This window comes from Oncorhynchus keta, unplaced genomic scaffold, assembly GCF_023373465.1.
Source record: "Oncorhynchus keta strain PuntledgeMale-10-30-2019 unplaced genomic scaffold, Oket_V2 Un_contig_753_pilon_pilon, whole genome shotgun sequence".
Lineage (NCBI taxonomy): Eukaryota > Metazoa > Chordata > Actinopteri > Salmoniformes > Salmonidae > Oncorhynchus > Oncorhynchus keta.
This window is the reverse complement of record NW_026289522.1, coordinates 113,641-174,588: the sequence shown is the minus strand read 5'-3', so window position 1 is coordinate 174,588 and position 60,948 is coordinate 113,641. Positions and strand designations below refer to the sequence as shown.

Here is a 60,948-nt window from a genome sequence, read left to right as displayed (position 1 = left end):
TTTTCTTACCCTTGCTTGCTCTATGAATCTTTATTTGTGTGTTATTAACATGTTGCTGTTGTCAGTGTTGGTTTTTCCACATGTAACTACGTTTTCTCACTGTGTGTGTGTGTGTGTGTGTGTGTGTGTACTTTACAAAAGTAGACTACTTTGTAAAGTGTGTTGTGCACTTGATGTGATTTGTTGCATTGTGGGTTCTAGGACAAATAGTGTGAAGTCCCATGTTTTCTCATTGTTTGGCGTTGTCTATTATTTCATGTAAGCAGCTGTTTTTTTTATTTTGTAAATATTGTAAACATGACAGGTCATACAGCGACGTAACATTTGAACAATGTTGCACAGATGTTTTAAGATATTAAAAACTGGTCACTCCTACTTGAATTATTTGGCATTTTAGTGCACTCTTATTGAACCTTTTCAGTATTGATACACGTGATACTGTTTTAAACGCTCATGCACATCCAATCACATTCTATCAAAAGGAATTTAAATATATTGCAATCAGTTGCAGGTAGTAGTTTTTTTTACATTGATGGGCAATAGAATTTCAGATTTGAAACGATTAATTTCCTTTAGAGTTAAACACTGACCTCTAGCTGTTATTTCGAGCAGCGAGATGCTGGGCTCCAGGCCAGAGGGAGGGGGGAGGAGGAAGGGGAGTGGTGCTGATGCTGATGCAGTGTGGAAGAGAAGAGCGCAGAGCAACGTGCAGTACGATGCGGGGGTTTCTCAACTCCGCGGCACTCGTCTCTTCTGAAGGACAGGCTTATCCCTTTGTAAATTATATTTTTGTAGGATTTTTATAATTGTTTCATCCAAGACTGTCTCCGGACCAATAATTTGCATTCTGATCGGAATCTGTCTCAACTAAATGCCCGTGGCGTAGCGAAATAGGGGCACTTTGAGTGAAGGACGCGTTGGTTTACTTACAATCATTCAACAGATAAAAACCATCCGCGGATCAAAGTTGATCTGGATATCTGCTTGCCTGGATAGAACGCAGCCATGGCGGATGCTGCAGCCGAATACGGCGTGAAAGTAATGTGCCGATTCAGGCCACTAAATGAATCCGAAATAACAAGAGGAGACAAATACATCCCCAAATTCAAAGAAGACGACACCGTGGTTATAACTGTAAGTGCTGCATCTAATAGTTAATTTATCTGCTGAATATAACTTTGCTTGTGTAGGTCTATTGTTGTCACAACTAGACGACTCAAACACGAGCAACACGCGCAGAGGCAATGTGCAATGCAGTGAGCATTTGCAACAGAGAGCGTCCACTGTATTGGCAGTCATTACACGCAGCACATTGGATTGTAGCCTATGGATTTTTGTTTTAAAAAAGATGTATGTGGCAACTTCCACAAGCAGAGCATTTGTTGGTCGCCTACATGTTTTGATTGTGTTGCGCTGTCGCTATCTCCAGCTGCAGCTGATGGCCTGAGAATTGTTGTCAGACAGGGACCCGGGGCTGTTGCCAGAGAGAGACAGGGACCCGGTGGCTGTTGCCAAAGAGACAGATTGTACTTTGACACTGCTGTTATGCGGTATTCACTCTGCTGAGGTGGCAGATTCCAGGTGGCCAACATACTGTCCTTCTCTGTCACCTGTGTTCTGAATGGAAGCACTCATAATAGGAAAATAAACACCATATAAGGCATTTCCTCTCATACACGCAGTTTTACCTTTGAACGTTTTGATTGGATCTAATAGGATTTATTTAATGTTACCAGTTTAAAAGTGGCAAGCCTGTTAAATGGATTACAGTACAGTAGTCGGATGACTGGCTTGGCTTGAATGATTCTTCAAGTTCAGGTTTTCAGCTAGTGGCAAGGGAGTCATACACTTTCCCAGCCTTACGCTGTGTGTGCCCATCACCTGCCCAATCAAGATACATTTGTATATGTATGTATGTATTTGGACATCCCTTCCAAATAATGGATTCAGCTATTTCAGCCGCACCTGTTGCTGACAGGTGTATAAAATCGAACACACAGCCGTGCAATCTCCATAGACAAACATTGGCAGTAGAATATGGCCTTACTGAAGAGCTCAGTGACTTTCAACGTGGCACCATCATAGGATGCCACCTTTCCGACAAGTCAGTTGGTCAAATGTCTTCCCTAGTGGAGCTGCCCCGGTCAACTGTAAGTGCTTTTACTGTGAAGTGGAAACATCTATGAGCAACAGCAGCTCAGCCGCGAAGTGGTAGGCCACACAAGCTATCAGAACGGAACCGCTGAAGCGAGCAGCCGCACACAAGCCTAAGATCAACATCTGCAATGCCATGCCTCGGCTGGAGTGGTGTAAAGCTCGCCGCCACTAGACTCTGGAGCAGTGGAAATGCGTTCTCTGGGGTGATGAATCGCGCTTCACCATCTGGCAGCACGACTGACAAATCTGGGTTTGGCGGATGCCAGGAGAACACTACCTGCCCGAATGCATAGTGCCAACTGTAAAGTTTGGTGGAGGAGGAATTATGGTCTGGGGCTGTTTTTCATGCATCGGACTAGGTCCCTTAGTTCCATTGAAGGAAAATCTTAACGCTACAGCATACAATGACATTCTAGATGATCCTTTGCTTCCAACTTTGTTGCAGCAGTTTGGGGAAGGTCCTTTCCTGTTTCAGCAAGACAATGCCACCGTGCACAAAGCAAGGTCGATACAGAAATGGTTTGTTGAGATTGTGTGGAAGAACGTGACTGGCTTGCACAGTGCCCTGACCTCAACCCCGTCAAACACCTTTGGGATTAATTGAAACGCTGACTGTGAGCCAGTCCTATTCACCCAACATCAGTGCCCGACCTCACTAATGCTCTTGTGGCTGAATAAAAGAAAATCCCCGCCGCAATGTTCCAACATCTAGTGGAAAACCTTCCCAGAAGAGTGGAGAGGCTGTTACAGCAGTAATGTTCCAACATCTAGTGGAAAACCTTCCCAGAAGAGTGGAGAGGCTGTTACAGCAGTAATGTTCCAACATCTAGTGGAAAACCTTCCCAGAAGAGTGGAGAGGCTGTTACAGCAGTAATGTTCCAACATCTAGTGGAAAACCTTCCCAGAAGAGTGGAGAGGCTGTTACAGCAGTAATGTTCCAACATCTAGTGGAAAACCTTCCCAGAAGAGTGGAGAGGCTGTTACAGCAGTAATGTTCCAACATCTAGTGGAAAACCTTCCCAGAAGAGTGGAGAGGCTGTTACAGCAGTAATGTTCCAACATCTAGTGGAAAACCTTCCCAGAAGAGTGGAGAGGCTGTTACAGCAGTAATGTTCCAACATCTAGTGGAAAACCTTCCCAGAAGAGTGGAGAGGCTGTTACAGCAGTAATGTTCCAACATATGTCAGTGTGTGGAGTGTGTGTTGTTAAGCAGTAATGTTACCACATATTTACCCAGAAGAGTGGAAAAGCAGTAATGTTCCAACATTCCCCCAGTAGGCTTGCTAGCTGTTAGAAGAGTGGAGCTCAGCTGCTGAGGCTGTTACAGCAGTAATGTTCCAACATCTAGTGGAAAACCTTCCCAGAAGAGTGGAGAGGCTGTTACAGCAGTAAAGGGGGGAACAATTCCATATTAATGCCCATGAATTTGGAATAAGACGCTCGACGAGCAAGTGTCGACATAGATTCTTGCAAAACATCTAGATAAGAGCTAAAGGTCTTATTTTGCATGCTCATGGGCAGCATCTTACAGAAGGCCTACAGAGTTCTCATCACAATAGCTTGTCTGTAAACAGTATCTCGTCATTAAGCTCCTCCCCTTGCTCAACACCCGTTCAGTGTTCATGTATTATGCATAAGGTTGCCTGCCATCATAATAAAACATTGTGTCAGTGTGTGTGTGTGTGTGTGTGTGTGTGTGTGTGTGTTAAGGAAGTACACTGTATACCACATATTTACCTAATATAATATGAAATTGAGGCCTAATGCAGTTGTGTATTATGAAGGCCAATGAGATCTCACATCAATCACTTTAGTTCCAGAGAAAGAACAGAAGCCTCTGTTTAAAGCAGTAGGCCTGCTAGCTGTTACAGACATCAATGCATTCTTCTGCAGCCTGCAGATAGCTCAGCTGGTACAGACATCTCCTCAGTCTCCTGTAGTCTACAGACAGACAGCTCAGCTGCTGACAGGCTGGTTGTCTTGTGTTGTGTCCGTCCCCATAGACCAGGCTAGATCGTGTTGATTAAACCTGCTGCTTGTAGCTCTATTGTAATTGTCTCACAAGCTCTGCAATTGATTATTAATTATCATTCACGAGCTCTGGTATTGATGATTGATTACCATTCACAAGCTCTGCTATTGAATATTTATTTCCATTTACAAACTCCGCTATTGATTACCATTCACAAGCTCTGGTTTTGATGATTGATTACCATTCACAAGCTCTGCTATTGAATATTTATTACCATTCACATAGTGTTAGAGAGAAAGTATGAGGTGGTATTTACCCATTACCTCTTTCCCATAGAGCTCTGTAATCACTGTGCATTTTGTCTGTTCTGGACAGGGTAAACCGTATGTCTTTGACCGCGTCCTGCCTCCCAATACAGCCCAGGAGCAGGTCTACGATGCCTGTGCCAAACAGATTGTTAAAGGTAGGTTAACCCCAAACAGATTGTTAAAGGTAGGTTAACCCCAAACATATTGTTGAAAGTAGGTTAACCCCAAACAGGTTGTTGAAGGTAGGTTAACGCCAGACATATTGTTGAAGGTAGGTTAACCCCAAACAGGTTGTTGAAGGTAGGTTAACCCCAGAAAAATTGTTAAAGGTAGGCTAACCCCAGACATATTGTTGAAGGTAGGCTAACCCCAGACATATTGTTGAAAGTAGGTAACCCCAGACAGATAGTTGAAGGTAGGCTAACCCCAGACATATTGTTGAAAGTAGGTAACCCCAGACAGATAGTTGAAAGATGCTAACCCCAGACAGATAGTTGAAGGTAGGCTAACCCCAGACAGATTGTTGAAGGTAGGCTAACCCCAGACAGATTGTTGAAGGTAGGCTAACCCCAGACAGATTGTTGAAGGTAGGCTAACCCCAGACAGATTGTTGAAGGTAGGCTAACCCCAGACAGATTGTTGAAGGTAGGCTAACCCCAGACAGATTGTTGAAGGAGGCTAACCCCAGACAGATAAGGAGGCTAACCCCAGACAGATTGTTGAAGGTAGGCCCCAGACAGATTGTTGAAAGTAGGTAACCCCAGACAGATTGTTGAAGGATGCTAACCCCAGACAGATTGTTGAAGGTAGGCTAACCCCAGACAGATTGTTGAAGGTAGGCTAACCCCAGACAGATTGTTGAAGGTAGGCTAACCCCAGACAGATTGTTGAAGGTAGGCTAACCCCAGACAGATTGTTGAAGGTAGGCTAACCCCAGACAGATTGTTGAAGGTAGGCTAACCCCAGACAGATTGTTGAAGGTAGGCTAACCCCAGACAGATTGTTGAAGGTAGGCTAACCCCAGACAGATTGTTGAAGGTAGGCTAACCCCAGACAGATTGTTGAAGGTAGGCTAACCCCAGACAGATTGTTGAAGGATGCTAACCCCAGATTGTTGAAGGTAGGCTAACCCCAGACAGATTGTTGAAGATTGTTGAAGGTAGGCTAACCCCAGACAGATTGTTGAAGGTAGGCTAACCCCAGACAGATTGTTGAAGGTAGGCTAACCCCAGACAGATTGTTGAAGGTAGGCTAACCCCAGACAGATTGTTGAAGGTAGGCTAACCCCAGACAGATTGTTGAAGGTAGGCTAACCCCAGACAGATTGTTGAAGGTAGGCTAACCCCAGACAGATTGTTGAAGGTAGGCTAACCCCAGACAGATTGTTGAAGGTAGGCTAACCCCAGACAGATTGTTGAAGGATGCTAACCCCAGACAGATTGTTGAAGGATGCTAACCCCAGACAGATTGTTGAAGGTAGGCTAACCCCAGACAGATTGTTGAAGGTAGGCTAACCCCAGACAGATTGTTGAAGGTAGGCTAACCCCAGACAGATTGTTGAAGGTAGCTAGACAGATTGTTGAAGGAAGGTAGGCTAACCCCAGACAGATTGTTGAAGGTAGGCTAACCCCAGACAGATTGTTGAAGGTAGGCTAACCCCAGACAGATTGTTGAAGGTAGGCTAACCCCAGACAGATTGTTGAAGGTAGGCTAACCCCAGACAGATTGTTGAAGGTAGGCTAACCCCAGACAGATTGTTGAAGGTAGGCTAACCCCAGACAGATTGTTGAAAGTAGGCTAACCCCAGACAGATTGTTGAAGGTAGGCTAACCCCAGACAGATTGTTGAAGGATGCTAACCCCAGACAGATTATTGAAGGTAGGCTAACCCCAGACAGATTGTTGAAGGTAGGCTAACCTCAGCTGGTGAGTCCTTCCCCTTGTAGAATAAGTGTTAATATGACTGATCCACATTCCTTGTGTATGTGTGGTGTCCGGTGGGTTGGTGAAAAAACACCACACAGCAAAAGTACACATTTCTGGACAAATAAAGTTGAACTGTATTGTATTCACACAGACGTCCTTGGAGGATACAATGGAACCATCTTTGCCTATGGACAGACCTCCTCGGGGAAGACCCACACCATGGAGGTCAGCCTGATTCTCTGTAGTAATGGCACCTGCCTAAATGAACAGAGACAGGAAAGATATGATCTAAAGGCAGCCTATATGTTGTAGGTACAGTAGGCCCTGAGAACACGGTACCAAGACGACTGAACAGACTATTCTCAGACAGTCCAGCAGAGAGCCTTCTGACATGATGTTTCACTGGAAGTCAGTCCAGCCTTTCTAAGAGCAGTAAAACACATCAGATCAGTTAGGGTGGCAGACATACATTGTTTAATTTCACCACTCTCTGAGACTGAATTGATTTAGGGTGAGATTATGGTTCTGTAGTGTGGGTGATTTAAAGAACTGGACCACCAACGCTTTAGGTTGCATTTATCCTCGAGCAGTTAATGGCTTTATAAAGTGGCAGTTGTTTCTTCTTCACTGAACAGCAAGGATCAGCTAAAGCCAGCAGTAGATAGAGAACAGCATATAGAACAGCTGCTTCTTGGGGGTATAGATGTCTATTATATAGAACCACTGTAGATATTCAGTGTATATAGAACAGGTTGTCTATACGGGATGTTCCCCGCACCCCAGACTATTTAGTGATAATAATCAGTATTGAGTGTGGTGTAATGTATTGTTCCTCATCGCAGGGCAAGCTCCACGACCCCCAGCTGATGGGCATCATCCCACGCATCGCTCACGACATCTTCGATCACATCTACTCCATGGACGAGAACCTCGAGTTCCACATCAAGGTATTCCATTGTTAAATTCAACTGTATTTATTCCCTCAGGGCCCAATAAGAAAGACATTCAACAAGTATCAAATCAAATCAATATCAACAAGATGTCTGGTCATCAAAATGTTTTTGTTTTTTAAGTGAATAAATCCAGAGGTTAAACAGTTTGTCAGTCTCCATCCCTTCCAGTATTCTCATTTTGATACCTACACACCTGGAACAGATACTATTTGGTATCAAGGACCTTTAAGGAGCGCAGACGGCCTCCTACCATTTCTATGGTCATCAAAATGTACCCTGTATTGATTCCTGTTTTCTTGTGCAGGTCTCGTATTTTGAGATCTACCTGGACAAGATCCGAGACTTACTAGATGGTAAGAAGAACTTGTGTTGGATGGACTTCAAAGAGAATTCTTTTGAAGATGAACAGAGATAATTTTAGACAGGTCATAATGGGGTAGCCTAGTGGTTAAGAGCGTTGAGCCAGTAACCGAATGGTCACTGGTTCAAATCCCCGAGGCGGCAAGGTGGAAAAATCTGGCGTTCTACTCTTGAACAAGGCAGAACAAGACAGCAACTGCTCTCCGGGTGCCGATGACATGGATGTCGATTAAGGCAGCCCCCCCCACCTCTCTGATTCAGACACATTTCAGTTGAATGCATTCAGTTGTACAACTGACTAGCTATCCTTTCCTAATGACTCGTTTCCCTCTTTTCCAGTGTCGAAGACCAACCTGGCTGTGCATGAGGACAAGAACAGAGTTCCCTATGTCAAGGTGAGCAGAACAGATGGTTAGGTAACACATGTCAAGGTGAGCAGAACAGATGGTTAGGTAACACATGTCAAGGTGAGCAGAACAGATGGTTAGGTAACACATGTCAAGGTGAGCAGAACAGATGGTTAGGTAACACATGTCAAGGTGAGCAGAACAGATGGTTAGGTAACACATGTCAAGGTGAGCAGTACAGATGGTTAGGTAACACATGTCAAGGTGAGCAGTACAGATGGTTAGGTAACACATGTCAAGGTGAGCAGTACAGATGGTTAGGTAACACATGTCAAGGTGAGCAGAACAGATGGTTAGGTAACACATGTCAAGGTGAGCAGAACAGATGGTTAGGTAACACATGTCAAGGTGAGCAGAACAGATGGTTAGGTAACACATGTCAAGGTGAGCAGAACAGATGGTTAGGTAACACATGTCAAGGTGAGCAGAACAGATGGTTAGGTAACACATGTCAAGGTGAGCAGAACAGATGGTTAGGTAACACATGTCAAGGTGAGCAGAACAGATGGTTAGGTAACACATGTCAAGGTGAGCAGAACAGATGGTTAGGTAACACATGTCAAGGTGAGCAGAACAGATGGTTAGGTAACACATGTCAAGGTGAGCAGTACAGATGGTTAGGTAACACATGTCAAGGTGAGCAGTACAGATGGTTAGGTAACAGGTTAGGTAACACATGTCAAGGTGAGCAGATGGTTAGGTAACACATGTCAAGGTGAGCAGAACAGATGGTTAGGTAACACATGTCAAGGTGAGCAGTACAGATGGTTAGGTAACACATGTCAAGGTGAGTGAGCAGAACAGATGGTTAGGTAACACATGTCAAGGTGAGCAGAACAGATGGTTAGGTAACACATGTCAAGGTGAGCAGAACAGATGGTTAGGTAACACATGTCAAGGTGAGCAGAACAGATGGTTAGGTAACACATGTCAAGGTGAGCAGATGGTTAGGTAACACATGTCAAGGTGAGCAGAACAGATGGTTAGGTAACACATGTCAAGGTGAGCAGAACAGATGGTTAGGTAACACATGTCAAGGTGAGCAGAACAGATGGTTAGGTAACACATGTCAAGGTGAGCAGAACAGATGGTTAGGTAACACATGTCAAGGTGAGCAGAACAGATGGTTAGGTAACACATGTCAAGGTGAGAACAGATGGTTACAGATGGTTAGGTAACACATGTCAAGGTGAGCAGAACAGATGGTTAGGTAACACATGTCAAGGTGAGCAGAACAGATGGTTAGGTAACACATGTCAAGGTGAGCAGAACAGATGGTTAGGTAACACATGTCAAGGTGAGCAGTACAGATGGTTAGGTAACACATTCTGCAGGTGTATAATGCTATATTTCTTGTCATCAGCATGTATCAGCCTATATAATGTTATACGGCTGCCTCCCGAGTGGCGCAGCGGTCTAAGGCACTGCAACACAGTGCTAGAGGCGTCACTACAGACTCGGGTTTGATCCCGGGCTGTATCACAACTGTCCGTTGTCGGGAGTCCCATAGGGCGGCGCACAATTGGCCGAGCGTCGTCCGGGTTAGGGGAGGGTTTGGCCGGGTTAGGCTGTCATTTTAAATAATAATTTGTTCTTAACTGACTTGCCTAGTTAATTGTTCAAATAAAAAAATGTTATAGAAATCATAAAAGGCACCAACCTGTTAAAGCTGTGATGTGATCCTGTCCCAGGGTTGTACAGAACGCTTTGTGTCCAGTCCAGAGGAAGTCATGGATGTCATCGATGAGGGAAAGGCCAACCGGCACGTGGCTGTGACAAGTATGTTGTGTCTCTTCTATCAATCAATCACATTTATTTATGAAGCCCTTCTTAGATAAACAGTTGTCAAAGTGTTTAACACTATCCCGGCCTGCAAGCAGATGCACAGAGGCCAGGAAACACTTCCTAGAAGGGTGTATCATTGCTACTATAATATATACTACTTCTATAATATATACTTCTTCAATAATATATACCTCTTCTGTAAGATATACTTCTTCTATAATATATACTTTAATTAGACATACTTATTTGATAAGATATACTTCTATAATATATACTTCTTCTAAAATATATACTTATTTTATAATATATACTTCTTCAATAAGATATACTTCTATTAGATATACTTCTTCTATAATATATACTTCTACTATAATATATACTTCTTCAATAATATATAGTTCTTCAATAATATATACTTCTTCTATAATATATACTTATAAAAAAATATACTTATTTTATAATATATACTTCTTCAATAAGATATACTTATTAGATATACTTCTATTAGATATACTTCTTCTATAATATATATGTTTCTATAATATATACTTCAATTAGACTTACTTATTTGATAAGATATACTTCTATAATATACTTATTCTAAAATATATACTTCTTCTATAATACATACTTATTTTATAATATATACTTCTTCAATAAGATATAATTATTCTATTAGATATACTTCTATTAGATATACCTCTTCTATAATATATACTTCTACGATAATATATACTTCTTCAATAATAAATACTTCTTCTATAATATATACTTATTTTATAAGGTATACTTCTTCTACAATATATACTTCTTCAAAAATATATATACCTCTTCTATAATATATACTTCTTCTATAATATATACTTCTATAATGTATACTTCTTCTATAATATATACTTCTTCTATAATGTATACTTCTTCTATAATATATACCTCTTCTATAATATATACTTCTTCAATAATATATACTTCTTCTATAATATATACTTCTTCTATAATATATACTTCTTCTATAATATATACTTCTTCTATAATATATACTTCTATAATATATACCTCTTCTATAATATATACTTCTTCAATAATATATACTTCTTCTATAATATATACTTCTTCTATAATATATACTTCTTCTATAATATATACTTCTTCTATAATATATACTTCTATAATATATACTTCTTCTATAATGTATACTTTCTATAATATATACTTCTTCTATAATATATACTTCTTCTATAATATATACTTCTTCTATAATATATACTTCTTCAATAATATATACTTCTTCTATAATATATACTTCTTCTATAATATATACTTCTTCTTAATATATACTATAATATATACTTCTTCTATAATATATACTTCTATAATATATACTTCTTCTATAATGTATACTTCTTCTATAATATATACCTCTTCTATAATATATACTTCTTCAATAATATATACTTCTTCTATAATATATACTTCTTCTATAATATATACTTCTTCTATAATATATACTTCTTCTATAATATATACTTCTATAATATATAGTATTTTGTCCTGTTCATAGACATGAATGAGCACAGTTCCAGAAGCCACAGCATCTTCCTGATCAACATCAAACAAGAGAATGTGGAAACAGAGAAGAAACTGTCAGGGAAGTTATACCTGGTGGATCTGGCTGGGAGTGAGAAGGTAAATCAGTCTGATGGTAAAGGAGTTATACCTGGTGGATCTGGCTGGGAGTGAGAAGGTAAATCAGTCTGATGGTAAAGGAGTTATACCTGGTGGATCTGGCTGGGAGTGAGAAGGTAAATCAGTCTGATGGTAAAGGAGTTATACCTGGTGGATCTGGCTGGGAGTGAGAAGGTAAATCAGTCTGATGGTAAAGGAGTTATACCTGGTGGATCTGGCTGGGAGTGAGAAGGTAAATCAGTCTGATGGTAAAGGAGTTATACCTGGTGGATCTGGCTGGGAGTGAGAAGGTAAATCAGTCTGATGGTAAAGGAGTTATACCTGGTGGATCTGGCTGGGAGTGAGAAGGTAAATCAGTCTGATGGTAAAGGAGTTATACCTGGTGGATCTGGCTGGGAGTGAGAAGGTAAATCAGTCTGATGGTAAAGGAGTTATACCTGGTGGATCTGGCTGGGAGTGAGAAGGTAAATCAGTCTGATGGTAAAGGAGTTATACCTGGTGGATCTGGCTGGGAGTGAGAAGGTAAATCAGTCTGATGGTAAAGGAGTTATACCTGGTGGATCTGGCTGGGAGTGAGAAGGTAAATCAGTCTGATGGTAAAGGCAGACCCCAACAAACCACCATAACTTGTGTTAGAACTGTTTATAACTTGTCATAACTGTGTTATAACTCTAGGCTTGATCTGATGAAGAGGCCAATGAACCACCATAACTTGTGTTAGAACTGTTTATAACTGTGTTATAACTCTAGGCTTGTCTGATGAAGAGGCCAATGAACCACCATAACTTGTGTTAGAACTGTTTATAACTGTGTTATAACTCTAGGCTTGTCTGATGAAGAGGCCAATGAACCACCATAACTTGTTAGAACTGCATACCTGTGTTATAACTATAACTGTGCTATTATTGTGTTATAAGGTGTCATAACTCCCAGCTTGTCAGTCAGGTGTAAGATGCTGAAGACAGATTCCAAACAAACTAATTGTGTTATGACTGTTATAACTGTTTTATAAGGTGTTATAACTCCAGACCTGTCAGTTAGAAGATGCTGCTGCATTGTGTGGCCTCTCTCCCCTGCTGACAGTCGTTTCTCTCTCTGTTTGTCTCTTTAAGGTCAGTAAGACAGGTGCTGAAGGAGCCGTGTTGGACGAAGCTAAAAATATCAATAAGTCCCTCTCTGCTCTGGGGAATGTCATCTCTGCTCTGGCTGAGGGGACAGTGAGTTCTCTCTATGTATCTTACCCTTCTCTCTTTTAATATAGGGACATCAGCAGGGATTACTGAATACTTTGCATATGTGACATTGAAATTGTGTAAAAACAATTAACCAAAATGTGCTTTTGCTGAAAAAAAGTTTTGCGTCAGCAGTGAGGTCATGTTTTTATTCTGATCTGGTCCTGATGGCTGACTGGTTATCTATGAGACTGACTGGTTATCTATGAGACTGTCTGGTTATCTATGAGACTGTCTGGTTATCTATGAGACTGTCTGGTTATCTATGAGACTGACTGGTTATCTATGAGACTGTCTGGTTATCTATGAGACTGACTGGTTATCTATGAGACTGACTGGTTATCTATGAGACTGTCTGGTTATCTATGAGACTGTCTGGTTATCTATGAGACTGACTGGTTATCTATGAGACTGACTGGTTATCTATGAGACTGACTGGTTATCTATGAGGCTGATCTGGTTGAAAGGCCCTGATGACTGACTGGTTATCTATGAGACTGACTGGTTATCTATGAGACTGTCTGGTTATCTATGAGACTGACTGGTTATCTATGAGACTGACTGGTTATCTGACTGGTTATCTATGAGACTGACTGGTTATCTATGAGGCTGTCTGTTGAAAGGCTGACTGATGGCTGACTGGTTATCTATGAGGCTGTCTGGTTATCCCTGATGGCTGACTGGTTATCTATGAGACTGACTGGTTATCTATGAGACTGACTGGTTATCTATGAGACTGACTGGTTATCTAGGCTGTCTGTTGAAAGGCCTATGGCTGACTGGTTATCTATGAGACTGACTGGTTATCTATGAGACTGTCTGGTTATCTATGAGACTGTCTGGACTGACTGGTTATCTATGAGGCTGTCTGTTGAAAGGCCCTGATGGCTGACTGGTTACCTATGAGACTGACTGGTTATCTATGAGACTGGTTATCTATGAGGCTGTCTGTTGAAAGGCCCTGATGGCTGACTGGTTATCTATGAGACTGACTGGTTATCTATGAGACTGGTTATCTATGAGGCTGTCTGTTGAAAGGCCCTGATGGCTGACTGGTTATCTATGAGACTGACTGGTTATCTATGAGACTGACTAGTTATCTATGAGACTGACTGGTTATCTATGGTTATCTATGAGACTGACTGGTTATCTGATGAGACTGACTGGTTATCTATGAGACTGACTGGTTATCTATGAGACTGACTGGTTATCTATGAGGCTGTCTGTTGAAAGGCCCTGATGGCTGACTGATGAGCTGACTGGTTATCTATGAGACTGACTGGTTATCTATGAGACTGACTGGTTATCTATGAGACTGACTGGTTATCTATGAGGCTGTCTGTTGAAAGGCCCTGATGGCTGACTGGTTATCTATGAGACTGACTGGTTATCTATGAGACTGACTGGTTATCTATGAGACTGACTGGTTATCTATGAGGCTGTCTGCTGAAAGGCCCTGATGGCTGACTGGTTATCTATGAGACTGACTGGTTATCTATGAGACTGACTGGTTATCTATGAGACTGACTGGTTATCTATGAGACTGACTGGTTATCTATGAGACTGACTGGTTATCTATGAGACTGACTGGTTATCTATGAGGCTGTCTGTTGAAAGGTCCTGATGACTGACTGGTTATCTATGAGACTGAATGGTTATCTATGAGACTGACTGGTTATCTATGAGACTGACTGGTTATCTATGAGGCTGACTGGTTATCTATGAGACTGACTGGTTATCTATGAGGCTGACTGGTTATCTATGAGACTGACTGGTTATCTATGAGGCTGACTGGTTATCTATGAGACTGACTGGTTATCTATGAGGCTGTCTGTTGAAAGGCCCTGATGGCTGACTGGTTATCTATGAGACTGACTGGTTATCTATGAGACTGACTGGTTATCTATGAGACTGACTGGTTATCTATGAGACTGACTGGTTATCTATGAGACTGACTGGTTATCTATGAGGCTGTCTGGTTATCTAGGCCCTGATGGCTGACTGGTTATCTATGAGACTGACTGATGGCTGACTGGTTATCTATGAGGCTGTTATCCCTGATGGCTGACTGGTTATCTATGAGACTGACTGGTTATCTATGAGACTGACTGGTTATCTATGAGACTGACTGGTTATCTATGAGACTGTCTGGTTATCTATGAGACTGACTGGTTATCTATGAGACTGACTGGTTATCTATGAGACTGACTGGTTATCTATGAGACTGACTGGTTATCTATGAGACTGTCTGTTGAAAGGCCCTGATGGCTGACTGGTTATCTATGAGGCTGTCTATTGAAAGGCCCTGATGGCTGACTGGTTATCTATGAGACTGACTGGTTATCTATGAGACTGACTAGTTATCTATGAGGCTGTCTGGTTATCTATGATGGCTGACTGGTTATCTATGAGCTGACTGGTTATCTATGAGACTGACTGGTTATCTATGAGGCTGACTGGTTATCTATGAGGCTGTCTGGTTATCTATGAGGCTGACTGGTTATCTATGAGGCTGACTGGTTATCTATGAGGCTGTCTGTTGAAAGGCCCTGATGGCTGACTGGTTATCTATGAGACTGTCTGGTTATCTATGAGGCTGATGGTGACTGGTTATCTATGAGACTGGCTATGAGGGTTATCTATGAGGCTGTCTGTTGAAAGGCCCTGATGGCTGACTGGTTATCTATGAGATCTGACTGGTTATCTATGAGACTGACTGGTTATCTATGAGGCTGTCTGTTAAAGGCCCTGATGGCTGACTGGTTATCTATGAGACTGTCTGGTTATCTATGAGACTGACTGTTATCTATGAAAGGCCCTGATGGCTGACTGGTTATCTATGAGACTGACTGGTTATCTATGAGACTGTCTGACTGAAAGGCCCTGATGGCTGACTGGTTATCTATGAGACTGACTGGTTATCTATGAGGCTGACTGGTTATCTATGAGGCTGTCTGCTGAAAGGCCCTGATGGCTGACTGGTTATCTGACTGGTTATCTATGAGACTGACTGGTTATCTATGAGACTGATGGAGACTGACTGGTTATCTATGAGACTGATTGGTTATCTATGAGACTGACTGGTTATCTATGAGGCTGTCTGTTGAAAGGTCCTGATGACTGACTGGTTATCTATGAGACTGACTGGTTATCTATGAGACTGAATGGTTATCTATGAGACTGACTGGTTATCTATGAGGCTGACTGGTTATCTATGAGACTGACTGGTTATCTATGAGGCTGTCTGCTGAAAGGCCCTAATGGGTAAATAATGTGTTGTTTGTTTTCAGAAAAGCCACGTCCCGTACAGGGACAGCAAGATGACCCGTATCCTGCAGGACTCTCTAGGGGGGAACTGTAGGACCACCATCATCATCTGTGCATCTCCCTCCATCTACAACGAGTGTGAGACCAAGTCTACCCTCATGTTCGGACAGAGGTGGGTCAGCACCTCTCTACAGTTTACCTGGTCTAGTGGCAGACTGTTAACATAAGTCTACCATGTTGGGACAGAGGTGGGTCAGCACCTCTCTACAGTTTACCTGGTCTAGTGGCAGACTGTTAACATAAGTCTACCCTGTTGGGACAGAGGTGGGTCAGCACCTCTCTACAGTTTACCTGGTCTAGTGGCAGACTGTTAACATAAGTCTACCCTGTTGGGACAGAGGTGGGTCAGCACCTCTCTACAGTTTACCTGGTCTAGTGGCAGACTGTTAACATAAGTCTACCCTGTTGGGACAGAGGTGGGTCAGCACCTCTCTACAGTTTACCTGGTCTAGTGGCAGACTGTTAACATAAGTCTACCCTGTTGGGACAGAGGTGGGTCAGCACCTCTCTACAGTTTACCTGGTCTAGTGGCAGACTGTTAACATAAGTCTACCCTGTTGGGACAGAGGTGGGTCAGCACCTCTACAGTTTACCTGGTCTAGTGGCAGACTGTTAACATAAGTCTACCCTGTTGGGACAGAGGTGGGTCAGCACCTCTCTACAGTTTACCTGGTCTAGTGGCAGACTGTTAACATAAGTCTACCCTGTTGGGACAGAGGTGGGTCAGCACCTCTCTACAGTTTACCTGGTCTAGTGGCAGACTGTTAACATAAGTCTACCCTGTTGGGACAGAGGTGGGTCAGCACCTCTCTACAGTTTACCTGGTCTAGTGGCAGACTGTTAACATAAGTCTACCCTCCTGTTGGGACAGAGGTGGGTCAGCACCTCTCTACAGTTTACCTGGTCTAGTGGCAGACTGTTAACATAAGTCTACCCTGTTGGGACAGAGGTGGGTCAGCACCTCTCTACAGTTTACCTGGTCTAGTGGCAGACTGTTAACATAAGTCTACCCTGTTGGGACAGAGGTGGGTCAGCACCTCTCTACAGTTTACCTGGTCTAGTGGCAGACTGTTAACATAAGTCTACCCTGTTGGGACAGAGGTGAGCTGAGAGATCCACTGCACCATACCCAGTTCCCCTATTTTATGTGAACAATGAAAGGTTTCCCATGGCAGATGGGCCGTCCTTAATCCACCAGGAGACGGACAGTGACTGTTGATGATGAGTAGAGCTGGTGATTCCCAGTATCTTCCCTCCTATTCTGCTGACTGAGTGGTTGCATAACAAGCCTCTTCTCTAAATCTGTATCCAGATGATGAAGACATTGTTCATCTCCCTGACCTTTAGCTAAGTGTTACATCCATCCACTCCCCTAAATCCTGATCTGTAGGGTTTTATCCTGCCTACTGGCTGGACAGCAACAGTAGCAACAGTGGGAGTTATCCTAGGCTGCTCTGTGTGTTAGAGGACACAATGAACTTCCAGCACATTCTATCTCTGCTGCCCTGCTAGAGGACACAGGGGACTTCCAGCACATTCTGTCTCTGCTGCCCTGCTAGAGGACACAGGGGACTTCCAGCACATTCTGTCTCTGCTGCCCTGCTAGAGGACACAGGGGACATCCAGCACATTCTGTCTCTGCTGCCCTGCTAGAGGACACAGGGGACATCCAGAACATTCTGTCTGTGCTGCCCTGCCAGGCTTAGGAGAGGAGTTAGATAGAGGTAGAACAGTAGGGCTACAGAGCGATGTGCTGTGGTGTGGCGTGGTGTGGCGTTGTGTGGCGTGGTGTGGTATGGTGTGGCATGGTGTGGCATGGTGCGGTGTGGCGTGGTGTGGCGTTGTGTGGCGTGGTGTGGTGGTGTGGCATGGTGTGGCATGGTGCGGGTGTGGCGGTGGTGGTGGTGCGGCATGGTGTGGCATGGTGGCATGGTGTGGCATGGTGTGGTGCATGGTGTGGTGGTGTGGTGCATGTGGTGGCATGGTGTGGTGCGGCATGGTGTGGCATGGCGTGGTGTGGTGCGGCATGGTGTGGCATGGTGTGCGGCATGGTGTGGTGTGGTGCGGCATGGTGTGGCATGGCGTGGTGTGGTGCGGCATGGTGTGGTGTGGTGTGGCGTGGTGTGGTGCGGCATGGTGTGGTGTGGTGCGGCATGGTGTGGTGCGGCATGGTGTGGTGTGGTGCGGCATGGTGTGGTGTGGTGCGGCATGGTGTGGTGTGGTGCGGCATGGTGTGGTGTGGTGCGCTCCACTGCACTGTCTGCACCCATGTGACCACCACTGCTGTCTGTGAGAGGAGGCTGAGAGGAGTTGGACTTTACACATCATTGTACGGTCTACAGTACCCAGCAGGGCTAATTAGTCCCCGGTCATCTTCACAGGGGACAACCTCCTGCAATAGATCTCAGACCAGTTCAAATATGGAGCTATCTGCCTCCCTGCTTCTTATTGGATCACCTCCTCCAGTTGTGTTGATTCAATGTTCATCCATCTGTTCCTGTTCTGACAAAAATATATACTGTGGAGGAAAAAGTGATGAGTAAATGAGGCCACAATGTCCTTTAGTGGATAAATTACAGCCCATTAGCCATGTCAAAGTAGTGCACTGCTGTATAGGGAATAGGGTGTGATTAGATACAGGGATCTGAGTGTCTGTCCCACCCTCCACACAGAGCCAAGACCATCAAGAACACCGTGTCTGTGAACCTGGAGCTGACTGCTGAGGAGTGGAAGAACAAGTACAACAAGGAGAAAGACAAGAACAAGAGTCTGAAGAACGTTATCCACAGGCTGGAGATGGAACTCAACCGCTGGAGGAATGGTGAGGGAGGAGGGAGGGAGATGGGGAGGGAGGGAGTTGGGGAGGGAGGGAGATGGAGCTCAACCGCTGGAGGAACGGTGAGGGAGGAGGGAGGGAGATGGGGAGGGAGGGAGGGAGATGGGGAGGGGGAGGGAGGGAGATGGGGAGGGAGGGAGGGAGATGGGGAGGGAGGGAGATGGAGCTCAACCGCTGGAGGAACGGTGAGGGAGGAGGGAGGGAGATGGGGAGGGAGGGAGATGGAGCTCAACCGCTGGAGGAATGGTGAGGGAGGAGGGAGGGAGATGGGGAGGGAGGGAGATGGAGCTCAACCGCTGGAGGAATGGTGAGGGAGGAGGGAGGGAGATGGGGAGGGAGGGAGATGGAGCTCAACCGCTGGAGGAACGGTGAGGGAGGAGGGAGGGAGATGGGGAGGGAGGGAGGGAGATGGGGAGGGAGGGAGATGGAGCTCAATTGCTGGAGGAACGGTGAGGGAGGAGGGAGGGAGATGGAGCTCAACCGCTGGAGGAACGGTGAGGGAGGAGGGAGGGATGGAGGGAGTTGGGGAGGGAGGGAGATGGAGTTCAACCGCTGGAGGAACGGTAAGGGAGGAGGGAGGGAGATGGAGCTCAACCGCTGGAGGAACGGTGAGGGAGGAGGGAGGGAGATGGAGCTCAACCGCTGGAGGAACGGTGAGGGAGGAAGGAGGGATGGAGGGAGTTGGGGAGGGAGGGAGATGGAGTTCAACCGCTGGAGGAACGGTGAGGGAGGAGGGAGGGAGGAGATGGAGCTCAACCGCTGGAGGAACGGTGAGGGAGGAGGGAGGGAGATGGAGCTCAACCGCTGGAGGAATGGTGAGGGAGGAGGGAGGGAGATGGAGCTCAACCGCTGGAGGAACAGTGAGCGAGGAGGGAGGGAGATGGAGCTCAACCACTGGAGGAACGGTGAGGGAGGGAGATGGGGAGGGAGGGAGATGGAGCTCAACTGCTGGAGGAACAGTGAGGGAGGAGGGAGGGAGATGGAACTCAACCACTGGAGGGGAACGATGAGGGAGGGAGATGGAGCTCAACCGCTGGAGGAATGGTGAGGGAGATGGGGAGGAGGGAGGGAGATGGGGAGGGAGGGATGGGCAGAGGAGGAGATGGCGGGGAGAGTGGGGGAGGGAGAGAGAGGGAGTGAGTGAGACAGAGAGGGAGGAGGGTGAGAGAGGGAGCAGGGGTAGGGAGGGAGAGATTGAGGAGGGAGGGAGTGGGGAGGGAGGGCAGAGAGAGAGAGAAATGCTTGAAACCCTTCATATGAAATTGACAGAGCCACACTGAGTTGGACATGAGTTAGTGTTCCAATGGTAGATATTGAGTGAATGAGTGCACAGTTCAAGGTAGAGAATCTGTTTGTCCCTGTCTCAGGTGAGAACGTCCCTGAGGAGGAGCAGCTGAGTGCCAAGGAGCAGAAGCACCTGGAGCCGTGTGACAACACTCCCATCATAGATAACATGGCTCCAGCTAACGGACTGGTTCTGGTCTCCACCGAGGAGAAGAGCAAGTACGAGGAGGACATCAGCAATCTGTACAAACAACTGGACGACAAGGTCAACAAGGGAAATCTCACCAGACTAGATTAGAGAACTGAGTCAAATCATTTTGGAGGGTACAAACTCAACGTACATAAACAATAACAGACATTAAAACACAGTTTAAATAACAAACATGCATCAACATTAAACGGAAGGTTAGATTGGGCAGGAACAGGAAGGGGTTGGAGTTTTTACAGAAAAATCAATGTTTCCAATTCTATTCTAACTGAAATGTAAATTGCTGCTTGTTTTGTTTGTGTCACCCAGGATGATGAGATCAACCAGCAGAGCCAGCTGGCTGAGAAACTCAAGGAACAGATGTTAGACCAGGATGAGGTGACCAATCATGAACAACCCTCTTTTCTCATGTTAAAGGAGAATGTCACTCAAAAAATATATTTTGGTATTGTTTCTCATTAGTCCGCTGTTGATACAGTCTGTCAGTCCAAAATGTTCTGCATGTCAGCAGTCAATGCCATACAACTCTCCTTCCGTGGCCTCCAATTGCTCTTAAATACAAGCAAAACTAAATGCATGCTCTTCAACCGATCACTACCTGCACCTGCCCGCCCATTCAGCATCACTACTCTGGATGGTTCTGACTTAGAATATGTGGACAACTACAAATACCTAGGTGTCTGACTAGACTGTAAACTATCCTTCCAGACTCATATCAAACATCTCCAATCCAAAGTTAAATCTAGAATTGGCTTCCTATTTCGCAACAAAGCATCCTTCACTCATGCTGCCAAACATACCCTTGTAAAACTGACCATCCTACTGATCCTCGACTTCAGCGATGTCATTTACAAAATAGCCTCCAATACCCTACTCAATAAATTGGATGCAGTCTATCACAGTGCCATCCGTTTGGTCACCAAAGCCCCATATACTACCCACCATTGCGACCTCTACGCTCTCGTTGACTGGCCCTCGCTTCATACTCGTCGCCAAACCCACTGGCTCCAGGTCATCTACAAGACCCTGCTAGGTAAAGTCCCCCCTTATCTCAGCTTGCTGGTCACCATAGCAGCACCCACCTGTAGCACGTGCTCCAGCAGGTATATCTCTCTGGTCACCCCCAAAGCCAATTCTTCCTTTGGCCGCCTCTCCTTCCAGTTCTCTGCTGCCAATGACTGGAACGAACTACAAACATCTCTAAAACTGGAAACACTTATCTCCCTCACTAGCTTTAAGCACCAGCTGTCAGAGCAGCTCACAGATTACTGCACCTGTACATAGCCCATCTATAATTTAGCCCAAACAACTACCTCATCCCCTACTGTGTTTATTTATTTATTTTGTTCCTTTGCACCCCATTATTTCTATCTTTACTTTGCACATTCTTCCACTGCAGATCTACCATTCCAGTGTTTTACTTGCTATATTGTATTTACTTTGCCACCATGGCCTTTTTTTTGCCTTTACCTCCCTTCTCACCTCATTTGCTCACATTGTATATAGACTTGTTTCTACTGTATTATTGACTGTATGTTTGTTTTACTCCATGTGTAACTCTGTGTTGTTGTATGTGTCGAACTGCTTTGCTTTATCTTGGCCAGGTCGCAATTGTAAATGAGAACTTGTTCTCAACTTGCCTACCTGGTTAAATAAAGGTGAAATAAATCCATTTTAAAATGTTAAAAAGTCAAGTTGTCAAGATATTGGACGTTTTGAGTCATCTGATGCATTTTGCTTCTTCGTCATGATGATGTGGTTGGAGACACTGTTCTTCTTAAAAGTCCAATGTCTTGATGATGCTTTCAGATGGATGATCTACATCTAAGGGGGATTCAACCATGTTAAATGGTGTGCATTTGCCTGTGTGTGTTCCCTTTTTCGTGTGTGTCCCTGTGTGTGTCCCTGTGTGTGTCCCCGTGTGGGTCTCTCCTCAGCTGCTGGCGTCGACGAGAAGAGACTATGAGAAGATCCATGAGGATCTGTCTCGTCTGCAGACTGAGAACGAGGCTGCCAAGGAGGAGGTGAAGGAGAATATTCTGGATGAATCCATGTTATTCCAGAATTCTAAATTAGCCCATCAAATCAAATTGTATTAGTCACATGCGCCGAATACAGCAGGTGTAGATCTTACCGTGAAATGCTGAATACAGCAGGTGTTACCGGTACCTGCTGAATACAGACCTTACCGTGAAATGTTTACTTTCGAGCCCCTAACCGACAGTGCAGTTTCAAAAATACAGATAAGAATAAGATATAAAAGTAACAAGTAATTAAAGAGGAGCAGTAAAATATAACAATATATACAGGAGGGAGCCGGTACAGAGTCAATGTGGAGGCTATATACAGAGGGGAGCCGGTACAGAGTCAATGTGGAGGCTATATACAGGGGGACCGGTACAGAGTCAATGTGGAGGCTATATACAGGGGGTACCGGTACAGAGTCAATGTGGAGGCTATATACAGGGGGTACCGGTACAGAGTCAATGTGGAGGCTATATACAGGGGGAGCCGGTACAGAGTCAATGTGGAGGCTATATACAGGGGGTACCGGTACAGAGTCAATGTGGAGGCTATATACAGGGGGTACCGGTACAGAGTCAATGTGGAGGCTATATACAGGGGGGAGCCGGTACAGAGTCAATGTGGAGGCTATATACAGGGGGTACCGGTACAGAGTCAATGTGGAGGCTATATACAGGGGGAGCCGGTACAGAGTCAATGTGGAGGCTATATACAGGGGGTACCGGTACAGAGTCAATGTGGAGGCTATATACAGGGGGTACCGGTACAGAGTCAATGTGGAGGCTATATACAGGGGGTACCGGTACAGAGTCAATGTGGAGGCTATATACAGGGGGTACCGGTACAGAGTCAATGTGGAGGCTATATACAGGGGGTACCGGTACAGAGTCAATGTGGAGGCTATTTACAGAGGGTACCGGTACAGAGTCGATGTGGAGGCTATATACAGGGGGAGCCGGTACAGTCAATGTGGAGGCTATATACAGGGGGAGCCGGTACAGTCAATGTGGAGGCTATATACAGGGGGAGCCGGTACAGAGTCAATGTGGAGGCTATATACAGGGGGAGCCGGTACAGTCAATGTGGAGGCTATATACAGGGGGAGCCGGTACAGTCAATGTGGAGGCTATATACAGGGGGAGCCGGTACAGTCAATGTGGAGGGGCACCGGTTAGTTGAGGTAGTATGTACAGAGTTAATGTGGAGGCTATATACAGGGGGGAGCCGGTACAGTCAATGTGCAGGGGCACCGGTTAGTTGAGGTAGTATGTACAGAGTTAATGTGGAGGCTATATACAGGGGGTACCGGTACAGAGTCAATGTGCAGGGGTTAGTTGAGGTAGTATGTACAGAGTTAATGTGGAGGCTATATACAGGGGGAGCCGGTACAGTCAATGTGCAGGGGCACCGGTTAGTTGAGGTAGTATGTACAGAGTTAATGTGGAGGATATATACAGGGGGGAGCCGGTACAGAGTCAATGTGGAGGCTATATACAGGGGGAGCCGGTACAGTCAATGTGCAGGGGCACCGGTTAGTTGAGGTAGTATGTACAGAGTTAATGTGGAGGCTATATACAGGGGGTACCGGGACAGTCAATGTGCAGGGGCACCGCTTAGTTGAGGTAGTATGTACAGAGTGAATGTGGAGGCTATATACAGGGGGAGCCGGTACAGTCAATGTGCAGGGGCACCGGTTAGTTGAGGTAGTATGTACAGAGTTAATGTGGAGGCTATATACAGGGGGTACCGGGACAGTCAATGTGCAGGGGCACCGGTTAGTTGAGGTAGTATGTACAGAGTGAATGTGGAGGCTATATACAGGGGGTACCGGTACAGAGTCAATGTGCAGGGGCACCGGTTAGTTGAGGTAGTATGTACAGAGTTAATGTGGAGGCTATATACAGGGGGGAGCCGGTACAGTCAATGTGCAGGGGCACCGGTTAGTTGAGGTAGTATGTACAGAGTTAATGTGGAGGCTATATACAGGGGGTACCGGTACAGAGTCAATGTGCAGGGGTTAGTTGAGGTAGTATGTACAGAGTTAATGTGGAGGCTATATACAGGGGGAGCCGGTACAGTCAATGTGCAGGGGCACCGGTTAGTTGAGGTAGTATGTACAGAGTTAATGTGGAGGCTATATACAGGGGGGAGCCGGTTAGTTGAGGTAGTATGTACAGAGTTAATGTGGAGGATATATACAGGGGGAGGGTTAGTTGAGGTAGTATGTACAGAGTCAATGTGGAGACTATATACAGGGGGTACCGGGACAGTCAATGTGCAGGGGCACCGGTTAGTTGAGGTAGTATGTACAGAGTGAATGTGGAGGCTATATACAGGGGGTACCGGTACAGAGTCAATGTGCAGGGGCACCGGTTAGTTGAGGTAGTATGTACAGAGTGAATGTGGAGGCTATATACAGGGGGTACCGGTACAGAGTCAATGTGCAGGGGCACCGGTTAGTTGAGGTAGTATGTACAGAGTTAATGTGGAGGCTATATACAGGGGTACCGGTACAGTCAATGTGCAGGGGCACCGGTTAGTTGAGGTAGTATGTACAGAGTTAATGTGGAGGCTATATACAGGGTATTACGGTACAGAGTCAATGTGCAGGGGTTAGTTGAGGTAGTATGTACAGAGTGAATTAAAGTGACTCTGTATCGATGACAACAGAGAGTGGCAGTGGTGTGGAGAGGGGGGAGATGTGAATAGTCTGGGTAGCCATTTGACTAGATGTTCATCATTATGTTCTTATGGCTCTAGGTGAAGGAGGTGCTGCAGGCGTTGGAGGAGCTGGCTGTGAACTACGACCAGAAGAGCCAGGAGGTGGAGGACAGGAGCCAGGCCAACCAACAGCTGCAGGAGGAGCTGCAGCAGAGGACTGTGGGTCTCTGGGCATGATGGGAGGGATAGAAGGGCCTAGAGCAGTTCAGCTTATTATGGGGTTTACTGCACCCTTAATGACATGTCATTCTGCCGAGGTACCCCCTGATGTGTGAGTGATCCATATACCTATGTTCTAATGAGTCTTCCCAAGTTTCCCCTGTGGATAGATGAGGTACTAGAACCGTATAAATGATGTGGTGAAGGACAACTGGCATGTGACTGATGTGTGTTCCCCAGACGGTCCTGTTGTCAGTTCAGATGGAGCTGACCACGCTCCAGGAGCTCAGTGGACACCAGAAGAAGAGAGCCGCAGAGATCCTCCACCTGCTGCTCAGAGACCTCAGTGAGATAGGAGCCACCATGGGCACCAGCGACATCAAGGTGGTGAGGGGACCTACGCAGCAGATACACATAGACACACACACACCGAACCAAATACAAACAGACCCATTCACAACACTCCTGTTAACTTAACAGGTTGTAACATGGTTGACCTGTGTAGCTAGCAAACCTCTCCACAACATACAACATGAGTCAGAGTTGGTGCTCTTTAGTTTCCTAACAGTATATCTTCCTCCTGGTTCTAATCCTACTGTCCCCCAGGCTTTATATGAGGTCTTCTGTTTCCTGTCTAGATGGCTGAGGGGAACGGTAACGGTGGAGTGATTGAGGAAGAGTTCACCATGACCCGTCTCTACATCAGTAAGATGAGGTCAGAGGTCAAGTCTCTGGTGAACCGCTCCAAGCAGCTGGAAAGCTCCCAGGGTGACACCTCACGCAAGATGGCCGCCAACGAGAAGGAGCTGGCTTCCTGTCAGCTGCTCATCTCCCAGGTAACAGAGGGGCCAGGTTAACTGTGAAGCGTCTAAAGGCCGATGCAGAAATGCACTTTCATTGTCCTACGTTGAGTCTCTGAATATCTTTTCACTCTCTGCTAAAGTCCTACAAAACGGCCAAACAGGGCTGTGTTCAGTAGGTGTGACAACAGGGAAGGTTTAGAAGCGCTGACCCGGTGTTGGTGTGTTGTGCTGCAGCACCAGGCCAAGATCAAGTCCCTGACAGACTACATGCAGAACATGGAACAGAAGAAGAGACAGCTGGAGGAGAGTCAGGACGCTCTGACTGAGGAGCTGGCCAAGATGCACGCTCAGGGTGAGACGCACGACTCCCTCTACACGTCCCCTCTATCCACACCACTGCTTCCTTTACAACATGCTTCACATTGTTGTTCACATTGTTGTTCCTCAGAGAAAATGCACGAGGTGTCAGTGGTGGACACGGAGAAGGAGCACGTCAGTAGACTGGAGGGTGAAGAGGAGGTTAAGGTGATTAAACCTGGGATTAAGACGTCCACAAGGTGGATCTGGAAGTAGGATGATTATTCTGTTGGAGAAACAGATTAGATTTACCCGTGTGTGTCTCTGTGTGTGTCCTCTGATCCGTCCTCCTGTCCATCCTGTAGAAGACTCTAGAACAGCAGATGGAGGCTCACAGAGAGGCCCACCAGAAGCAGCTGGCCCGACTCAGGGACGAGATCGATGACAAACAGAGGACGCTGGATGAACTCACAGAGTGAGAAGCTATATATACTGTCCGGCGACTCTCTGTGTTTGACAACACTTTTCTAACTGCTAGGGCATTTATAAAGGCTTCATAGGGCATTTATAAAGGCTTCATAGGGCATTCATAAAGGCTTCATAGGGCATTCATAAAGGCTTCATAGGGCATTCATAAAGGCTTCATAGGGCATTCATAAAGGCTTCATAGGGCATTCATAATGGCTTCATAGGGCATTCATAAAGGCTTCATAGGGCATTCATAAAGGCTTCATAGGGCATTCATAAAGGCTTCATAGGGCATTCATAAAGGCTTCATAGGGCATTCATAACGGCTTCAAAAATTCTTTACAGGCTGTCATAATGCAGTACTAAATGAAAGGTAGTATAAAGGTCATTACATCTGAAGCATCTATATAGGCCTTATAAAGCTCCATAAAGCCTCTATAACTTAGTCTTTTCTCTCCTCCTTTTCACCCTCTCCTCTACCTCTCTCATACCTCTCCTCTACCTCTCCTCTACCTTTCCTCTACCTCTCCTCTACCTCTCCTCTACCTCTCCTCTACCTCTCCCCTACCTCTCCTCTACCTCTCCTCTACCTCTCCCCTACCTCTCCTCTACCTCTCCTCTACCTCTCCTCTTCCTCTCCTCTACCTCTCCTCTACCTCTCCCATACCTCTCCTCTACCTCTCCTCTACCTCTCCCCTACCTCTCCTCTACCTCTCCCCTACCTCTCCCCCTACCTCTCCCCTACCTCTCCTCTACCTCTCTCCTACCTCTCCTCTTCCTCTCCTCTCTCCTACCTCTCCTCTACCTCTCCCCTACCTTTCTTCTACCTCACCCCTACTTCTCCTCTACCCCTCCTCTACCCCTCCTCTACCCCTCCTCTACCTCTCCCCTACCTCTCCCCTACCTTTCCTCTACCTCTCCTCTACCTCACCCCTACTTCTCCTCTACCCCTCCTCTACCTCTCCCCTACCTCTCCCCTACCTCTCCCCTACCTCTCCTCTACCTCTCCTCTACCTCTCCCCTACCTCTCCCCTACCTCTCCTCTACCTCTCCTCTACCTCTCCCCTACCTCTCCCCTACCTCTCCCCTACCTCTCCTCTACCTCTCCTCTACCTCTCCTCTACCTCTCCTCTACCTCTCCTCTACCTCTCCTCTACCTCTCCTCTACCTCTCCTCTACCTCTCCTCTACCTCTCCTCTACCTCTCCCCTACCTCTCCCCTACCTCTCCTCTACCTCTCCCCTACCTCTCCCCTACCTCTCCCCTACCTCTCCCCTACCTCTCCCCTACCTCTCCTCTACCTCTCCCCTACCTCTCCTCTACCTCTCCTCTTCCTCTCCCCTACCTCTCCCCTACCTCTGCTCTCCCCCTCTCCTCCTCCGTTGTCTCTCCCAGTCTGAACCAGGGCCTGATGCTGGAGCAGAGGAGGCTGATGTCTGACCATGAGAAGCTGAAGGTGGAGGAACAGGAGAAGGACATGAAGCTCCAGAAGCTGGTCATCTTCAACGAGCAGAGAGAGCAGGCCAGACAGGACCTCAAGGGACTGGAGGAGACTGTGGTATGTCAAGGCTCTATGACTGACTGACTGACTCGCTGACTGGCTGGCTGACTCACTGACTGACTGACTCGCTGGCTGGCTGGCTGACTCACTGACTGACTGACTCACTGACTGACTGACTGACTGACTGGCTGGCTGGCTGACTCACTGGCTGGCTGACTCACTACTGACTGACTGACTGGCTGGCTGGCTGACTCACTACTGACTGACTGACTGGCTGGCTGGCTGGCTGGCTGACTCACTGGCTGGCTGACTCACTACTGACTGACTGACTGGCTGACTCACTGACTGACTGACTGGCTGGCTGGCTGGCTGACTCACTGGCTGGCTGACTCACTACTGACTGACTGACTGGCTGGCTGGCTGGCTGACTCACTGGCTGGCTGACTCACTACTGACTGACTGACTGGCTGGCTGGCTGGCTGACTCACTGGCTGGCTGACTCACTACTGACTGACTGACTGGCTGGCTGACTCACTGGCTGGCTGACTCACTACTGACTGACTGACTGGCTGGCTGGCTGGCTGACTCACTGGCTGGCTGGCTGACTCACTACTGACTGACTGACTGGCTGGCTGGCTGGCTGACTCACTGGCTGGCTGACTCACTACTGACTGACTGACTGGCTGGCTGGCTGGCTGACTCACTGGCTGGCTGACTCACTACTGATTGACTGACTGGCTGACTCACTGACTGACTGACTGGCTGGCTGGCTGGCTGACTCACTGACTGACTGACTGACTGGCTGGCTGGCTGGCTGGCTGGCTGGCTGGCTGGCTGGCTGACTCACTGGCTGGCTGACTCACGGCTGGCTGGCTGACTCACTGACTGACTGACTGGCTGGCTGGCTGGCTGGCTGGCTGGCTGGCTGACTCACTGGCTGGCTGACTCACTACTGACTGACTGACTGACTGGCTGGCTGGCTGGCTGACTCACTGGCTGGCTGACTCACTACTGACTGACTGACTGACTGGCTGGCTGGCTGGCTGACTCACTACTGACTGACTGGCTGACTGGCTGGCTGGCTGGCTGGCTGGCTGGCTGACTATAGCTCTTCACTTCCTAAGTCTTGCAGATAAACCAGTACATCATATATGTCCATTTCAACGTTTCACACTGAGCACAAGTGTGTCTTCTCTATGTTTTGTCTTGAAAGGCCAAGGAGCTGCAGACTCTTCATAACCTACGCAGGCTCTTTGTTCAAGACCTCACAACACGCGTCAAGAAGGTAAGGAGGTATTCTCCCATGTAAGAGAGGCTGTGTATCAGAATGCCCCAACCTGTCTGCAGAATGTCAGAGATACTCGTCTGTAGTCTGTTGTCTTTCAGTGAGGACCTGTAGTCTGTAGTCTGCGCTCTGTAGTCTGTAGTCTGCTCTATAGTGTGTAGTCTGTGCTCTGTAGTGTGTAGTCTGTGCTCTGTAGTGTGTAGTCTGTGCTCTGTAGTGTGTAGTCTGTGCTCTGTAGTGTGTCTGCGCTCTGTAGTGTGTAGTCTGCTCTGTAGTGTGTAGTCTGCGCTCTGTAGTGTGTAGTCTGTAGCTCTGTGCTCTGTAGTGTGTAGTCTGTGCTCTGTAGTGTGTAGTCTGTGCTCTGTAGTGTGTAGTCTGTGCTGTGCTGTGTGTAGTCTGTGCTAGTCTGTGCTCTGTAGTGTGTAGTCTGTGCTCTGTAGTGTGTAGTCTGTGCTCTGTAGTGTGTAGTCTGTGCTCTGTAGTGTAGTCTGTGCTCTGTAGTGTAGTCTGTGCTCTGTAGTGTGTAGTCTGTGCTCTGTAGTGTGTAGTCTGTGCTCTGTAGTGTAGTCTGTGTCTGTGCTCTGTAGTGTGTAGTCTGTGCTCTGTAGTGTGTAGTCTGTGCTCTGTAGTGTGTAGTCTGTGCTCTGTAGTGTGTAGTCTGTGCTCTGTAGTGTGTCTGTGCTCTGTAGTCTGTGCTCTGTAGTGTGTAGTCTGTGCTCTGCAGTGTGTAGTCTGTGCTCTGTAGTGTGTAGTCTGTGCTCTGTAGTGTGTAGTCTGTGCTGTAGTGTGTAGTCTGTAGTGTGTAGTCTGTGCTCTGTAGTGTGTAGTCTGTGCTCTGTAGTGTGTAGTCTGTGCTCTGTAGTGTGTAGTCTGTGCTCTGTAGTGTGCTAGTGTGTAGTCTGTGCTCTGTAGTGTGTAGTCTGTGCTCTGTAGTTTCTGTGTCTGTAGTGTGTAGTCTGTGATTTGTGTTGACTGACTGATTGATGTTTCTCTCCTCTCCTGTTATGTCCAGAGTGCAGAGTTGGCAGTAGTCTGTGCTCTGTAGTCTATAGTCTGTGCTTTGTGTTGACTGACTGACTGATGTTTCTCTCCTCTCCTGTTGTGTTCAGAGTGCAGAGCTGGACTGTGAGGATGGAGTGGGCAGCGCCGCCCAGAAACAGAAGATCTCCTTCCTGGAGAATAACCTGGAGCAACTCACTAAAGTCCACAAGCAGGTACTGTACTGGGACATTATTAATCAGGTACTGGGACATTATTAAGCAGGTACTGTGACATTATTAAGCAGGTACTGTAATGGGACATTATTAAGCAGGTACTGTACTGGGACATTATTAAGCAGGTACTGTACTGGGACATTATTAAGCAGGTACTGTACTGGGACATTATTAAGCAGGTACTGTACTGGGACATTATTAAGCAGGTACTGTACTGGGACATTATTAAGCAGGTACTGTACTGGGACATTATTAAGCAGGTACTGTACTGGGACATTACTAAGCAGGTACTGTACTGGGACACTACTACATTATTAAGCAGGTACTGTACTGGGAGACTTATTAAGCAGGTACTGTACTGGGACATTATTAAGCAGGTACTGTACTGGGACATTATTAAGCATTATTAATTATTAATCAGGTACTGTACTGGGACATTATTAAGCAGGTACTGTACTGGGACATTATTAAGCAGGTACTGTACTGGGACATTATTAAGCAGGTACTGGGACATTATTAAGCAGGTACTGTACTGGGACATTATTAAGCAGGTACTGTACTGGGACATTATTAAGCAGGTACTGTACTGGGACATTATTAAGCAGGTACTGTACTGGGACATTATTAAGCAGGTACTGTACTGGGACATTATTAAGCAGGTACTGTACTGGGACATTATTAAGCAGGTACTGGGACATTATTAAGCAGGTACTGTACTGGGACATTATTAAACAGGTACTGTACTGGGACATTATTAAGCAGGTACTGTACTGGGACATTATTAAGCAGGTACTGTACTGGGACATTATTAAGCAGGTACTGTACTGGGACATTATTAAAGGTACTGTACTGGGACATTATTACTGTACTGTACTGGGACATTATTAAGGGTACTGGGACATTATTAAGCAGGTACTGTACTGGGACATTATTAACAGGTACTGTACTGGACATTATTAAACAGGTACTGTTATTAAGCTGGGACATTATTATTATTAAGCAGGTACTGTACTGGGACATTATTAAGCAGGTACTGTACTGGGACATTATTAAACAGGTACTGTACTGGGACATTATTAAACAGGTGGGACTGGGGACTGTACTGGGACATTATTAAACAGGTACTGTACATTATTAATCAGGTACTGTACTGGGACATTATTAAGGGACATTATTAATCAGGTACTGTACTGGGACATTATTAAACAGGTACTGTACTGGGACATTATTAAGCAGGTACTGTACTGGGACATTATTAATCAGGTACTGTACTGGGACATTATTAAGCAGGTACTGTACTGGGACATTATTAAGCAGGTACTGTACTGGGACATTATTAAGCAGGTACTGTACTGGGACATTATTAAGCAGGTACTGGGGACATTATTAAGCAGGTACTGTACTGGGACATTATTAAGCAGGTACTGTACTGGGACATTATTAAACAGGTACTGTACTGGGACATTATTAAGCAGGTACTGTACTGGGACATTATTAAGCAGGTACTGTACTGGGACATTATTAAACAGGTACTGTACTGGGACATTATTAAGCAGGTACTGTACTGGGACATTATTAAGCAGGTACTGTACTGGGACATTATTAAGCAGGTACTGTACTGGGACATTATTAAGCAGGTACTGTACTGGGACATTATTAAACAGGTACTGTACTGGGACATTATTAAACAGGTACTGTACTGGGGCATCTTTTCAGGTGGAGAAAATGTATCGTCTGATTGTTTGATTTGTTCAAAATGATAAATACTTTTGATTGATTTGTTATTCCTGCCCCCTTCTGGCAGTGTCCATCCAGTTGGTGCATGATAACGCGGACCTGCGCTGCAAGCTTCGTAAGCTGACCCTCATATCTCTGTTTCCCTCCCTCCCTCCCTCCCTCCCTCTCTCCCTCCCTCCCTCCATCCCTCCCTCCCTCCCTCCTGTGTCCTCCCTCTCCCTCCCTGTCTCCCCCTCCCTCCTTCCCTGTGTCCTCCCTCCCTGTGCCCCCTCTCCCTCCCTGTCTCCCCCCCTCCCTCCCTCCCTCCCCTCCCCGTGTCCCCCTCTCCCTCCCTGTCTCCCCCTCCCTCCTTCCCTGTGTCCTCCCTCCCTGTGCCCCCCCCCTCTCCCTCCCTGTCTCCCCCCCTCCCTCCCTCCCTCCCTCCCTCCCTGTGTCCCCCCCTCTCCCTCCCAGTTGGTGCGTGACAACGCGGACCTTCGCTGCGAGCTTCCCAAGCTGGAGAAGCGTCTGCGGGCCACGGCTGAGCGGGTCAAAGCCCTGGAGAATGCGCTGAAGGATGCCAAGGAGAATGCTATGAGGGACAGGAAACGCTACCAGCTAGAGGTGGACCGTATCAAGGAGGTCGTCAGGGCCAAGAACATGGCCAGGAGAGGAAACTCTGCTCAGATCGGTAAGGATGGAGGGAGGGAGGGAGGGAGGGAGGGAGGGGGAGGGAGAAGAGGGTGGGTTGGTGGAGTGTGTGGGGGTGGCAGTGTGTGTTTGTATTGATGACTATGTTCTGTCTTCCAGCTAAGCCCATCCGGCCAGGCCAACACCCCCTGTCTTCCCCTACAGTCATCAGAGGAGGAGGCCTCTACAGCCACAGCTACAACCTCAGCACCAAGTAACCATGTAGAATCTAGACCCTGAGTCACGAGTGCATGTGTGGTAGGTACAGACTGTCCCATTCCCAGTAAGTCCCCTCTGTCCTCATCCTCTTGTCCTTCCTCTGGGTCTAGGAGTAAGACCCCTCTGCCCTCATCCTCCTGTCCTTCCTCTGGGTCTAGGAGTAAGACCCCTCTGCCCTCATCCTCCTGTCCTTCCTTTGGGTCTAGGAGTAAGACCCCTCTGCCCTCATCCTCCTGTCCTTCCTCTGGGTCTAGGAGTAAGACCCCTCTGCCCTCATCCTCCTGTCCTTCCTCTGGGTCTAGGAGTAAGACCCCTCTGCCCTCATCCTCCTGTCCTTCCTCTGGGTCTAGGAGTAAGACCCCTCTGTCCTCATCCTCCTGTCCTTCCTCTGGGTCTAGGAGTAAGACCCCTCTGTCCTCATCCTCCTGTCCTTCCTCTGGGTCTAGGAGTAAGACCCCTCTGTCCTCATCCTCCTGTCCTTCCTCTGGGTCTAGGAGTAAGACCCCTCTGTCCTCATCATCCTGTCCTTCCTCTGGGTCTAGGAGTAAGACCCCTCTGCCCCCTTCCACTCTACTCTGTGGCATCTTTCATAGTTTTCACATACTGTATGTCTCTCTCTTTTCCATTGTACATGTACATATATATTTCATTGTAGTGTTGTCCTGGAGGGGAAGATGTGTGCTGATAGATGGTTACATGTATATTACAGAGGGTGATATGCCATCACTAAGAACCACATTGTATAGCATATGACAGTCACAGTAATGTAAACATGATCTTTACTTGTTGTTGAAGAATCCTTTGCATTAGGAATGTATGATAGTTCACCTGAAGAAGTTCAAAGTTCAGACTGGAATGATCGCCCACCTGCACTGTGTTTTGCACCATATTCATTTACTTCAGTTATGATCAGCACATTGTTTTTGCTCTGTTGTATTGGTAAGCATATTGATCATGGTTTACCTATGCTTTTAGGGACACTTTATTCTTAAAATAAGCTAAGTTTGAATGTAATGTTTTAATTCACTTACAAAACAAGCTGTGCTTTAGTTAAGCAATAAGGCCCGTGGGGGTGTGATATAGGGCCAATATACCACGGCTAAGGGCTGTTCTAAGGCACGACGCAACGTGGAGTGCCTGGACACAGCCCTTAGCCATGGTATATTGGCCCTATACCACAAACCACTGAGGTACCTTATTGATATTATAAACTGGTTACCAACGTAATTAGAGCAGTAAAAATACATGTTTTGTCATACCTGTGGTATACGGTCTGATATACCACGACTGTCAGCCAATCAGCATTCAGGGCTCGAACCACCCAGTTTTTAATTTCAATTATGCAACTGATTGTAATGACCACTGCGTTGAGAAACTCGTGGGGCGTAGACCAAAAAAATGTCCTAATTTTACCAAGAGCCTCAAATTGTGAGGTAGATTTCAATATCCACCATTAGAGGGCAGTGTTTGACAGCTTAGTGCACTGCACTGTATCCATACTAGGCTAATGCAGTGATGCTGATCAGCCAATCAGAGATGTTCATGCAGTGATCCTGGGGAACAGTGCAATACACTCTATAGCCAAAACACTAACAGAAAGAGAGATTGGTATAAAAAAAAATGTAATGTCAACTTTCTACTTACAATGTGGCTCCAATTGTTTATCACCGAACTTGCCTCTCACCACTTGCCAAACTGTCATTGTAAATAAACATGTCTTCGTAACTGACTCGCCTAATATAAACTCATTTTAAGTAAAGGTCATGTAAATAAATCTCATCAGGAAGTGAATTATGTTTCATCTGGATGGAGATTCATTCCCCGAGTATGTGTTGATCATTTCTGTTATGCTTTTAATTTGATCATCTCAGAGCATGATTTGGATATATGTACATACGGTTCTAGACGTGTGTTCCATTTGTAAATGGTTACATTGTTGCAGTTTGCACCACCATGCATATAGCTGCTCACCGTAGTATGGCTGTGGGGTGTTGTAAGACGTTCCCTCAATGAAGGAACAGCACCACAAGGAAAATGAGCTTTGATACGTTGCTTTGAACTCTGCCTGTGAACTTATGGAGGCTCCAAATAAAAGCAGGAATAGGATTGATTCATGGCCATTCTAACTGCATGGTGTATAATTCATTTGAAATGTTTAAATCCAAGCGAATAAATAAAGATATTTAACATAAACTGTTTTGTTTTTATTGAAACTTCACTCAAGTTCACACAAGCTTCTTAGTTTGTTGATGAAACACGAGTGAATGATGTCAAGCTCTGATGTGTCCAGGAGTGGAACACCTGCTATCTAACATAGCAGGTCTCATTTAGTCAATAGAGGGTTGATAACAGTCACAGTTTCCTCTGTGTCGTCGTTGTTTCTCACACACAGCACGTCCACACAGCACGTCCACACAAGCAGTTCACCACAAAAATTCTGTCAAATCTACTCAGCATTGAGGTTAAAAAAATGTCATACTCTGAAAGTTCAACAGTGATAAAATCCAGAACTGAATTAAACACTGTATTCTGTTGTAGCCATATGAAATCCAGAACTGAATTCAACACTGTATTCTGTTGTAGCCATATGAAATCCAGAACTGAATTAAACACTGTATTCTGTTGTAGCCATATGAAATCCAGAACTGAATTCAACACTGTATTCTGTTGTAGCCATATGAAATCCAGAACTGAATAAAACACTGTATTCTGTTGTAGCCATATGAAATCCAGAACTGAATGTAAACACTGTATTCTGTTGTAGCCATATGAAATCCAGAACTGAATTCAACACTGTATTCTGTTGTAGCCATATGAAATCCAGAACTGAATTAAACACTGTATTCTGTTGTAGCCATATGAAATCCAGAACTGAATGAAACACTGTATTCTGTTGTAGCCATATGAAATCCAGAACTGAATTCAACACTATTATGTTGTAGCCATATGAAATCCAGAACTGAATGAAACACTATTCTGTTGTAGCCATATGAAATCCAGAACTGAATTCAACACTATTCTGTTGTAGCCATATGAAATCCAGAACTGAATTCAACACTGTATTCTGTTGTAGCCATATGGAATCCAGAACTGAATTCAACACTATTATGTTGTAGCCATATGAAATCCAGAACTGAATTCAACACTATTCTGTTGTAGAAATCCAGAACTGAATTCAACACTATTATGTTGTAGCCATATGGAATCCAGAACTGAATTCAACACTATTCTGTTGTAGCCATATGAAATCCAGGCTCTGCTCTGTATTGTACCGCTCATTGGTCCGTAGAGAACATCTAACCCACCTGCACAGGTTAATGAATCATTTACTAATAGCTCTGGATTTAAATCCCTCTCCCATCTTCATCTTCAGGTCTACAGACAGTCAGTGGTGTGAATAGACCAATGTGTTGTCCGATGAGTATGAATGACTGATCTGTTCATAACAGACTGACTGATCTGTTCATAACAGACTAACTGACTGATCGGTTCATAACAGACTAACTGACTGATCGGTTCATAACAGACTGACTGACTGATCTGTTCATAACAGACTAACTGACTGATCGGTTCATAACAGACTGACTGACTGATCTGTTCATAACACACTAACTGACTGATCGGTTCATAACAGACTAACTGACTGATCGGTTCATAACTGACTGACTGACTGATCTGTTCATAACAGACTACTAACTAACTGATCTGTTCATAACAGACTAACTGACTGATCTGTTCATAACAGACTACTAACTGACTGACCTGTTCATAACAGACTAACTGATCTGTTCATAACAGACTGACTGATCTGTTCATAACAGACTACTAACTGACTGATCTGTTCATAACAGACTGAAACTGATCTGTTCATAACAGACTGACTGACTGATCTGTTCATAACAGACTACTAACTGACTGATCTGTTCATAACAGACTACTAACTGATCTGTTCATAACAGACTACTAACTAACTGATCTGTTCATAACAGACTACTAACTAACTGATCTGTTCATAACAGACTACTAACTGATCTGTTCATAACACACTACTAACTAACTGATCTGTTCATAACAGACTACTAACTGATCTGTTCATAACAGACTACTAACTGATCTGTTCATAACAGACTACTAACTGATCTGTTCATAACACACTACTAACTGATCTGTTCATAACACACTACTAACTGATCTGTTCATAACAGACTACTAACTGACTGATCTGTTCATAACACACTACTAACTGATCTGTTCATAACAGACTACTAACTGACTGATCTGTTCATAACACACTACTAACTGATCTGTTCATAACACACTACTAACTGATCTATTCATAACACACTACTAACTGATCTGTTCATAACACACTACTAACTGATCTGTTCATAACACACTACTAACTGATCTGTTCATAACACACTACTAACTGATCTGTTCATAACAGACTAACTAACTGATCTGTTCATAACACACTACTAACTGATCTATTCATAACACACTACTAACTGATCTATTCATAACACACTACTAACTGATCTGTTCATAACACACTACTAACTGATCTGTTCATAACAGACTACTAACTAACTGACCTGTTCATAACACACTACTAACTGATCTGTTCATAACAGACTAACTGATCTGTTCATAACATACTACTAACTGATCTGTTCATAACAGACTACTAACTGATCTGTTCATAACATACTACTAACTGATCTATTCATAACACACTACTAACTGATCTGTTCATAACAGACTACTAACTAACTGATCTGTTCATAACACACTACTAACTGATCTGTTCATAACACACTACTAACTGATCTGTTCATAACACTACTACTAACTGATCTGTTCATAACACTACTACTAACTGATCTATTCAACAGACTAACACTGTTCATAACTACTAACTGATCTGTTCATAACAGACTACTAACTGATCTGTTCATAACACACTACTAACTGATCTGTTCATAACAGACTACTACTAACTGATCTGTTCATAACACACTACTAACTGATCTGTTCATAACATACTACTAACTGATCTGTTCATAACAGACTAAATGATTGCAAGTTTATAAACACAATATTTTCAAAATGTGGACAACAGCAATGCATCATGTTTTATTGTCTATTCATCATTGCAAGATCCATGTTAATCAGTGTCTATGACTGCCGTGTGGGTATTACTAAAAACCTTGCATGTGTTGTCAATGTGTTGTGTACTAAGTGGGTTGGTTCAGAGGGTCTGTTTGTTGAACCAGAGATGTCTGGGATGTGTTTGGATTTGTCTGACTGTGTTTTTCAGTTGACTTTCCCATGCACTGTGTCACCCCGTCCTAGCATCTCAGTAACCTGAGTATAAGACAGACAACACATTGGGCAACTGTTCACCATTCCTGTCAATATTGCCTGTGTCGCAAACACTACATTAAATACTTCTAAACAACGTTGTGCAATAGTTGTTGTTCATCTTTTTGCTACTCTACTGAGTTCTAGAGTCCTGCAGGCTGATTGACTTAGAAGCTGTGTGGACATTTTCTTAGCTTTAAAGAGCAGCAAGTCATATCATATATTCAAAGGAACATTGGGCATCTTGTGTGCTTTCTTGCAAAGCGTTGAGTTGTTCCAGACACATACAGATTAGATGCAGCCAGAATCTTCCACATTACCTCTCCGTTCCACATGTGGCATATGACAGACCTTGTTTCTGTCCTAGGTTATTTAGAGACCCACTTTAATTGATGACACATCCCTTTAAAGTTTAGATGAAGTCTGTAGCCGTAGAAGTATGTCAGTGCCTTCAGGGAACGTGTGTGTCATGCTGTGACATGGATGAATAAAGATGGACTAGGCCGTCACTACTGCACCAAATGTCCAGAGCTTACCAGAGACATGACAGCTGGAACACAAACAGACATCGTCGCCTACTGTCGGCGTTCCAAGAGACGTGTCGTGGTTGCTTCATTTCTTCATTCCAGGGGTGTGTTCTGCAAGGTGCTGTTGACAAGGGTGTGTTCTGCAAGGTGCTGTTGACAGGGGTGTGTTCTGCAAGGTGCTGTTGACAGGGGTGTGTTCTGCAAGGTGCTGTTGACAGGGGTGTGTTCTGCAAGGTGCTGTTGACAGGGGTGTGTTCTGCAAGGTGCTGTTGACAGGGGTGTGTTCTGCAAGGTGCTGTTGACAGGGGTGTGTTCTGCAAGGTGCTGTTGACAGGGGTGTGTTCTGCAAGGTGCTGTTGACAGGGGTGTGTTCTGCAAGGTGCTGTTGACAGGGGTGTGTTCTGCAAGGTGCTGTTGACAGGGGTGTGTTCTGCAAGGTGCTGTTGACAGGGGTGTGTTCTGCAAGGTGCTGTTGACAGGGGTGTGTTCTGCAAGGTGCTGTTGACAGGGGTGTGTTCTGCAAGGTGCTGTTGACAGGGGTGTGTTCTGCAAGGTGCTGTTGACAGGGGTGTGTTCTGCAAGGCAGCTGTTGACAGGGGTGTGTTCTGCAAGGCGCTGTTGAAAGGCTTTACATGAGGAATCTCAATCTGTCGGGGTTAGTACGGTTCCTTCCTATCTGTCTGGACATTTACTACTGAAATACCTCCATTTGTCAAGGGACTGTCAGTACAGCTGTCATCATGAGACTGTCAGTACAGCCGTCATCATGAGACTGTCAGTACAGCTGTCATCATGAGACTGTCAGCACAGCCGTCATCATGGAACTGTCAGTACAGCTGTCATTGTCATAACTGACTGTCAGTACAGCTATCATCACTGTCATGAGACTGTTCATACAGCCATCACTCATGAGACTGTCAGTACAGCTGTCATCATGGGACTGTCAGTACAGCTGTCATCATGAGACTGTCAGTACAGCCGTCATCATGAGACTGTCAGTACAGCCGTCATCATGAGACTGTCAGTACAGCTGTCATCATGAGACTGTCAGTACAGCCATCATCATGAGACTGTCAGTACAGCCGTCATCATGAGACTGTCAGTACAGCTGTCATCATGAGACTGTCAGTACAGCCATCATCATGAGACTGTCAGTACCATCTGACCTGTGCATAACATACTGACTAACGTTATCATGACATGTCAGTACAGCCTGTCATCATGAGACTGTCAGTACAGCTGTCATCATGAGACTGTCAGTACAGCCGTCATCATGGGACTGTCAGTACAGCCATCATCATGAGACTGTCAGTACCACCGTCATCATGGGACTGTCAGTACAGCCGTCATCATGGGACTGTCAGTACAGCCATCATCATGGGACTGTCAGTACAGCCATCATCATGGGACTGTCAGTACAGCCGTCATCATGGGACTGTCAGTACAGCCGTCATCATGGGACTGTCAGTACAGCCGTCATCATGGGACTGTCAGTACAGCTGTCATCATGGGACTGTCAGTACAGCCGTCATCATGGGACTGTCAGTACAGCCGTCATCATGGGACTGTCAGTACAGCCGTCATCATGGGACTGTCAGTACAGCTGTCATCATGAGACTGTCAGTACAGCCGTCATCATGGGACTGTCAGTACAGCCATCATCATGGGACTGTCAGTACAGCCATCATCATGGGACTGTCAGTACCACCGTCATCATGGGACTGTCAGCACCACCGTCATCAACCCCATCCCCTGTGCTTCTCATGTCAGAGAGATTATCAGAGATATTTCATCATGATGACTGCAAGGTCATTTGCTCGTGTCATTGATCCTCCATCATTGGGACAGTCCTCTGTCTAAGGTGACTGGGACTGTCAGCCATTTGATCCTCCTTGGTTATTTAAACATATACAGTCCTCATGGGACTGTGTCTATATGACTGTATCATTGATCCTCCTCATCATGGGACTGTCAGAATCATATACAGTCCTCTGTCTATATGTCTGTGTTACAGAGATCAGCTGGAACTACAAACTTGATCATATACAGTCCTCTGTCTATATGACATGTATCATTGATCCTCCTTTTAAAGGGAAACATATACAGTCCTCATCTATATGACTGTATCATTGATCCTCCTTGGTCTAAAGGTGCATATCAGTCCTCTGTCTATATGACTGTGTCATTGATCCTCCTTGGGAAACATATACAGTCCTTTGTCTATATGACTGTATCATTGATCCTCCTTGAGACTGGAAACATATACAGTCCTCTGTCTATATGACTGTATCATTGATCCTCCATTGGGAAACATATACAGTCCTCCCTGTCTATATGACTGTATCAGATACCTCCTTTGGAAACTAGTACAGTCCTCTGTCTGGCTGACTGTATCATTGAAATACCTCCATTGGTCATATACAGTCCTCTGTCTATATGACTGTATCATTGATCCTCCTTTGTCTTGCATAGTACAGTTCCTCTGTCTATATGACTGTATCATTGATCCTCCTTTGGAAACATATACAGTCCTCTGTCTATATGACTGTATCATTGATCCTCCTTGGGAAACATATACAGTCCTCTGTCTATATGACTGTATCATTGATCCTCCTTGGGAAACATATACAGTCCTCTGTCTATATGACTGTATACATTGATCCTCCATATACAGTCCTCTGCTATATGACTGTACATTGATCCTCCTTGGGACTGTCAGTCCTCTATCTATATGACTGTATACATTGATCCTCCTTTATACAGTCCTCCTGATCCTCCTTTGGGAAACATATACAGTCCTCTATCTATGATGACTGTATCATTCATCCTCCTTGGGAAACATCAGTCCTCTATCTATATGACTGTATCTTCCTCCTTGAAACATATGACTGTCAGTCCTCTCATCTATATGACTGTCATACATTGATCCTCCTTGGGAAACATATACAGTCCTCTGTCTATAGACTGTATCATTGATCCTCCTTGGGAAACATATACAGTCCTCTGTCTATATGACTGTATCATTGATCCTCCTTGGGAAACATATCAGTCCTCTGTCATATGACTGTATCATTGATCCTCCTTGGGAAACATATACAGTCCTCTGTCTATATGACTGTATCATTGATCCTCCTTGGGAAACATATACAGTCCTCTGTCTATATGACTGTATCATTGATCCTCCTTGGGAAACATATACAGTCCTCTGTCTATATGACTGTATCATTGATCCTCCTTGGGAAACATATACAGTCCTCTGTCTATATGACTGTATCATTGATCCTCCTTGGGAAACATATACAGTCCTCTATCTATATGACTGTATCATTGATCCTCCTTGGGAAACATATACAGTCCTCTGTCTATATGACTGTATCATTGATCCTCCTTGGGAAACATATACAGTCCTCTGTCTATATGACTGTATCATTGATCCTCCTTGGGAAACATATACAGTCCTCTGTCTATATGACTGTATCATTGATCCTCCTTGGGAAACATATACAGTCCTCTGTCTATATGACTGTATCATTGATCCTCCTTGGGAAACATATACAGTCCTCTGTCTATATGACTGTATCATTGATCCTCCTTGGGAAACATATACAGTCCTCTGTCTATATGACTGTATCATTGATCCTCCTTGGGAAACATATACAGTCCTCTGTCTGAATGACTGTATCATATCTCCTGTGGGTGTTTTCATATACAGTGTGTCCTGATAGCTTGACTATGATGACTGTACCTCATTGATGCTCTTCCATACTCATAAACAGTTCTCTGTCTTATGACTGGGCTGTCCCAGTGCTGAACAGCCCTCTGTAGTGTTATTACTGAATGTGCTGTCCCAGTGCTGAACAGCCCTCTAGTGTTATTACTGAATGTGCTGTCCCAGTGCTGAACAGCCCTCGTAGTGTTATTACTGAATGTGCTGTCCTCCAGTGATGATACAGCCCTCTAGTGTTATTACTGAATGGGCTGTCCCAGTGCTGAACAGCCCTCTAGTGTTATTACTGAATGTGCTGTCCCAGTGCTGAACAGCCCTCTAGTGTTATTACTGAATGTGCTGTTCCAGTGAAACATGAACAGCCCTCTGTGTTATTACTGAATGGGCTGTCCAGTGCTGAACAGCCCTGTGTTATTACTGAATGGGCTGTCCCAGTGCTGATAGCCTGGTATATATATTACTGAATGGGCTGTCCCAGTGCTGAACAGCCCTCTAGTGTTATTACTGAATGTGGGGTTTTCTGATATGCCCTGTAGTGTTATTACTGAATGGGCTGTCCCAGTGCTGAACAGCCCTCATAGTGTTATTACTGAATGGGCTGTCCCAGTGCTGAACAGCCCTGTAGTGTTATTACTGAATGGGCTGTCCCAGTGCTGAACAGCCCTGGTAGTGTTATTACTGAATGTGCTGTCCCAGTGCTGAACAGCCCTGGTAGTGTTATTACTGAATGTGCTGTTCCAGTGATGAACAGCCCTGGTAGTGTTATTACTGAATGTGCTGTCCCAGTGCTGAACAGCCCTGGTAGTGTTATTACTGAATGTGCTGTCCCAGTGCTGAACAGCCCTGGTAGTGTTATTACTGAATGTGCTGTCCCAGTGCTGAACAGCCCTCGTAGTGTTATTACTGAATGGGCTGTCCCAGTGCTGAACAGCCCTCGTAGTGTTATTACTGAATGGGCTGTCCCAGTGCTGAACAGCCCTGGTAGTGTTATTACTGAATGTGCTGTCCCAGTGCTGAACAGCCCTGGTAGTGTTATTACTGAATGTGCTGTCCCAGTGCTGAACAGCCCTGGTAGTGTTATTACTGAATGGGCTGTCCCAGTGCTGAACAGCCCTGGTAGTGTTATTACTGAATGTGCTGTCCCAGTGCTGAACAGCCCTGGTAGTGTTATTACTGAATGTGCTGTCCCAGTGCTGAACAGCCCTGGTAGTGTTATTACTGAATGTGCTGTCCCAGTGCTGAACAGCCCTGGTAGTGTTATTACTGAATGGGCTGTCCCAGTGCTGAACAGCCCTGGTAGTGTTATTACTGAATGGGCTGTCCCAGTGCTGAACAGCCCTGGTAGTGTTATTACTGAATGGGCTGTCCCAGTGCTGAACAGCCCTGGTAGTGTTATTACTGAATGTGCTGTCCCAGTGCTGAACAGCCCTGGTAGTGTTATTACTGAATGTGCTGTCCCAGTGCTGAACAGCCCTGGTAGTGTTATTACTGAATGTGCTGTCCCAGTGATGAACAGCCCTCGTAGTGTTATTACTGAATGGGCTGTCCCAGTGCTGAACAGCCCTGGTAGTGTTATTACTGAATGTGCTGTCCCAGTGATGAACAGCCCTCGTAGTGTTATTACTGAATGTGCTGTCCCAGTGATGAACAGCCCTCGTAGTGTTATTACTGAATGTGCTGTCCCAGTGCTGAACAGCCCTGTAGTGTTATTACTGAATGGGCTGTCTCAGTGCTAAATAGTATTATTCTGTGTTATGTGCATTCTGTTAATATCTCTACATCTGTCTGGATTAACATTCCTCCAGCGGCCAGAGGTCAGTGCACTAATTGTTCATGTCGTAGAGGGATTCCAACACTTTCTTCTGTCTGTTTTACGGGCCGTTGGGGGCTCAGGAGCGATCAGCCCTGTTAAGCAGGCGCCTCAAAGGCAGTCTTAACCCCTAAGTGGCACCTAGCAAGACCAGCAGAGTTTAAGAGGAGGTAACTGACATCATGTGGGCAGAGGTTGAAAAACAAGCTTCACTTTCAATCTGTAAGTTATATTTCATATTGACATGACTTTCATATTATTTTATTATTTTGTAATTTGGGCTCCCGAGTGGCACAGCGGTCTAAGACACTGCATCTCAGCACAAGACGCGTCACTACATTCCCTGGTTTGAATCCAGGCTGTATCACATCAGGCCGTGATTGGGAGTCCCATACGGCGACGTACAATTGTCCCAGAGTTGTCCGGATTTGGACGGGGTAGAATTTGTTCTGAACTGACTTGTCTAGTTAAAGAAAGGTTAAATAATAAATACAAATTATTGTGGGAAAATTCTCTTGGACAGATAAAAAGGCCATAATCAAGGTTTTGCATAGAGTTATGTGATTACAAGCAGCAGTAGTTCCTGGTTTGGGGTTTTTGTCGTTGATTATTTGGACGAATCAGGATTGGTGCATAAACTGGTGCTGTGATTTTCAACCCCATTTGTGCAGATAATACAAGTTTTCCACTAGATACCACAGTCACAAAGTCAGAATTGTCTGTATCATAAAAATGTATGATAACAAAAATGTGCTTTTTGGCCGTGATAAACACGGGTGAAATTAGCGGAAGGGAGGGGTATGGCCGAGTTTCCGTTTGCACAATTGTTAAAGCTGCAATATGTAACTTTTTGGGTCGACCTGACCAAATTCACATAGAATTGTGAGTTATAGATCTGTCATTCTCATTGAAAGCAAATCGAAGAAGTGGTAGATGTACGCTATTTCTATGCTTCCCATGCTTTTACTTTCGGTTTTGTACACCAGCTTCAAACAGCTGAAAATACAATAATTTAGGTTAAAGATCTACTACTGCTTGATTTGGCACATAAACTGATATCAGGAGAACTATGAGAACTTTACAAACCAGGAAATGGTGGAACGACTCCTGCATATTGCTCCTTTAACGGCATTCCCCACAGAAGTACTTCTGGGTAACCAAGATTAATTATTGTGTCAGATAGTCATCTTCAAGTTTAGTGGGTGGATAGTCCCTCTGTACAGTCAGTGAATGAGTAAGTTTTCCAATATGTTCCTTACACATGGAAGTTAAACTTGAAAAAGTAACACGAGTGGATGGTAGAATGACTGACTCTGTCTGCCACTGTGTTGCTGCTGATGACAGGCATCTGAGGGATCGGTGCATGTCAGGCCAGGGTAGGAAGTAAGAATAGCCTTCTGAGACACCATAGAGTAGGTCACAGATGAGACAAAATGTCATCACAGGGTCAGAGCCCACCCAGGCTGACACACACAGACAGGCAGACAGACGGACGGACGGACGGACGGACGGACGGACGGACGGACGGACGGACGGACGGACAGACAGACATATGCTCACAAGCAGGTGCACACATGCACACTGTAATACACACATACAGTTTGTTTGAGTAGGCAGCAGAAGACAACATATTCAACCATGCAGAGCAGCTGACCTCCTTTTGATGTCAAATATGGAACATCACAACACTGCTATGTCATTTAGGACAGTAAGCCTGGTAAATAGTATTATGATAAGCTATAGTAGCAGCCACAGGGTCCACGGCTGTCAGGTGTAAAGATGTGTGCTTTAAAGGGTTGCACCTACAGTACTAGATAGTCTGTCTCTACATATGACATCACTGAATCCAGTTGTAACAGGTTGATACGATTAGAATTAATCAAGAGAATTGACAGTATTTACATATTAGATGACATCATTTCCTCAAGTTCATGTAAACATTGATAGACTGTAATGTTTATAACATGTTTAGGACAGACGGTGCTGCAGGACAGAGGTTTATAACATGTTTAGGACAGACGGTGCTGCAGGACAGAGGTTTATAACATGTTTAGGACAGACCGTGCTGCAGGACAGAGGTTTATAACATGTTTAGGACAGACCGTGCTGCAGGACAGAGGTTTATAACATGTTTAGGGCACAGACCATGTTTAGGACTGCAGGACAGAGGTTTATAACATGTTTAGGACAGAGGTTTATAACATGTTTAGGACAGACGGTGCTGCAGGACAGAGGTTTATAACATGTTTAGGACAGACGGTGCTGCAGGACATAGGTTTATAACATGTTTAGGACAGATGGTGCTGCAGGACAGAGGTTTATAACATGTTTAGGACAGACCGTGCTGCAGGACAGAGGTTTATAACATGTTTAGGACAGACGGTGCTGCAGGACAGAGGTTTACAACATGTTTAGGACAGACGGTGCTGCAGGACAGAGGTTTATAACATGTTTAGGACAGACGGTGCTGCAGGACAGAGGTTTATAACATGTTTAGGACAGACGGTGCTGCAGGACAGAGGTTTATAACATGTTTAGGACAGACGGTGCTGCAGGACAGAGGTTTATAACATGTTTAGGACAGACGGTGCTGCAGGACAGAGGTTTATAACATGTTTAGGACAGACGGTGCTGCAGGACAGAGGTTTATAACATGTTTAGAACAGACGGTGCTGCAGGACAGAGGTTTATAACATGTTTAGGTCAAACAGTGCTGCAGGACAGAGGTTTACAACATGTTTAGGTCAAACAGTGCTGCAGGACAGAGGTTTACAACATGTTTAGGACAGACGGTGCTGCAGGACAGAGGTTTATAACATGTTTAGGACAGACGGTGCTGCAGGACAGAGGTTTATAACATGTTTAGGACAGACGGTGCTGCAGGACAGAGGTTTACAACATGTTTAGGTCAAACAGTGCTGCAGGACAGAGGTTTACAACATGTTTAGGACAGACGGTGCTGCAGGACAGAGGTTTATAACATGTTTAGGACAGACGGTGCTGCAGGACAGAGGTTTATAACATGTTTAGGACAGACGGTGCTGCAGGACAGAGGTTTATAACATGTTTAGGACAGACCGTGCTGCAGGACAGAGGTTTACAACATGTTTAGGACAGTCCGTGCTGCAGGACAGAGGTTTCCCTTGATATCATGTATAACTCATATCCCATAGAGTCCCTGTTCACTTTTGGTCCTTCTGAAAAGATACCTCACTGAAAAGGTTCACTAGGCTCAGCTGGACTCCTCACTGAAAAGGTTCACTAGGCTTGGCTGGATTCTTCACTGAAATGGTTCACTAGGCTCAGCTGGACTCCTCACTGAAAAGGTTCACTAGGCTTGGCTGGATTCTTCACTGAAAAGGTTCACGAGGCTTGGCTGGATTCTTCACTGAAAAGGTTCACTAGGCTTGGCTGGATTCTTCACTGAAAAGGTTCACTAGGCTCGGCTGGATTCTTCACTGACAAGGTTCACTAGGCTCGGCTGGATTCTTCACTGAAAAGGTTCACTAGGCTTGGCTGGATTCTTCACTGAAAAGGTTCACTAGGCTTGGCTGGATTCTTCACTGAAAAGGTTCACTAGGCTTGGCTGGATTCTTCACTGAAAAGGTTCACTAGGCTTGGCTGGATTCTTCACTGAAATGGTTCACCAGGCTTGGCTGGATTCCTCACTGAAAAGGTTCACTAGGCTTGGCTGGATTCTTCACTGAAAAGGTTCACTAGGCTTGGCTGACATCACACGGGTCATTCTGTCCTTTGTTGTAGTGTCCATCACGTTTATGTATCCTGTGGATTCTTCGCAACAGCTTTGTAATGGATGGTCAGTCACACTATGTTGTTTTAATCCAACCCAGTTAACCATGGTATCCTCAGGAATGAATCAAACCCAGTTAACCATGGTATCATCAGGAATGAATCCAACCCAGTTAACCATGGTATCCTCAGGAATGAATCCAACCCAGTTAACCATGGTATCCTCAGGAATGAATCCAACCCAGTTAACCATGGTATCCTCAGGAATGAATCCAACCCAGTTAACCATGGTATCCTCAGGAATGAATCCAACCCAGTCCATGGTATCCTCAGGAATGAATCCAACCCAGTTAACCATGGTATCCTCAGGAATGAATCCAACCCAGTTAACCATGGTATCCTCAGGAATGAATCCAACCCAGTTAACCATGGTATCCTCAGGAATGAATCCAACCCAGTTAACCATGGTATCCTCAGGAATGAATCCAACCATGGTATCCTCAGGAATGAATCCCCAGTTAACCATTAACCATGGTATCCTCAGGAATGAATCCAACCCAGTTAACCATGGTATCCTCAGGAATGAATCCAACCCAGTTAACCATGGTATCCTCAGGAATGAATCCAACCCAGTTAACCATGGTATCCTCAGGAATGAATAACCCAGTTAACCATGGTATCCTCAGGAATGAATCCAACCCAGTTAACCATGGTATCCTCAGGAATGAATCCAACCCAGTTAACCATGGTATCCTCAGGAATGAATCCAACCCAGTTAACCATGGTATCCTCAGGAATGAATCCAACCCAGTTAACCATGGTATCCTCAGGAATGAATCCAACCCAGTTAACCATGGTATCCTCAGGAATGAATCCAACCCAGTTAACCATGGTATCCTCAGGAATGAATCCAACCCAGTTAACCATGGTATCCTCAGGAATGAATCCAACCCAGTTAACCATGGTATCCTCAGGAATGTTTGATTGTAATGATGCCCTCTAGGAACCAACGAAGAAGTAATCCTTTTATTATCTCCCTTTCTTTCTTTCTTTCTTTCTTTGATCTCTCTCACCTCTCTCTCTCTCCTCTCACTCTCTCTCTCTCTCTCCCTCTCTCTCTCTCTCTCTCTCTCTCTCTCTCTCTCTCTCTCTCTCTCTCTCTCTCTCTCTCTCTCTCTCTCTCTCTCTCTCTCTCTCTCTCTCTCTCTCTCTCTCTCCTCTCTCTCTCTCTTTCTCTCTCTCTCTCTCTCTCTCCTCTCTCTCTCCCTCTCTCTCTCTCTCTCTCTCTCTCTCTCTCTCTCTCTCTCTCTCTCTCCCTCTCTCTCTCTCTCTCTCTCTCTCCTCTCTCTCTCTCTCTTTATCTCTCTCACCTCGCTCTCTCTCCTCTCTCTCTTTCAATTTAAGAGGCTTTATTGACATGGGAAACATATGTTTACATTGACAAAGCAAGATAATAAACAATACAAAATGAACAGTAAACATTACACTCACAAAAGTTCCAAAATAATAAAGAAAAAAAAATAATGATGTGCAAATAGTTACAAAAGGGGAAATAAATAAACAGAAATATGGGTTGTATTTACAATGGTGTTTGTTCTTCACTGGTTGCCCTTTTCTAGTGGCAACAGGTTACAAATCTTGCTGATGTGATGTGATGTCACACTGATGTCACACTGTATCTCACCCAGTAGATATGGGAGTTTATCTAAATTGGGTTTGTTTTCAAATTCTTTGTGTGTCTGTGTAATTTGAGGGAAATATGGGTCTCTAATATTGTCATACATTTGGCAGGAAGTTAGGAAGTGCAGTTCAGTTTCCACCTCATTTTGTGGGCAGTGAGCACATAGCCTGTCTTCTCTTGAGAGCCAGGTCTGCCTTTCTCAATAGCAAGGCTTTCTCAATAGCAAGGCTTTCTCAATAGCAAGGAGTCTGTACATAGTCAAGGATTTCCTTAAGTTTGGGTCAGTCACAGTGGTCAGGTATTCTGCCGCTGTGTACTCTCTGTTAAGGGTCAGTCACAGTGGTCAGGTATTCTGCAGCTGTGTACTCTCTGTTAAGGGCCAAATAAATTATTTCCAATGTGTCAAGTAATTATATTTTTGTTTTCTCATGATTTGGTTGGGTCTAATTCTGTTGCTAATTGTGTTGCTGTCCTGGGGCTTTTTGTTTGTGAACAGAGCCCCAGGACCAGCTTCCTTAGGGGACTCTTCTCCAGGTTCATTTCTGGTGATGGCTTTGTTATGGAAGGTTTGGGAATCACTTCCTTTTAGGTGGTTGTAGAATTTAACAGCTATTTCTTCCAGATTTTGATAATTAATCTGCATGCATTATTTGGTGTTTTGCGTTGTACACAGAGGATATCTTTTGCAGAATTTGGTGTTTGTCCCATTTTGTGAATTCTTGGTCGGAATTCTCCCTCTCTCTCCTCTCTCACTTTCTCTTTTCACACGATCCTGTCTACGTTTATGTGCTGTTTAAAATATATAAATACAATACAAATGTATTGAATAGAAATGTTTTCAGAGCAACATAAATCTGCCGTTTTACTTCTGTATGCTAAGAGGAATTCAGTAAGTCTGTGTACAGTCAGATGAAAGGGCATTCACAGACTAAACATTCATCTAATATCACTGGCATTAATCCAGAGACCATTCAAGTAAAGACACTGAAATCTCCTTGCTTGTGCTACATAATGTTGAAATGTTGAGCACACGGACACAGTCAGAACTGACAAGCAACGCATATTAACGGGTGTATTTTCAACACCAGCTAACAGCTGCGGCAGTTTGTGACGGTGGACCTCTGCACAGTCAAGGCCAGAGTCAGTCACTCTCTCAACACACTGTCTTGATGGGTTGATAAATCCTTCAGGTTATACAGGCCAATAACACAGCATCATGGCTAGCTGCTATTCTTTATGTGTTCAGTTTCCAGGAACAGGAAACTCTTACAACCCCTGACAATCTATTTCTATGTGAACCTAGTTTATGTTCAGACATTCCTCTCTAGGTCTGTTCATGAAGGATCTATGTATTTGGTAAATGAATGCATGTCACTGAGAGTTTTTCCACTGGGGAAAGGAATATTTTGTCACACACAATCAGAAATTAAAGTTCATAAAGCTATTCAACTTGTGGTGATAAATGTTGCTAGTGGAAAGAGATCTAGAGAAACCATGTGTGGTCTGTAGGGCCCTAGTGGAATCTGAACCCATTATAACAGACTTATAGTATAATAGTATATTTATTGGCGTTGCTCCTAAAGAGTTATCCCCACTAGAGGACAGTGATTATGTGGAACTGATTTAGGTTTGTGTAAAACAGTTTAATAAATTACAAATGTGTTTCCATTCCAGCCTCTTAATTTTATTGGAGTGATTTTAAAATATGTGTAACAGTTAAATAATAACATTTACTTTTACATTTACATTTAAGTCATTTAGCAGACGCTCTTATCCAGAGCGACTTACAAATTGGTGCATTCACCTTATTACATCCAGTGGAACAGCCACTTTACAATAGTGCATCTAAATCTTTTAAGGGGGGTGAGAAGGATTACTTTATCCTATCCTAGGTATTCCTTAAAGAGGTGGGGTTTCAGGTGTCTCCGGAAGGTGGTGATTGACTCCGCTGTCCTGGCGTCGTGAGGGAGTGTGTTCCACCATTGGGGAGCCAGAGCAGCGAACAGTTTTGACTGGGCTGAGCAGGAACTGTACTTCCTCAGTGGTAGGGAGGCGAGCAGGCCAGAGGTGGATGAACGCAGTGCCCTTGTTTGGGTGTAGGGCCTGATCAGAGCCTGGAGGTACTGAGGTGCCGTTCCCTCACAGCTTCGTATGGTCTTGTAGCGGATGCGAGCTTCAACTGGAAGCCAGTGGAGAGAGCGGAGGAGCGGGGTGACGGGAGAAACTTGGGAAGGTTGAACACCAGACGGGCTGCGGCGTTCTGGATGAGTTGTAGGGGTTTAATGGCACAGGCAGGGAGCCCAGCCAACAGCGAGTTGCAGTAATCCAGACGGGAGATGACAAGTGCCTGGATTAGGACCTGCCCGCTTCCTGTGTGAGGCAGGGTCGTACTCTGCGGATGTTGTAGAGCATGAACCTACAGGAACGGGCCACCGCCTTGATGTTAGTTGAGAACGACAGGGTGTTGTCCAGGATCACGCCAAGGTTCTTAGCGCTCTGGGAGGAGGACACAATGGAGTTGTCAACCGTGATGGCGAGATCATGGAACGGGCAGTCCTTCCCGGGAGGAAGAGCAGCTCCGTCTTGCCGAGGTTCAGCTTGATATCTCAAAGGTGGTGATCCGTTATCCATGATATGTCTGTTCCAGACATGCAGAGATGAAACTGGAGCAGCAGCACAGTCAGGTGGACTGCCACCTGGTCATCAGAAGGGGAGCAGGAATGGAGGTGGAAGATTAATTGTGTGTCATCTGCATAGCACATGATAGGAGAGACCATGTGAGGTTATGACAGAGCCAAGTGACTTGGTGTATAGCGAGAATAGGAGAGGGCCTAGAGCCCTGGGGACACCAGTGGTGACACCTGTGGGTGGCCTACATAGCGCGTGGTGAGGAGACAGATTCTCGCCACGCCACCTGGTAGGAGCGACCTGTCAGGTAGGACGCAATCCAAGCGTGGGCCACTGCGCCGGAGATGCCCAACTCGGAGAGGGTGGAGAGGAGGATCTGATGGTTCACAGTATCGAAGGCAGCCGATAGGTCTAGAAGGATGAGAGCAGAGGAGAGAGAGTTAGCTTTAGCAGTGCGGAGCGCCTCCGTGATACAGAGAAGAGCAGTCTCAGTTGAATGACTAGTCTTGAAACCTGACTGATTTGGATCAAGAAGGTCATTCTGAGAGAGATAGCGGGAGAGCTGACCAACGACGGCATGTTCAAGAGTTTTGGAGAGAAAAGAAAGAAGGGATACTGGTCTGTAGTTGTTGACATCGGAGGGATCGAGTGTAGGTTTTTTCAGAAGGGGTGCAACTCTCGCTCTCTTGAAGACGGAAGGGACATAGCCAGCGGTCAGGGATGAGTTGATGAGCGAGGTGAGGTAAGGGAGAAGCATTCTAAACAAGGTCTCCGGAAATGGTCTGGAGAAGAGAGGAGGGGATAGGGTCGAGCGGGCAGGTTGTTGGGCGGCCGGCCGTCACAAGACGCGAGATTTCATCTGGAGAGAGAGGGAGAAAGAGGTCAGAGCACAGGGTAGGGCAGTGTGAGCAGAACCAGCGGTGTCGTTTGACTTAGCAAACGAGGATCGGATGTCGTCGACCTTCTTTTCAAAATGGTTGACGAAGTCATCTGCAGAGAGGGAGGAGGGGGAGGGGGAGGAGGATTCAGGAGGGAGGAGAAGGTGGCAAAGAGCTTCCTAGGGTTAGAGGCAGATGCTTGGAATTTAGAGTGGTAGAAAGTGGCTTTAGCAGCAGAGACAGAGGAGGAAAATGTAGAGAGGAGGGAGTGAAAGGATGCCAGGTCCGCAGGGAGGCGAGTTTTCCTCCATTTCCGCTCGGCTGCCCGGAGCCCTGTTCTGTGAGCTCGCAATGAGTCGTCGAGCCACGGAGCGGGAGGGGAGGACCGTCTCTCTCTTGTCGGCCTGGAAGATAGGGGACATAGAGAGTCAAAGGATGCAGAAAGGGAGGAGAGGAGGGTTGAGGAGGCAGAATCAGGAGATAGGTTGGAGAAGGTTTGAGCAGAGGGAAGAGATGATAGGATGGAAGAGGAGAGAGTAGCGGGGAGAGAGAGCGAAGGTTGGGACGGCGCGATACCATCCGAGTAGGGGCAGTGTGGGAAGTGTTGGATGAGAGCGAGAGGGAAAAGGATACAAGGTAGTGGTCGGAGACTTGGAGGGAGTTGCAATGAGGTTAGTGGAAGAACAGCATCTAGTAAAGATGAGGTCGAGCGTATTGCCTGCCTTGTGAGTAGGGGGGAAGGTGAGAGGGTGAGGTCAAAAGAGGAGAGGAGTGGAAAGAAGGAGGCAGAGAGGAATGAGTCAAAGGTAGACGTGGGGAGGTTAAAGTCGCCCAGAACTGTGAGAGGTGAGCCGTCCTCAGGAAAGGAGCTTATCAAGACATCAAGCTCATTGATGAACTCTCCGAGGGGACCTGGAGGGCGATAAATGATAAGGATGTTAAGCTTGAAAGGGCTGGTAACTGTGACAGCATGAAATTCAAAGGAGGCGATAGACAGATGGGTAAGGGGAGAAAGAGAGAATGACCACTTGGGAGAGATGAGGATCCCGGTGCCACCACCCCGCTGACCAGAAGCTCTCGGGGTGTGCGAGAACACGTGGGCGGACGAAGAGAGAGCAGTAGGAGTAGCAGTGTTATCTATGGTGATCCATATTTCCGTCAGTGCCAAGAAGTCGAGGGACTGGAGGGAGGCATAGGCTGAGATAAACTCTGCCTTGTTGGCCGCAGATCGGCAGTTCCAGAGGCTACCGGAGACCTGGAACTCCACGTGGGTCGTGCGCGCTGGGACCACCAGATTAGGTTGGCCGCGGCCACGCGGTGTGGAGCGTTTGTATGGTCTGTGCAGAGAGGAGAGAACAGGGATAGACAGACACATAGTTGACAGGCTACAGAAGAGGCTACGCTAATGCAAGGAGATTGGAATGACAAGTGGACTACACGTCTCGAATGTTCAGAAAGTTAAGCTTACGTAGCAAGAATCTTATTGACTAAAATGATTAAAAATGATACAGTACTGCTGAAGTAGGCTAGCTGGCAGTGGCTGCGTTGTTGACTTTGTAGGCTAGCTGGCAGTGGCTGCGTTGTTGACACTACACTAATCAAGTCGTTCCGTTGAGTGTAATAGTTTCTACAGTGCTGCTATTCGGGGGCTAGCTGGCTAGCTAGCAGTGTTGATTACGTTACGTTGCGTTAAAAGAACGACAATAGCTGGCTAGCTAACCTAGAAAATCGCTTTAGACTACACAATTATCTTTGATACACTGACGGCTATGTAGCTAGCTATGTAGCTAGCTACGATCAAACAAATCAAACCGTTGTGCTGTAATGAAATGAAATGAAAATGTGATACTACCTGTGGAGCGAAGCGGAATGCGACCGGGTTGTTGAGTGCGGAAGTTCTATTCAGTAGACGTTGGCTAGCTGTTGGCTAGCTAGCAGTGTCTCCTACGTTAAGGACGACAAATAGCTGGCTAGCTAACCTCGGTAAATTAAGATAATCACTCTAAGACTACACGCTCTAAACTACACAATTATCTTGGATACAAAGAGAGCAAAGACAACTATGTAGCTAGCTAACACTACACTAATCAAGTCGTTCAGTTGAGTGTAATAGTTTCTACAGTGCTGCTATTCGGTAGACGGTGGACGTTTGCTAGCTGGCTAGCTGCTGGGCAGATAGCAGTGTAGACTACGTTAGGACGACGAAATACGAAGTTGCAATAGAAGTGCTGACTGTTTCACTTTGTTGTCCTCTTTCTTTTCCTTTTTCTTCTGTCCTTCTTTTGTCCTTATTTTGTCTTCCTTTCTTCTGTTAACTAGATATTTTTGTTGTTATTCTTTGTAAGCTAGCTAGCTTCTTCCAGGAGAGTCCCTAGCAACTGCTTAGCAACAAGTAAACAATTCTGCTAGCAATTCAGCTAGCTAAGATAACTGTACAATTTTATGAAAAATAGTTAATTTTTCAAAAGCCTGTCTTTTTTGGTTTGTTCCTTGTTTTGTCTTCTATTGAGTCTTGCAGTTTTCTCTTGATTTTTTCGATGTACTTCACTCTAAAAAACCATTTAAATCTCAATATATACAGGAGCTCATTTTTCAGCAGCTGCTCAATTTAGAACTCCGGAACACACAAATAACAAATAGCATAGTCAAAATTGTAATAACCATTTTAGATCTTAAAAGTAAAAAATATTGATATTGAAAAACATTTGTCATGTCTTGACAATAGTCCATGTACCATATGTGTAGATGAATACAATGGATATGGGATGGATAAGGTGAAGACCCCCCCATCTTCCCAATTCCCCCTACATCTCTCTTGCACTGACGTTCCAATGGTTACGTATTATACACGCCTACAGAAACTCCCGAAACTGCAAGAGCGGCATTCGTTCCCAGTAGTATGTCGATTCCATCGGGCTACACATCCACTTCTGAGCCCGAATGTTTATCTAGACTAACAAGTGGAATATTATTCAGTTGATTTACCCACGAAGTTCGGGAGGTGTTTTATTTGGGTAAGTGTTGTTTTCAGAGATTGCGGTGCAGTATTTTTTTATGATTCTTTAGGTTGAACACTGTGCACAATGAAATGAGATACGAGACATAAAAACAGCTGTGATCCACAAAAACAACTATTCTTATCTGCATATTTCTTACCCATCTATATTTCCAACAGACAAATCAGTGCGCGTTTCAGTTGGTTAGTAGTCAAATGTGAGTTGTTTGGAAACGTCGTACGTTTTACTTACGGTGGTCCCTGTACTATATACAATACAATTAGCTCTCTATCTCGTTTTAAACTGAGTTTTCTCAAATTCAGCAGATTATGAATTGTGACCATTCCATTATTTTAAGTGATCCCCATTCAAAGGGGATGAGATGGCAGAGCTGTCAGACTGATTTCGGGAATACTTAAAGTAGTAACGTTAGCAGGTGCATGGCACAGGTTTAGGAACTGCAATGCCAGTGCAGCGCTGCCATATGTGCCTGGCCCATAAATAATCAACTGAGTGTAAATTTACTTATAGCTGCCTCAGCACAATGAAAGACAATCGACACACTGAGAAAGCAGAGAGAGCAGGAATTATTCTCTCCAGATTTAACAGTTGGCCATATTGTTGTATGTTATTGTATTGTAGCTAAATGAGGTTTGCTAGTGCTGAAATCTGTCAGATATGTGGAAGGGCAAGGCCGGGATGGGAAGCAGTCTTCCACAGCTGTGTGGTAGGCCTACATTAAACAAGTGAGGTACACTACAGTGTTAAGTGGTGTTATTATGGCTATAGGAATGACAGGGCCTCAAACACGACAGGCTGCCCTGAGGCTTCTACCATCAGCAGGTTCACTACAACCATACTGTAGAATTACTACTGTCCAGGTGTGCAGAGAGAGTCCTCACACTGACATCACTGTACACATATGCTCCTGCAGTCCACTGTCAGATTCTTTCTGTTGCAAACATTTTTTTAAACCCTGTTTTTGCTTTGTGGTTATGGGGTATTGTGTGCAGATTGATGATGGGGGGGTGGAAAAAACGATGTAATCCATTTTGGAATACGGCTGTAATGTAATAAAATGTGGAGAAAGTCAAGTGGTCTGAATGCTTTGTGTTTGGCATTTTCTCAGGAAGTCTGTCTGGCCTAGAAATACATCTGCATGTGTTCTCAATTTAGCTTCAATTCCAGTCTGTATTTTCCCAACTACTTAAAAAGATGCATCATGGCGTCATGCTATAACTTTAAAATAAATAGGTACTGGGAAGCATTCTAAACAAGTTGTTTGCCGGAATTCCTTTTAAACTCAGTCAAGTAAAAACATGTCTATTTGTGGTCTGGCCCGGTCATCACAGAGGCAGTCTGTCTGTGTGTGAGAGTGTGGAACGGGGTGTGAGTGTGGAACGGGGTGAGTGTGGAACGGGGTGTGAGTGTGGCTGTTGTGAGTCTTGTAATTTAGATTTTTTTTTTCAGAAGCACCTTTCCTTAAGTATGTGAGTGTGGAAGGGGTCTGTTCGGGTCATCATGTGAGTGTGGCTGTTGGAGTCTTGTTCTAGATCACCTTTCTAAAGGAATGGTCTCTCCTCTCTCCTCTCTCTCTCTCTCTCTCTCTCTCTCTCTCTCTCTCTCTCTCTCTCTCTCTCCTCTCCCTCTCCTTCTCTCTCTTGCTCTCTCTCGCTCTCCCTTTTCACGTAAAAGCCATGCAACAGAAATTCCATTTGTACAGCACCCTAACTGGGGAGGGACAGCCTCTGGCCCCTGTAGTCCAAAGGGGCCTCTCTCTTACAAATCACTTAATTAGAGATGGAAGTAGTGCAGCCACAGGGTCAGGAAGAAGAGATGGGGGAAAAGTAGAGAATCTAAGTCTGTGACTCCAGGCAGCCAGAGGTCCAGAGGTCCAGAGGTCCAGAGGTCCAGAGGTCCAGAGCCTGCTGTGTGTCAATCTGTCCACTGGTCCATTCATTGCTCCATATCCTCACACCACCTGTCTGCCTGTCTACACCAACCTCAGCACCCAGCATTAAGGCCTAGATTCAATCAGATCAAGCATTAACCGGTTATAGCCGACACCCGCATAGCTGATGTTGGAGGTGTCAGAGGTGTCAAATCAGTGAGCAGCTACTCTTGATCAATGTCACGAAGCCACACCCGTCCCACTCACGTTACAAGTTCAGAATGAGAAAGTGTAGGCTATTTCTCACATTTAAAATCCTTCATCAATACGAGGATTTCTATCAGCCTAATCAAGATGTAGATTACATCTCACATTCCAGTGTTCAAACAAGGCTGCATGGGATTTCTCTTAATAATCCGACTCCGTGCAGCCAATGGCAATGCCCACTTGATGTATAATGCCGGGGCGGCAGGGTAGCCAATGGCAATGCCCACTTTACAAATCTGATGTATAATGCCAGGAACCACTTGTGGATCTGACAGCTCTAACACAGTTCCAACTCTGACACTGCCAAAACAACCGCTATGTGGATGTAGGCTAAAGTGGATCTGATTGAATAGAGCCCAAAATCAGCTTGACATCATAAAGGAATGTTCTAGGTCATCATAAAGCATGATCAAGAATGTTCTAGGTCATCATAAAGGAATGTTCTACATCATCATAAAGGAATGTTCTAGGTCATCATAAAGCATGATCAAGAATGTTCTAGGCCATCATAAAGGAATGTTCTACATCATCATAAAGGAATGTTCTAGGTCATCATAAAGCATCATCAAGTATGTTCTAGGTTATCATAAAGGAATGTTCTACATCATCATAAAGGAATGTTCTAGGTCATCATAAAGGAATGTTCTATGTCATCATAAAGGAATGTTCTACGTCATCATAAAGGAATGTTCTACGTCATCATAAAGGAATGTTCTAGGTCATCATAAAGGAATGTTCTATGTCATCATAAAGGAATGTTCTACATCATCATAAAGGAATGTTCTACATCATCATAAAGGAATGTTCTAGGTCTACATAAAGGAATGTTCTAGGTCTACATAAAGGAATGTTCTCCGTCATCATAAAGGGCAGGATGGTACAGTAATAGAACCTACAGGATGTCCGGAGCTCTTGGAGAGTAGACCATATCTCATCGACTAGCGCCATATCACCAGCAGCCTCCCAGACAACCTCTTGACGTTCCACAGTGACACTGAAGGGCACAACGCCTCCGCAATACATTTCTCTGTGCCAGTCCTACTACTTCTCTAGCAGTCAGTCCCAGAGACCAGGCATGTAGAGGTACAGTATGGGCTTCAGTCCATTGAAACATACAGTTCACTCTTAGAAAAAAGGGTTCCAAAAGTGTTCTTCGGCTGTCCCCATAGGATAACCCTTTTTGGTTACAGGTTCCTCATGGAACCAAAAGGGTTCTATTTGGAACCCAAAAGGGTTCTACCTGCAACTCAAAAGGGGTTCTTCAAAGGGTTCTCCTATGGGGACAGCCGAGGAACCCTTTAAGGTTCTAGATAGCTCCTTTATTTTCACTAAATCAGTGAGTGACAGATTTACCTCAGGACTTCCTATAAAACGGACAGCAGCAGGTTCTTAACCCAGGCTGCCCTCTGTATAACCACTAAATATATCTACTCCCACAACATGTCCCTGTCTATGGAGGTACCAGAGGGTTAAGAGCCCTTACAGTTGACTTACAGCACCTCAAAGTGGTTCAACAATCTGTGCTCCTCGCACGACTCAATCTTGAATTTCAATGGAATGGATATTGATTTAAAGCTTAATTGCGACCAGTCTTTCTTTGGAATCCAAAACCGACGATTTTGTTCCATGAGACATATGCTGTGTGACTTGAGGGAAATTCTTTTTGACCAGGTTTTTATCATCTTCCAGATCAGCACTACACTTAGACTGAGTTGCTCTCTCTTCAGTTGCAATAATTTAGCTGTTGTTGTCATTTAGGATTATCATTTATCTTAATTAACCCTAGCCTCTTTTAGTAATTTTCATAATCTCTTATCCAGAATGACTTACAGTAGGGAGTGCACAGATTTTCATACTGGTCCCCCATGGGAATCAAACCCACAGCCCTGGCT

The 60,948-nt window shown here is 45.2% G+C and overlaps 2 protein-coding genes and 1 long non-coding RNA gene across 5 annotated transcripts in view; all 3 read left to right on the top strand.

Moving 5' to 3' along the window:
- Positions 1 to 660: 660 nt before the first annotated feature.
- Positions 661 to 35,730, top strand: LOC118383662 (kinesin heavy chain-like). Its single transcript, XM_052511795.1, has 25 exons — positions 661 to 1,134; positions 4,505 to 4,592; positions 6,514 to 6,587; positions 7,205 to 7,309; positions 7,620 to 7,668; positions 8,015 to 8,070; positions 9,774 to 9,861; positions 11,429 to 11,553; positions 12,666 to 12,770; positions 16,076 to 16,224; positions 18,785 to 18,933; positions 20,316 to 20,497; positions 20,750 to 20,818; positions 22,378 to 22,464; positions 25,226 to 25,345; positions 25,586 to 25,732; positions 25,984 to 26,181; positions 26,383 to 26,500; positions 26,597 to 26,673; positions 26,811 to 26,920; positions 28,308 to 28,470; positions 29,627 to 29,698; positions 30,808 to 30,912; positions 33,103 to 33,319; positions 33,439 to 35,730. Exons 1-25 carry the CDS (start codon positions 1,006 to 1,008, stop codon positions 33,534 to 33,536), a joined length of 2,880 nt encoding a protein of 959 aa, XP_052367755.1. The 5' UTR covers positions 661 to 1,005; the 3' UTR covers positions 33,537 to 35,730.
- Positions 30,969 to 32,791, top strand: LOC127926403 (uncharacterized). 3 transcript variants are annotated; one of them, XR_008124044.1, is made up of 5 exons: positions 30,969 to 31,172; positions 31,388 to 31,647; positions 31,943 to 31,996; positions 32,095 to 32,121; positions 32,334 to 32,791. It is a non-coding gene; the product is annotated as an uncharacterized LOC127926403 (long non-coding RNA). The 3 variants fall into 3 exon arrangements; XR_008124046.1 differs by lacking the exon at positions 32,095 to 32,121 and having other exon boundaries at positions 32,307 to 32,791; XR_008124045.1 differs by lacking the exon at positions 30,969 to 31,172 and having other exon boundaries at positions 31,338 to 31,647.
- A 21,037-nt stretch (positions 35,731 to 56,767) lies between the features above and the next one.
- LOC127926406 (ly6/PLAUR domain-containing protein 6-like) overlaps positions 56,768 to 60,948 on the top strand; it is a 17,529-nt gene continuing 13,348 nt past the window's right edge. Inside the window, exon 1 of the mRNA XM_052511800.1 lies at positions 56,768 to 56,916. The gene's annotated coding sequence lies outside the window, so the exon portion shown is untranslated. The remainder of the gene's footprint in view (positions 56,917 to 60,948) is intronic.

Excerpts from the sequence above, each read along its gene's own strand:
- LOC118383662 (XM_052511795.1), top strand. The coding sequence starts at position 1,006 with ATGGCGGATGCTGCAGCCGAATACGGCGTGAAAGTAATGTGCCGATTC. Across the intron at positions 6,588-7,204 it reads GGAAGACCCACACCATGGAG|GGCAAGCTCCACGACCCCCA; the intron begins GTCAGCCTGATT and ends TCCTCATCGCAG. Across the intron at positions 25,733-25,983 it reads GCACCAGCGACATCAAGGTG|ATGGCTGAGGGGAACGGTAA; the intron begins GTGAGGGGACCT and ends TTTCCTGTCTAG.